At 41.2% G+C, this 70630-nt stretch overlaps 6 protein-coding genes across 9 annotated transcripts in view; 1 reads left to right on the top strand and 5 right to left on the bottom strand.

The window, feature by feature from the left end:
• mdm4 (MDM4 regulator of p53) overlaps positions 1-117 on the bottom strand; it is a 7843-nt gene extending 7726 nt beyond the window's left edge. The window contains exon 1 of the mRNA XM_080026281.1: positions 89-117. The gene's annotated coding sequence lies outside the window, so the exon portion shown is untranslated. The remainder of the gene's footprint in view (positions 1-88) is intronic.
• Positions 118-3096: 2979 nt separating this feature from the next.
• Positions 3097-20520, bottom strand: LOC307249520 (sortilin-like). 2 transcript variants are annotated; one of them, XM_080026278.1, is made up of 20 exons: positions 20201-20520; positions 13482-13544; positions 13294-13391; positions 13092-13194; positions 12694-12855; positions 12502-12575; positions 11099-11148; positions 10891-11018; positions 9737-9881; positions 8830-8985; positions 8445-8557; positions 8142-8244; positions 7877-8045; positions 7592-7776; positions 7304-7493; positions 6619-6735; positions 6163-6271; positions 5376-5488; positions 5146-5272; positions 3097-3264 (listed from the first exon to the last, which is right to left on the bottom strand). In XM_080026278.1, the coding sequence occupies exons 1-20, from the start codon at positions 20435-20437 to the stop codon at positions 3250-3252; spliced, it is 2457 nt and encodes an 818-aa protein (XP_079882404.1). In that variant the 5' UTR covers positions 20438-20520; the 3' UTR covers positions 3097-3249. The 2 variants fall into 2 exon arrangements, with proteins under 2 accessions (XP_079882404.1, XP_079882405.1); XM_080026279.1 differs by having other exon boundaries at positions 13294-13367.
• Positions 20521-21406: 886 nt separating this feature from the next.
• psma5 (proteasome 20S subunit alpha 5) lies at positions 21407-25447 on the bottom strand. Its single transcript, XM_080026289.1, has 10 exons — positions 25394-25447; positions 25021-25071; positions 24509-24575; positions 24259-24385; positions 22996-23063; positions 22804-22911; positions 22625-22683; positions 22189-22291; positions 21866-21952; positions 21407-21751 (listed from the first exon to the last, which is right to left on the bottom strand). Exons 2-10 carry the CDS (start codon positions 25047-25049, stop codon positions 21674-21676), a joined length of 726 nt encoding a protein of 241 aa, XP_079882415.1. The 5' UTR covers positions 25050-25071; positions 25394-25447; the 3' UTR covers positions 21407-21673.
• Positions 25448-29018: 3571 nt separating this feature from the next.
• Positions 29019-41430, top strand: LOC307249522 (matrix remodeling-associated protein 8-like). Of its 2 annotated transcripts, none has more exons than XM_080026284.1 (12): positions 29019-29242; positions 30178-30204; positions 30545-30853; positions 31553-31654; positions 31757-31890; positions 32294-32473; positions 33953-34094; positions 37378-37536; positions 37636-37660; positions 38379-38455; positions 38581-38652; positions 38749-41430. In XM_080026284.1, exons 1-12 carry the CDS (start codon positions 29191-29193, stop codon positions 38769-38771), a joined length of 1302 nt encoding a protein of 433 aa, XP_079882410.1. In that variant the 5' UTR covers positions 29019-29190; the 3' UTR covers positions 38772-41430. The 2 variants fall into 2 exon arrangements, with proteins under 2 accessions (XP_079882410.1, XP_079882409.1); XM_080026283.1 differs by having other exon boundaries at positions 38376-38455.
• Positions 41431-41800: 370 nt separating this feature from the next.
• On the bottom strand, positions 41801-58478 carry per3 (period circadian clock 3). 2 transcript variants are annotated; one of them, XM_080026275.1, is made up of 22 exons: positions 58344-58478; positions 55433-55808; positions 54289-54449; positions 54008-54126; positions 53158-53356; positions 49932-49983; positions 49344-49492; positions 48972-49050; positions 48778-48884; positions 48004-48160; positions 47778-47886; positions 47390-47515; positions 47185-47293; positions 46976-47087; positions 46747-46883; positions 46474-46629; positions 46027-46278; positions 44945-45849; positions 44395-44581; positions 43901-44090; positions 43597-43747; positions 41801-43221 (listed from the first exon to the last, which is right to left on the bottom strand). In XM_080026275.1, exons 2-22 carry the CDS (start codon positions 55684-55686, stop codon positions 43090-43092), a joined length of 3843 nt encoding a protein of 1280 aa, XP_079882401.1. In that variant the 5' UTR covers positions 55687-55808; positions 58344-58478; the 3' UTR covers positions 41801-43089. The 2 variants fall into 2 exon arrangements, with proteins under 2 accessions (XP_079882401.1, XP_079882402.1); XM_080026276.1 differs by lacking the exons at positions 54289-54449; positions 58344-58478 and having other exon boundaries at positions 55433-55649.
• Positions 58479-59125: 647 nt separating this feature from the next.
• On the bottom strand, positions 59126-69065 carry vamp3 (vesicle-associated membrane protein 3 (cellubrevin)). The gene is made up of 5 exons (XM_080026290.1): positions 68954-69065; positions 63178-63256; positions 61737-61895; positions 61445-61496; positions 59126-60986 (listed from the first exon to the last, which is right to left on the bottom strand). Coding segments are annotated over exons 1-5 (309 nt in total). The 5' UTR covers positions 68956-69065; the 3' UTR covers positions 59126-60969.
• Positions 69066-70630: the final 1565 nt, after the last annotated feature.

Genomic DNA, 70630 nt, shown 5'->3' with positions numbered 1-70630 from the left:
ATATAGTTAGGATGCAGTAGGCATACTATTGGGACATACTTTACTCTCTTATTTCATCATAACATTGCGCCTTGATCTTGCCTCTTACTTTTATATCCGTCGGGTCGCATCCCCGTTTGTTTTCATATGGAGGCTTCTTCGATGTTACGTCACTTCACGTGCGCACTGGATTGTGGGTCAGAATCGCCAAATAGGATGCACTTTTCAACACTAACAATCTGCCGCATGAAGTAGGACATCCGGGTACTTCTAACCATCCTAAATCTGGCAATAAGAATCGGGACATCCTAAATCTTTTTTCTACATACTATATAGTAGAAAGTATGCGATTCGGAACGCAACCACAGATTCAAATCGCTGAAGATGGCCACACACAACTTCCGGATGCACATGTACTTACTTCAAGAGTGTAGCGCCCCCTTCTGGTTGATACGCAGCACTGACGGTGGCATCATCAGTATACTATTGTCAGTATCCACTAGTTAAAACGATCCAATAAGTAAAATAGATTTATCACAACCTGTACACTTTTTAAAATGGCTCAGCACAGATCTATCAAGCATTGGTAAATGGGTTATTAACTATTATTAAAGCCAGTAGTTCTAACTTGTAACTTAGAAAGCCTTGATGAAGGATGCCTTAAACCTGCAGTGTGTAGAATTTTGGGTTTTATTTCCTAGCAGATTTTGTAGAAAGTAATTATAATATCCATAAGTACATTTAATTTAGTGCATAATAGCTTAAAAGAAACTTTTTAATTATTATTTTTTCCCTCAGAAAGGGTCTCATGTATGTCCATATTTCTGCATATTTTGGACCAAAGCCTAGTGCCGCCATCTTGAAAGTGTCATAGTTGGAATGTCATCAGGTGCATTGTTTAAAATTTAGAATTGTTCTTGTCCTTGAAGGCCACTGTAGCTTCTGTTATTATTCGAAAGGGTTGGGGTTACCCAGGGAGTGTTGCATTCTAGAACTTTGTAGAACTTTCTTGATGATGTCATATTACACACTGCACCTTTAAGTTGTAGGCCGCCCTAAATTAAAACATGGGGATTGTTTCATCATTGCTTGTTTATTACCTTCGTGTAATAAAACAAACAGTATATTGCATGCATTTTGCTATGAAATTTGTCCTTATTGCAAGACTTTGGATCAAGTATTATTCCATTTGTAGAAATTGTGTTATCACAAAACACAAACACAAATGAACTGATGTAGAGGAGATGAGTGAGTGTGTAACTTCATTCAAAAAATGCAAAACAACAAACAAACAGCTTCTCTACAGAATAGTTTATTTCAGAGACACTCATCTCTGATATTCTAGCAAACAGTCAAGAAAAAAAGATGGAATGAAGGTCACAAACTATGGCCCTAATACTTTACAACAAATTAGATGTACAAGGAGGCACAAAAGCAACTTTTTCACAGATCTGTAAATAGTGCAAAATAAATCATTGAATCCAGTAAATAGCTGGGTTTGTTCTTACTGACAGGTATGTAATATAAGGAAGCATCAAGCATACGATTTTGCTTTCATATCTGAAACAATCCAACCAACAGTCCTTGAGAATATGCCTCTACATTAGGCCAGCTTATTACAATAGCTTATTCGCTGGGATATTATTGAGTCTGCTGGAGAAAACAAGCATAGGCCATAAGCCATGCACATGTCAAAGGCTACAGTTCTTCTTACATTGCAGGTAATAGAAATGACAGCCAGCCAACATCTCATCGTAACAAATAATATAAGACGGAGCAGTGTCTACTGGGAAAAAGGTTTACGGTATTCATGGCCAACAGACACGTTAATCTGATTGTTTAGTTCTGTTATTATATCTTGCAACATATGTGAGATTATTAAACTGGGATGCACCAATATACCCGCCTAACTGACATGCTGTCGTACCATTTACAAAAACACTTGATTATCTTGAGGATTATTCCTGCAATTGCAATAGGATCATTAGCCAAATGCATATTGGTATTGGCTGATGAAGGGAAAATACCAGTCAGATATAAACAAAACAAAAACACAACAACATCAACATATTGGTGTATCCTGTTGAGCAAAATTATGAGAAAGTTCAAGTAAAGGGTTTGGGTAAGCGTTAGCATTAGCATTAACACTCGTGTATAATGCTGGGCTATGGTTAGGTTTCACCTCTAGAATGAGAAAACTAAACAATAAAAGTGCTTTGGCAATAATTCAAGTCTTTCATTTTCAACACACATACAGGGGAGGAGAAGATATTGGTTGTATGAAGCTGCACTATATATGATACACATGTATATGACATTTTTATATCTTCCAAAAGTGTCACAAGGCACTATTATTCTCTGTTAGTTATAACAGTTTGTCTAAAGCAAGCACTACTTGTCACCTATTTTAGCCTTTAATAATAACTTTTATTTTTCCAATAGCAGCCAACTTAAATGTATTTGATAACGCAGTCAGGCTTCATGCTATAGTGACCAGAACATAAAAAAATAAGTCAAATTTCAACTATGTAAAAACAAAAAATGCCGACATATTTATTAAAACTACTGTAAAATCTTAAATTAATTATATTTTTACCTCATTTTGAATGCGGCATCAAATGAAAACAAACAGTCTTTATTAAGCATTCATTGCCGTTTTAGTGGAAGTACCTCATTTCAGTGAAGGTTTGGTGAAACTGGTGAAATAAATGTCGCAATGGCCGCCACGCACAACAGAACTGTATCTTGCAAGATTTCAATTAACCAAGTTAAAAAAAAAAAAACTTAATTGTAAGCAGATATAATCGCTGAACTAAAATACTGATTATTATCCTATGTGCTCAGTTGCTTGGCTGTTCCCTAACTCTTTTTCTGTGAGCATATAAATCCAACATGTAACCTCTATTGTGCTTCTGCAGTGCATCACGATATGAAAGAGCCATGTTTTTCAACATACAGGCTGCATATTCAGACTCAACAGCCTTTACAGAACTCTTTGTGACAGAAACAACAAAAGCTCTCCAGGGACCCTTGGAGGATTTTCCTCTTGTTTTTGCCACCCTGGGTTTGTCCCCCCCCCCCCCACCCCACCCCACCCCACCCCCAACCGGTTGAGTCTTTTTGTGGGAGCCTCAAACTGTCACGAGGAGACAATATGAGTTGCTGCTGAGTCCACCGTCCTCCAGGGGATGGGGGAGAAGTGACAAGACGACGTAAAGGCTTCGTTGAATTTAGTCTTGAAGAGCCTTGGAGTGGGGAGGCACGTCCCCCTTATTCTAACAGGTCCTGTGAGGAGATGATGAGTTAATAAATAATCACAGACTATAAAAAGGTGGAGCCATTGTTTCTGAAGAACGCTTGTTGTCAAAATCATTATATACAGTTGTGTTCAAAATAATAGCAGTGTGTTTAAAAAATTGAGTAAAGATCAAAATCCTTATCATAGCTTTTATTTCCATACACGCAAATGCATTGGGGACATTGCGCATTAAATTCCAACTCCAAATATGAAGAAACATTTGTCAAATGTTTCTTCATCTTAACAGAAAGTGAAGAAAAAGGAATATTAGACTGTTCAAAAAATAGCAGTGTCTGCATTTTTCTTTACAACTCAAACATTTACTGTATCAGCTAAAAAATGCATGAAGATTTAGCTTTCCTATGAATCACTGAACTAATATTTAGTTGTATAACCTCTGTTTCTGAGAACTGCTTCACATCTGTGTTGCATGGAGTCGACCAACTTATGGCACCTGTCAACAGGTGTTTCAGCCCAGGACGATTGGACTACATTGCACAATTCCTCTGCATTTCTTGATTTTGCCTCAAAAACAGCATTTTTGATGTCACCACATAGGTTTTCTATTGGATTAAGGTCCAGGGATTGGGCTGGCCACTCCATAACGTTAATCTTGTTGGTCTGGAACCAAGATCTTGTTCGCTTACTGGTGTGTTTGGGGTCGTTGACTTGTTGGAACACCCATTTCAAGGGCATTTCCTCTTCAGCATAAGGCAACATGACCTCTTCAAGTATTTTAATGTATCCAAACTGATCCATGATCCATGCTATGCGATAAATAGACCCGACACCATAGTATGAGAAACATCCCCATAACATGATGACTGTGCCACCATGCTTCACTGTCTTCAAAGTGTACTGTGGCTTGAATAGGGGCCGCAGACAGTTTGTCAGACGACCCCCAAACACTGAATTCAGGTCATGAGGTCATGTTGCCTTATGCTGAAGAGGAAATGCCCTTGAAATGGGTGTTCCAACAAGTCAACGACCCCAAACACACCAGTAAGCGAACAAGATCTTGGTTCCAGACCAACAAGATTAACGTTATGGAGTGGCCAGCCCAATCCCTGGACCTTAATCCAATAGAAAACCTATGTGGTGACATCAAAAATGCTGTTTTTGAGGCAAAACCAAGAAATGCAGAGGAATTGTGGAATGTAGTCCAATCGTCCTGGGCTGAAACACCTGTTGACAGGTGCCATAAGTTGGTCGGCTCCCTGCAACACAGATGTGAAGCAGTTCTCAGAAACAGAGGTTATCCAACTAAATATTAGTTCAGTGATTCATAGGAAAGCTAAATCTTCATGCATTTTTCAGCTGATACAGTAAATGTTTGAGTTGTAAAGAAAAATGCAGACACTGCCATTTTTTTGAACAGTCTAATATTCATTTTTCTTCACTTTCTGTAAAGATGAAGAAACATTTGACAAAACATTTGACAAATGTTTCTTCATATTTGGATTTGGAATAGAATGTGCAATGTCCCCAATGCATTTCCGTGTTTGGAAATAAAAGCTATGATAACGATTTTGATCTTGCCTCACTTTTTTAAACACACTGCTATTATTTTGAACACAACTGTATATCTTCACAATCTGCACGCTGAAAATAAATCTGGCATTAATACACAGCCGAGGCTCTAAACAAAGGTGGCCCAACATAGCTAGCAATATGCCCGTTTAAAGAACCTAGGCTGTGCATTAACACTGGATTTTCTTTCAACGCACAGGCAGTACAGACTGGTAGCGGATCATGAGGAGATATTCACTGATTGTAACAAGAAGTGATGTTGACAACAAGCCTTCTCCAGAATCACTGACTCCACCTTTAACTTAAAAAGAGGGGGCCTCTGACACGGTATCAGATACCTGGTCTGAGTCTTCGTTGTAGTGTGCTTTTCCTGTCTCCATGTAGTTAGTGTCCACATCATCCACTCCTTCTATCTTATCCGCCTCCACGTGTTCCCTCATGACAGAGTATCGGTGCACGAGGAACCTGATGGGGACAGGAGAGCATACATATAAGAAACTACAGTTGAAATACAGTATGCGTTGAGTTTTTATTTGTGTGTGAGAAGATGGAACATAGTTAAACTGACCGTCCGCCGCAGACGTATTTCTTAACCAGCCAAACGCCTGCCACGGCACTCGACAGAAGGATGGCTATGACAACCATCACTATGAGGGCAGCGTTCGGTGAGCCGCTTTCGGTCTGTTGGTGACAGAGGCAGAAAGGGTTGAAAATGTTAAAAAAAAACAAAAAAACAATGACATGCCAACAGAAAACATACACTGCAGAATACGTTTGAATGTCTCTGCACATTTTATGATCATCAGAGGAAAAATTTAGACTGTTCCAGAAATATCTAAAAGTTCCATGGAGTTATAAGCCATATCAATCTTAAGAATTCTGATGTACATTCATTAAGCATTTTTTTTTTTTTACATATTTTTTGGGCATTTTTATGCTTTTATTGACAGTGCAGAGAGACAGAGGTGAAATGGGGCAGAGAGGGGAGTGACATGCAGAGAACGAACGCGGGCGGGAATCGAACCCAGGTCTGCTGCTGGGCCCGGCCGGGGGGGGGGGACACACCCTACCAACTGAGCTAAGGGCGCCCCATTAAGCATTTGAATCAAACACAGACTGATGCTTCAGCTCCACTGGAAAGGAAAAAATAATGTTCAGCAAAACTCAGATCTGTGTGCAGTGTGTCACATGAATACCTGAAATTCTTGTCCGGTGTCACACCTCTACGAGATAACCCATGAACACCTTCACTGACGCTCAAAGCCAAAGATCGGCGGCTCCCCTGGCTGAGTTTCAGCCTAGATAATGTCCTGCTTTGTACTGTAGGGTATTCCTTAGAGTTAGGCAGAACTTACCAGAGAATATGGATGCAGGGCGTTGCTGGTGCACAGCCTGCCCAGGTCTGTCTCCTTCCTTTCTGGCTGGAAACCTGCCTCACACTTGTCGCCTGGAATCTTCCGGTAACTTAAAAAATTGAGAGGAGAGAGAGAGAGAGAGAGAGAGAGAGAGAGAGAGAGAGAGAGAGAGAGAAAACATAAGGAAAAAACAGCTAAAAAAATTATACCACAAATGGAGGGAGATGTACTAGTGGCTGAACTCAGGAAGCTTTTAACGATGCTGTGTTATGTGCCCAGTATTTCATTGAAAGTCCATAACAGGCCTCTTGCTTCTACAAGTGAGGTGTTCATCATTGATCGCAGCGCTTGAGCCCACAATTACTAGTGATTTTTCTTGTCTCCCAAAGTACAGTTGAGGAAAAAGTAAGGATCAAGGAATATGTATATTTAAAAAAAAAAGGGAGGCTTCCTCACCCACTGGTCTGTAGCTGTTCTGTCGTCCCATTTAAGCAGAACTCCAGAGGCCGGCCCTTCATCTCCTCCTGCTCCACACACTCAGAGCTGTTCTCCGGACGGTAATATCCAAAGTCACTGAGAGACGAAGCAGAAGTTCTTAAAAAGGCTTTATCCGTTTACCATTATCATTTATCAAACAAATTAACAACATATGAATAAATCCTTCTGAAATAACCTTTAGAGTAGAATTAGAATGATTATTGAAAGTGTAGTTGATGTTCGTGCTTTAGATGTTGAGATTTTTTGGTTCAGAGTATTAAAAAACAAAAATATCATGTAATGTTGAGATAATGGCCCGTTGTTGATGGTTGTATAGGACAATTATACAGACGCAAACAGACAAGGTTCGGTCAGAAAAATCAAAGTTTAGTTGATCTAAGTGTTTAAGATGTTGAAATATTTGGTTCAGAGTATTGAAAAACACTAATGTTGAGATAATGGCCCGTTATTAATGGTTGTATCAAATTATACAGACGCGAACAGACATGGTGCGGTCAAATAATCACCTAAAATAACATTTTGGACCTTTTATTTATACTAGTATGAAAAAAAAATGTATGGAAGCTAAATAGACAAACATCGCAAAATGTTCTTGCCTGCTGTGTCTCACATTTATCTATTTTGGTTTCTCACAAAAACACACCAGTGATAATCGTCCGCTGTACACGGACACTGGGAAAGCTTCTTAGTGACGGCGTAGTCCCTCCCGTTCCAGCAGAAAGAGTCCTTCCTCAGGCGTAGAAAGGTCTCTTTGTAGCCTAGCACGCAGCCGTCACTAGCTCCACTGGGGTCTGTAGAGTGAGCCAGCCACTGTACGTAGTCCCCTTCGGTACCTGCACATATACATATAAACATACATATAAACACACACTAGGTACGTTCAGGTTAACCCAAGCAGTCAGTTACCAGCCCTATTCTCTCACGTGCTCACAGTCTGCGCTGAGGAGCTTCCTGAAGTCTATGGTGATCACCAGCCATTTGCTGAAGTCGTTCCTGTAGCCCCACAAGCTGACGTTCATGGAGCGAGAGCCGGGCTCACTGTCCATACCGCTGAAGTGGAGCGGGTCGCTGGTGAAGTTGTACGTATGCCAGCACTGCCCCTCGTCTGTGGAAAACCTGAGGGAGGGGTGTGTAAGGGGTGGTGGGGGGTAATCTGTTAAAACAAAAACAATACCCTACTATGAAATACATTGCTAGTACTCTCAATTCTATTTACTTGATCTGGTTAACAGGTGAGTTGGTGTGCTCGACAGCCACCAGGAGCCCTCCTGAGTCCAGTATAGCATAATGATGGGGGCCCTTCAGAGCCAACAGCCACGAGTAGCCCCCGTCATCGGACACATACACGTCAGGAGAGAGAGTTGACTCTGCGTCTCCAACGCTGACTGGAGGAAACAAGAGGGCGATGGTGTTGTTAGACATTTACCCAGCAGTTAAATGACTGTGTATAAACAGATCAGTTGGGTGTGTTTGCTTTTTACCATGGGCCAAAATGAGGCCAACAGCACTGGGCTGTGAGAGAGGCAGCATGGGGACGTTCATCTTCATGTTGGTGCTGTAGGAGGCGTGGATGTGCAGTCTGCACTGTAAGGCACAACAATCAGGGTAATGTTAGTGCTACGTCACATGCTAATGATGATGTATAAAAAAGAGATTTAATGAAGTTACTAAAGCCTCGTCCCATACATAAAACACACCAGCCATTGGATAAAAACACACACATCACAATAAAACTGTACATATTCAAATATATCTAATATGTGTAGTGTATCTGCGTGTCTCACTCTGTTAGGCCTGTTAGTAGAGGTCTCGCTGTCACACTGGCTGTTCTGTGGTCTGCGCAGCGTCTGCCACTTTGCTCCTTGGTCAAAGGTGATCACTGTCTCCACGGCACCATCTGCAAAGAGAACACAATGACCAGTCAATGACATTATCTTCAATTACTCACTCTACTATCAAGTCACAGTAGATATTTCTGCGTTCCCCCCCCCCCCCCCCAATACAGTGTACATGACAATTTTTAACACCCATAAATAGGGAAACTTTGGGATAAAATGCAGTTTGTATGCTATTTTGAGTAATAGAATTAAACACGTTGACAAAAAAATAACAAAAAGCTCCCTCTGAAATGTGTTAGTACATACTGTATGAGACAGAGTGTTGACTCACCCTCTGAGAGCACACTGGTGGTGTAGACGCCTCGGAGCGAAGTGATGACCGTGAAGTCAGTGTCACTTCCTGTGGTGGTGTAAAGATGGCGCTCCAGAGACTTGGAGAACACGGTTCCTCTGTCACCTGACACGTAGATGGTTCCAACACCGGAGTCTGGTACACACACACACACACACACACATATTAAACATTACACACACACACACATACATTACACACACGTTTGGATTATAGACTTTGTGAAGGTCCCAGTGAGCCGCAGGTATTTTGACTGTACTGTATGTTACTTTGACATTCTCATTTGTAAGAAATAGGAATTTTTAAAGATATTTCTTTTGGCATTTTTATGCTTTATTGATAGTGTAGAGACAGAGTTGAAATGGGGCAGAGAGGGGAGTGACATGCAGAGAACGACCGCGGGCTGGAATCGAACCCGGGTCCGCTGCTGGATGAGGCCCATGGGGGGGGGACGCCCTACCAACTGAGCTAAGGGCGCCCCCAAGAAATAAGAATTTCTGTTAGATTAGTTAAACAAAATAAATGTCAATTCAATATGAGGAACGATACATTTACTGACTCCCATAGAGGAACTTCCTACAGATTAAGGAATTTTTCAAGGACACCTAAAAAGGCTGTTTGCTTGGAAGGTTCATTTATTTTAGTATATAGCCATGTCAATGTATTCATTAAGATGATGACAACTTTTTTTTATTTTTTTTTGTGTTTTTAACTTGTGGTATGTAATGCTGTGTATCTATGTGATCGAAATAAACTAAACTAAACTTAACCATCCGCACGGCTGTTAATCATTAACATCATCCGTCATGTACCAACATTGTCCACACCAATCATCCTCCACATCACTCATGTCTAGCAGCAGCATCATGGCTGTCATGGTTCTGACCTCCGGGGTCGTCCACGTGCATGAAGACCATGTCCTGGTTGGCTGACAGGATGGAGTAGAACTGCTCATGGTTGACTACAGGGAGCTGAGCCATGTTCCACACCTCACCTCCGTCCACTGAGACGTGGATCATACGCTCCGTACCCTGACACACACACACACACACACACACACACACACACACACACACACACACACACACACACACACACACACACACACACACACACACACACACACACACACACACACACACACACACACACACACACACACACACACACACACACACACACACACACAATCATTAAAAAATAATGCTTTGATAACTGCATCTTTACGGCGTTATAATGTCGACAGTTCTGCTATTCATCCATTATTTTCTTTACTACATATACCTTTATATTGGGTTCAAGACTTAACAACCCACACAAAAAAATAAAACTGTACAATAATAATGCTAGAGATGCAGCTCATTGATAAATGAAATGTGCAGAAATGCCATCGTAATAGGGTTAATACACACAAATCAAAAAACAACAAAACATTTCCTTTAACTGGCAAGATAATGGTGGGGTTGACCAATGAATAAAGGTCCCATTCGCACCTGCAGCTACGTATAATACAAGTAAAGGGATATATTATGAATGAAAGGAGAAAAGATTATAAAAATAAATATAGTTAAATAAATCAAATAGAGAGAAGCAAAGAAGTACACACAAATAAATAAATAAATATATAAATACAAATAAATAAATAATAAAATACATAAACTATTAAATACATTGTGTTTGCTGGATACCCCATGGGGTAAGGGATTTTCTTTGTAATTTGGCTGAACCATGCTGTACTAAAATGTTACCATTTATGAGTAGGATAAAAAAAAACATTATGCACATACATAAACACATACAACAAAAAAACACAAGTTCATATGTAAAAATGAAAATACTGCATGTGTCGGAGCAAGGCTGATTCACAGAAAGCGACACATTCTGCTCTGGGAAGTAATTAAGGCAAAGAAGCGAACACGAACACACACACACACACACACACACACACACACACACACACACACACACACACACACACACACACACACACACACACACACACACACACACACACACACACACACACACACACACAAATACCTTGCCAGTCATGATGGAAGCAAAAAGAAAGCGCCCTCCCAGCACAAAGGAGTAAACTCTTGTAGCGACGGTGTGGACACTTCGACCATAGTCTGTGGACTTCCTTAACTCCAACATTCCTCTATCATCTAACACACAGAAAGAAAAGAGTTGACAGATGCATTTTCTGAATTGTATATAAACAGGTGGCAGTATTGCCTTGACCTACTGCACGATCCATTGTAGTTTGTTGAGAAGTAGATGCTGTTTTCTGGACCCCTGTGTGTGAGAAAGAGAAAGGTGAGAAGTGTAGAAAAGGAAAGGAAAGGAAAGATCTCATTTTGATCGCATTTTTCACACATTTGAAAGTTTTTTTCAAGTTCAAAACAAGAATCCACTTTTGGAATTTGTAGACATCACAGATTGCGGTTATGTTTTCTCCCAAGTGCTTTGTGAGTGGACCCCCCCCCCCCCCCCACCCCCCACCTCTCTCTCTGTTTTTTTGTTTGCTGCCAAAGGGAGCCGACGGTTTTCACACTTTTGCTAAAGATTCCGCTGGTTCAAGGGACTGTGGTCTGAATAAGAATGCCGCTGCTGACTCATGATTCACTCCGACAGCGGCCTCGGCTCCCTCGCTGTGCAGTCGATAGCAGGTCGGGGCCTAAACAACAGCTGTGGTCACGCAGAGCTGTCACAGACTTCCCACAATGCAACGCTAAACAACCGCAGGCTGACAACAACACAACCTCATGTGAACTCTGGTGTTCAAGTGAAAAGGAGTCAGGGGAGTGAGTGCCAAACTGTGGCGAGAAAGACGGCTGGAATAACAACAAATAGTGAGTGCTTATTTTCGTCAGAATCTTTCAGTTGATGATACAAGCGTTATACATTGGCATGAGCAGTCTCCATGGGTTACTTGACAAGAAAATCTTCAGAGACATTTGCAATTTTGAATTTGAAAATTTCCCATAGAAATGTATTGGTTGTCTCGGACAATTTTCTTTTCAAGTGACCCATGGAGACTGCTCATGCCAATTTTCAGGCTTGTATCACAAATTGAGAGATTGTAGCACTTATCTGGCTCCACTAAAAGGACAAAGAAAAAACATACATACACACACACACACACACACACACACACACACACACACACACACACACACAAGGTGCACATGTTCGTGGACACATACATCAACAAAGCTGTTTTGCACCCTGACAGTTAAGTGTTTTATGTCCTGCTTCAACAATGTATTTTCTCTAATCCAATCACACACAAATGACACACATAAAAGGTTACAGAAAGTCCACACTATGCTAGGTCATATCATAAAGAAGTAGCAAACATCTAGTAAGGAACTTGGAAGAAGGGGTCATAATAGCCAATTTTAAGTAGCCAATACCGCAAGTTCATCAGTAAATGAGGACCTTTCCGCTAGGGGATTCATTCGATAAAGAGTGCAATGTTAACACCAGCCAACGTTCCCCTTCGCTTCATTTCTGCATTATTATAAACATAACCACAGTAAGTATCCTGTTTGCCAACAACAACAACAACACCACCAACAACCCAAATGTCCTTAGTATATTATAATTCATTACAAACTTTGAGGATTTTTGAGGATGAATTCTCACCATCTGACCAGACAAACACTGTCATGGATCTTCCTCCAGGTGGCACCAAAGTCCTCAGACAGCCACAGGTCCAACTGGAGGGAAACAAAAAAAAGCCCTTAGTCACTTCATACTCTGTTATAACTGCTGTCAAAAAAAACTCTTGGTTCTGAAGTTTTGGTTTGGTCTGAAATCATGTAACAACGTATCTACCGTGATACTGAGCGTCAGAAGTACGTTGCAGTCCCCGGGGTTGTACAGCATCTGGATGAGAGGCTCGAACGGCAGGTCCGTGGGAACAAAGGTCAGGCCAAAGTCCCGCGAGCGAAACAGTCTGAACCCGCCGATCTCCGACACGTCCCCGGTAAGCATCACCTGAAAGAGAAGTTGAGCTATAAGGCAAGAGCTTTTCATATTCAGCAGAGTGGAGCTGCGTTTTCTTTAGGCAAATTGTACTTTCATACAGAGTCAGACCAACCACAAAACACACAAATGCCAATGTGAGGTATAAGCAGCGTCTGTATGTGAAAAGGTATGCTAAGGTATATTAAGCACTTTAAAAAAAAAACTAAGTATAACACTATTTTGCTTTCCCCCCCAAAATGGCTGACCTTGCCAGAGTGGTCGGGGCTGATGGCGATGCCAAAGTCGGTCTGGATGAAGGTGTGGTTGATCAGGTGAGTCACATCTTCGAACGTCTTCCCGTAGTCTTCACTGACACAGTGACAAAGCAGTGAGTTAGTTAGACCCTCAGACCACAGCTATGGCAAATAACATACAGCTCCGTCCCAACAACCATGGGGCATTCCTCACCTCCTGTAGAGGTTGGACTGGCCGAAACGCATCATGAACAACGGCACCTGGAATGTAGTCAAGACCAGCAGCACCTGGGAAAGAAGAGGGTAAAGGAACTACAAAACAATACAAACAACATGTCGGACTCCGAATGCTTCCCATTACAGTCCTATTATATTTTTTCCATTCATGTTAAACAAACTCACCCCTGATCCGTCGCCCACCCAGGCCAGTGACAGTGAACCCATGGTCCTCACTTTGAAGGTGAACTGGAATGGGAGTAAAAAGACAACGGGAACTGTTAAGAAAGGACACCTAAGAAGGCTGTTGTTTCCACCAAGGTTTATGTCACACCATGTAGGAGTGTTTGAAATATATATCTGGATGTGATAGTGCTTGTCAGATACAGTGTCAGGACATCAACAGCAGAACGTAGAACACACACACATACACACACACACGAGGCTCCAAAGTTTAGTCTGAAATAAGCAAAACGCAAGACTTTGTGTGTGTGTATGTGTGTGTGTGTGTGTGTTTCAGTCACTCGTTGAACACTTCACACAGACGCCAAGAGGACAGAATGAATTGTCCTTAGTACTGTCCAAAGTGGCTCGGCCATTTGGATGCACTCTGCGTGTGTGACCTACATTCCTGCCTAAAAGACAAAGCGGGGGCCAGGGAACAAAACAATTACTGATGTCCCGGGCACAGCGAGAAGAACACACAAACACACACACACACACACACACTTTCACACACACATACAGTATATGCAGACTCAAAGTGCTCTATTCTGACAATAAAATTAATATAAAAAAGCTCCCTTTCTAGCATTTATGAGCCATTGAAGATCATAATAAAATGAATAATATTAGAGAGGTAGTGTGAGTATGAGTAATGAGACACCAACGTTTATTTGACAAGTGTGTGGACTGCAGACAACATTCCAGTCCATACATCAGCATTATCATCATCCATGGTGTCATTGATTTGAATAACGTATTTAGCCACAGCTCATTACGTTTGGAGTCCTCCTGTTTTCCTGGCGGGGGATTGGATGTTTACAAGGTGAGTCCAGCCCCGGAGAGAGACTGCATCCAACTCTATAAAGCCACAGGCCACAGCCAGGTCTGCCTGATGGAAACTCCTCGTAAACAGGGCCAGTGGAAAAACTCCAAGAGTGTGAACACTTCTTCCCATCTCCCCTCTACATCAATCATTTCATCCATCTTTTCTTTCATCTCTTGACCCCCCCTCCCCCTTTTTTTTCTATCTCTTGATCGCTTGACAACTGCACCTCCCCTGACTTTTGCAGTCATCTGGCCAATCTGTTGGTCGGTTCAAACATGTAAAGCATGACGTACCCTGTCCTTCCAACACAGTCTCATACCATTAAACCACAGGGGTTTGGCTTCATATCTGTCCAAAGAACATCGCAACGTGCCAGTTTTCTCTCTCTCTCGCTCTCTCCCTCCCCAATTTTCCTGCGCTTGTCCCTTTTTATTTGTGCAAAGGGGGCCTATGTGGCCAAATTAAAAAAATCCTAAAAAGTGAAGCATTAAAATGGCCTGTGGCTACGGGATAAATGTCAGTGTTTTGGTCACACTAGAGGTTTAAGCAGGACTTGGGTCTTGGTGCACAAACATCCAGTTCAATGCTCGATGACGCGTCTCGCCAGAACATTGTCACTGTGCTGTATTGGCAACTTAAAAATTGGTTAAACTATGAATATATGTCTGCCCTCCCATCCAAACATAAGCTACAGGTGTACAAACCGTTCACAAAACTAGTGATGTTTGTTTACGTTTTGGTAATAAGTACACATACAAACTATTCTTGAGGAACTGAAAATAAAAGTACATACAGCTGTCAGACAAAGACTAAACAACTACAAGAATTGGGATCCTAATTCTGTCTTTAAGAAAAACATGTAAAAAAAACATTCAACCCAAACACTGAATTAGGAAATAAAACATTGTATAAATAATGAAGAGTCTACCGTCATGCTAGCAGATATGGGAGGCTGGATTTTGTATAAGATTACACTAAAACAGAGAGGACGACCATTTAATCTGGAAATAATCAAGATGCTAACAACTGCAAAAATCTAGACTCTATGGTCCATGATCAAATACCTGCTAAACAAATAATATTCCTATACGCCTCAGCTGTTCTATGTGTTGTGAGCTAACTATATGTTTGCATGCTAACATATAATTTAAGATGGTGACTGTGGTAAAAGAAAAAAATATATATATATACCTGCGGGATAAGGTAATAGACAGAAAGGCTAACAACCCCTGAAGATGCCATCCAGCCACTATCAGCGTATGCAAGGACCCATTCAAAAACATGGCCTCCTAAAATCCAATTTGAAAAGCAAAGCATTTGAAAGTGCCGCAAAATGATTGACAGTAGCTGCTTAGTTCAATGCAGGTCAACAGGTTTCATGTAGTGTACCGTCCTGAGATCAAGCCTTGGAAAATGTTTCTGCCAGTTGCTTGTACACCTGTGTTAAATTCAACCGGCGGTGGTTAAGGTTATGCTGACTTGAGAGACTACAGCTCACTGAGACTGAAATCCAAACAATCAACAATCCCAATATTAGGCTGCGGAAACTGAGTGATTAAGTGCTGATTTATTTTGACTGGAGAAGTGTAACACAGGATAGTGTGGCTATGTCCTAAGTCTGTGATGAGGAAAACAGACGGGCAGACGGAGACGAGACGGAAAGACACGCAGAGATAAAAATCTAAGAGATACATTTGTCTGACCCGTTTGGACGTGGCTTCACAAACCAGACATGATGTAACGTGCTGGATCTAAAGCGTTCAATAAGGCTTCTCTAGTATGCTCCATCTGTTCCTCTACTCATCACTCAAGGCATGCTGGTAGTACATTGAACTGCACAACAATGCTGCACAATTCAGTATCACACACACGCTGCTGTACATACACAGACATATACAGACTGTGCAGACTCAGTAATATGCATCGTTGGTGTGTGTGGGAGCACAGTGAAGTCCTCAACACAATGACCTCCTTATTCCCTCCGCTCTGGGGCTTTTAACCTTTCAGCTCCAGCCATGTTTACACACATACAACTTCAGAGGCTGGGGTCAAACACATCTTGGCTTTGATTTAACACAGGAAGCTGTGTGAGCCAATGCTCTCTGATGCTGGGCTCAGTTGTAGAGTCGTAAGCAACACCGTATTAAGGTCCATTTAGTTATTGTTGTTCAAGAACAACCCTAACAGAATTGGAGCAGACTGAAGCTAGTACCTAATGCTTATTATACTGTATTTAAGATGTAGTGATTAACCATTGAGTCTATACAATGTCAGAATATAAATGTATTATGTCCATTACAATGTCAGTCCAGTGTTGAAATCCTGAAATTCCTAGATTGATTGGTAGCATGTCTCTAGAGATGTCAATGGCGTTCATGTCGTTCCACCACTTTGGTCCAGACTGAAAAATGACAACCGAAATTCATGTTTCCCAGAGGATGAATGTTAACGACTGCTCTCCTAGCGCCACCATGATGTGGACATTTTGTTATTTTGGTAACATGTCTTGACAACAATGGGATAGACTGCCGTTAAATTGGACACACCACATTCCTGTTCCTATCAGGCTAGAGAGTGTAATAACTTTGATGATTCCTCAACATCTTATCTAGCGTCAACATCAGGGCGTTCTTTGGTTTATGAGCAACACAAAGCCTCAGCCTCAGGTGTTTTATGTAGGCCTACTAAGAGCTAAAACGCTAATGTTAGCATGCTCACATCCTAAGAGAAGGTGGTGAAAATGGCTAACATCATACTGGCTGGCTAAACATCATCACGCTATGCATGCTAACTTTAGTATTTAGCTCAAGGAAACCCCGGGTGCATAAGTACAGCCAAGACACTAGACTTGTTGTCTTGTTCAGTATTTTCTTATCTTTACTACATGAAGAAAGTCATTGGCTGTCTGTTAGTTTCAGCACTAACTTGATCCACATTGACATACTCAACATGCACTATTGACGGAGTCCACAAGGGTTTCTTTATTTTCACTAGTTTGTTGATCTCATTGGATGTCTCTCCCTGTACATGAACAAACCCATACTTTCCTTAGCTCTCTCTCTCTCTCTCTCTCTCTCTCTCTCTTTCTCACACACTCGCTTACCCTCTCTCTCTCTCTCACACACACTCTCTCTATCTCTCTCTCACACTCTCTCTCGCTGTGTGGAACATCCACTCTGCTGCTTTTCTTGGTGCTCCAACAGCTGGCTGGGAGCCAGTTACTCTTCACCCTGAAAACAGAACATGTTTTTCTCTCTACACTTCTTCAGCCAGAGGAGGGGGGAGAGGGGATGGGATGGAGTCAGGAGAAGAGAAACAAAACAACACAAACTGCAAACGGACTGAGTCAGCTAATTAAACCGCACACAAACATAACACAAAAAAAAAAAAATTAAAATGAGAGAGAACATTTGTATTAAAAAAGCTTGTGCTGGCTGTCAAAACACTTCCTATGAACTACTTGCCTGTTCTGCTCAGACTTTACACAGCAAAAATTCCAAAAGGAGAAGAGTATAACGCTGGTCTAAATGCTGCACACACCAACACGTCTGATCTAGCCCTGCAGCTCTGTTAATAAAAACAACAGTGGGGTTAACTTGAGTCCACACTGTCACTCAGATCAAGTACAGCAAAAAAAAAAAAAGTTTGAGGGAGAAAGGAGACAGGAGGAGTCTTTCCTATCCGTATGCGCGCCGAATCGTTTTCGTGTTCAAAAGCCAGCCCAGGTGCCACAGAAATGATGTAACGTCCACTTATTCCATCTCTCTCTCTCTCACGCACCACACACACGCACACACACACACACACACACACACACACACACACACACACACACACACACACACACACACACACACACACACACACACACACACACACACACACACACACACACACACACACACACACACACACACACACACACACACACACACACACACACACACACACACACACACACACACACACACACACACACACACACACACACACACACACACACACGAAACAACAAGAGTGTCCTGTGGAGCTCCTTTAGCTTTTGACCAAGTTGTTATTCTTGAACATTCCTCCAGACATCTGGGTTGTTCTTGCTGTGCTTCCTATTACAACACGTCCAGTACTAAAATAACACAAGGTGTTCTTTGGTCTATTATAATGCAGGATCAGGGTTCACCTGAGAAAGATTGTGTTTGATATCGATCACAGGTACAAGATGCAAGATAAACACAAAGTTCCTGTCCCTATGTGAGAGATTTGTTTTTTAAACCCTGACTGGAAAAGCAGATAAACATACAGTGGAGTCTTCCTCCTGTAACTAGACCTGACCAGTACTGACGACCTACATTGATTCAGATCAGTTAAAAGTGGAGTGTAACAGATAAGAGCTGAAAAACCATTAGTCGATTGTCAGAAAATTCATCAGCAAATATTTCAACAAACAATTGCAGAATAGAAGAATATATATATAAATATCTGCCAGTTTCGCCATCTCCAATAATTGCTATTTTTTCTCTATTTTGTGTTCTTGAAAATTGGATAACAGGTGCAACCATTAGTTGAATTAATACAATGAATGGGCATGGGCAGAAAAATAAATGTTCACTTTATTTTTGGAACCCATTCAAGGTGGAGTCAGCGATTATGGAGAATGCTTGTCTTCAAAATCACTTTTTTGTCAAAATCTGTGAATATTTCCTCACATGAGGTCTGGTATGTAAACAAAGGCCAACCAAGGGGGCCCACCATATAGCAACATGCCCCTTTTTTGGTTCTATGCGGGTTATTAACGCTGGATTTTTTTTTTCAAAAACACATCAGGCTACAGATAGACAAGCCTAGCTACCATAAAGTGAGGAGATATTCACTGATTCTGAGTGACTAAAGGCGATGTTGACAACAACCATCCTCCAGAATGAACTTTGATCGTTGATTTCCACATTATTTGGTATTGGTTTCAGCTTCTCCCATCATGGTAGTATTTGCTGCGTTTTTTCAGTCAGCACTTTGTTCCTGTTGTTCAGACAAAACAAGCGACTCAAAGACATCACCATGGCCTTGGAGGAAGTGTGAATGGTCATCTAAAACATATGAATATTATAAAGTCTAGATTAGTAATCCATTGATCATTAGCAAATAACATGATGACAAATCACAAGGCCTACTTTAAACCCCTACAATAGTTTTATTTGGGGGCTGCAGCTTCTTTTAAATTTCATAATAAATTATTCTGCAGATCGATGAATAAGTGGTGTTGGTCTATGAATAATCCGAAAATGTTGGAAAATGTGGTTATGTCTTCAAATTGTTGTTTTTGTTTTACAAGTCGGACAACTTTCTAGAACCCAAATCCAGTCTGTTACGACAATTTCAGACAAGATGAATAAGAAAGCCCTCACACTTGAGCTGCTGCTTGAACTATCAAATGTTTGGCATTTTTGCTTGCAAATCGACTTCTATGATGAATCAATTAGCCTATAAGAAATAAATAGCCTAATTAAGAAAAACTTGCTTAACAATCGACTAATCGTTTATCAAACTATTAATTCAGACAGATGACCTTACTGTATAGGATTCACTTCTCTCTTCATTCAAACTATGAGGACTCGGAGCTGTGTCAAACTACAACAAGTGCCAATAGTTGCGTTGGAGAAGCTCATGTTAAAGTGATCAGAAATGTTAATTCATTGGTGTGTTGTTTACAGTGTGTGGACATCATGAGCAGCTCCATGTGCTGAGTGTCCATAGCCTACTGACTGAAGTGGCCCCTCGGGAGCACAACGACTAACTCCACATCTTCACAGGGTTTTAAATGTTTTACTAAAATAGGCTAAACCTGAGGTAAATCACTTACAGAATGGGTGTTGTTTTGCAGGGCTGAGTCCACTCCATGCAGAGGTGAACACGGCTGTTCATTCAGTCCCGCGCTGCGTTTCGAGAGCTCCGACTTCTCCAAACTATGTCGCTCCTCATCACTGCCAAACTCCCTCCGCAGCCTCCTTACGTCGGACCACTTTTCTCCCCGGTGGAATCCTGCGCCCAGCGCACACGAAAACAAGCCGAGCGCAAAAACATAAGATAGAGATTTCATGTTAACAAGGAAAGTGCACAACTTTGGACTCGGTGAGAAACTCTTCTGTCCCGACACTTCGCTCCGGGCTCCACAAGCCCCCCTTCATCACCAAACGCATCTTCACCGACGGACCATTCACCGCGACAGGTGATTGGTCAGGGCCAGAATAACCGGCAACCTGATTGGACGGCAGGAATCTCCTCAACTTGGATGTCAAATATGTTCTGGTGTTCAAGCGCCCTCTAGTGGAAAGACCACGCAGGACCAGAGAAAAGTTTTTTTTTGTTATTTTTCTTGGAGTCTTTATTCTTTGAATTTGTCAATGATTCCAAGAAACAGAACAAAACCAGGACAAACATTCTGAATGCTAAACGTTTTCCAACAGTTAGTTTTCTTATGAACTTAAAAACCCCTGAAAAACCTTGTGACATTAAATCTGCCATCATTTCAGCAGTTCCTTATTGAGCCCTCGCACTGACAAAAGGAAGGATGATCACATGGGTGTATGTAAAACAACATTTGGAATCTCTAATCAGTTGATAAAAATGACCTTTAATTAATTTGAAAATGTGCTTAGGAAATTAGGACATTGAATGGGAAAATAAAACCAATTTGGAAATAAATCAAGCTAGTGAAAGATAAGAGGATAACTTTACTTTATTAAATGATAGCTTATTTAAAGAGGAAAAATGGGCTCTCAATTGAACTAGTTCTTTTCTAGTCTCACACAGCCATACCGACCCACATCTAGTGTTTTTTTTCTGATGATGGATTCCTTTTCTGGTAGTGGACGACTTTCAGACCCACTATAACCACTAGCATTACTTTTTATCATGCCTATCACTGTTATGTTCCTGATTTAAACCATCAGTCAAAAAGAACACAAGAAATACACAGACATTTTGAGTCAAACCATTTTTTTTTTAATACAACAGTTTAATTGTAGTACTGATTCGTAACAAAAAAATCCCCTCCCTCCCTCCCCCCAAACTTCTTTCCTGCTGCTCAGTTGTAAGCGCTGGTCAGATTCCTGTACAGAGTTGCACAGACACCGAGAGACAAGAAGTAAATTAGCACGTTTACAAAGAGAAACCTCTAATGCGATCCAAAAAAATTCTGAATGAAACAACAGCATGGAAAATGTGCTGCTGGAAAGCTGTTGTGGTGTGGTGACATTCAGCCCAGGTGTACTTCTGTGTCCTCTCCTGCCCAAAAAAAAAACAAACTAAAGACTTCAAAAGTCTTTTCCCTGCTCTAGATGTCCTTGATAACGTCTTCCAGCTCCTCTTTGGAAAACATGTGGAAGGTCTTCCCGGGCTCTACTGTTGCCAGCTAAAGAGGACACACAGATAGAAAAAGTCTGCATTAAAAACTTGGTAAAAATGTAATGTAAAGACATTTTCTGACTAATTTAACTAAAAGAAAAAATCCAAGTATTATACGAACCTCAATGTTGGTGGCGTTGAGCTTCTCCTCCATAACCTGCTTCAGAATAGTGAGAGACGACTTGATGGCGTCTTTTAATGTCATGGACTGTTGAGTAACCGTGGGAGAGATGGCAAAACAGAAAACAAACAAACTCTTCAGTCCTGGGGATTTGAATGCCTTCCTTTTAGTTACACAACTTGTGACCCACATATCAGTTTGGAATATTCTAAAGATTTTCAATTTAAAAAATGATCAACCAACTCATACACAGACTTAAAACCTCATTATCTGATTAAGCTGATGTTCCTGTTAAAGACAAATAGGCAGTAGTTGGTTGGTACCTTGTGGTAGACCTCTTGCAGAGAGCTCTGTGCTCCCTCAGAGGCTGAGCCGATGGCCCGGGCGTCACACTGCACAAAGGTTCCTGAAGGGTCCATGTGGTAACTGCAATCACAAACATAACAGTTGTAATGAGAAGTGTCTGAGAAGTTGGTTGTAGCAAGTATGCAGGGTTTGTTTTAATAATCTTTTGTGTATGGGTTATTAATCCCAGAGGCTCGAATCGCTCAACATCTTTACCTCGAATGCAGTCTCGAGTTTGATCTCAACATTGTATTTTGTCTTGATTCTTGAATCTGTTTTTATTCTTGACATTGCATTTCAAATTTATTCAATATGTTTTCGTCTTTTTTGCATAAACAAACCAAAATTGTCCTCATATGCTTTCTGTTTAAAATGTCATGTATGTAAGATGCACAAAAAGTAATCTGTACATACAGCTGGGGTCCTTTCTCATCCACTCCTCCAAACAGAAGTGCTACGCCGAAGGGTCGACTCTGTAAAGATGACAGTGGGCAGTGGTTATAGTCATTTACTCCATCCCCATCAAACATTATTAAGCCTTTAAAGAAACATCTAAATAGATGAGTATTTCAGCATGGAGATAAGTGACTGACCATGGCACCGGGGTCAGCGTCCTCCTCTCCAAACTGCAGGGCCAGGTTGGACACAGCCTGGGTCACACTCTCCACTGTCATCGTCTCATTGTAAGTGAACCAGTGGTTCTGAGGAGAGGAGGAATATAGTCACGTTAACTGCAGGTAAAATACAAGGTCAGAGAACTGCTTATATGTGACCAGCATTCATACCTGTGTTTCCACTCTTGCTTTGTCAATAAGAGTCTTGGCATCAGCTATTAAGCCGCTCATGGCACAACCTTTGAAGTGGAAATCAAGTGGAATCATTATGTATATCATACCAATAAAACAATAGGACAAAAAGGTGAGGCCTTTTCTTGGTAATGTTAAAAAGAAACTTGTTGCCTTTAAAAAGGTGATGTAAGCGATTCTGAAAAAAATGTTTGTTGACAAAATCACTTTGTCAAATTAGTGAATATCTCCTCAATCTGCTACCTGTCCGTTCTGGTATGTAAACAAAGGGGGCCCACCGTAGCATGTAAACAAATGCCCGTTTACAGAGCCTAGGCGGTGTATAACACCAGATTTATTTTCAGCGCACTCACAGCACGGAAAGGAAGCAGATTTAGAGGAGATATTCACCGATATGATAAAATGTGATTTTGTCTAAAAACATTTTCTAGAATTGCTTTGTTAGCTCAACTACAGTAATCCAATGACGCCAGAGCAAAATATGTATAACGTATTTCAAAAATGACATATAACGCTGAATGATTTTGCTAAGTTTTTGGTAGAGCAAAGCAAAGAGCCATTGAATTCATCAAAGGATAACTACAGTCACAAAGTGGAATTGGGTCTGTCCCTGTTTGATTCTTTTCTGAGCCAATACATCTCTTCATGGACTACTTGTTGACAAAAGATACCCTTGTTCCAGCCCTTAGACTTCGTGGTTTACAGCAAAAGAAATCCCCCAGAACGCCATTTCAGGCTTATTTTTTTAATCATTGCTTCTTTATTAAAGAAGCTTTTCATTTGGTTGTGGCAGTTTAGATTTTGTTGGTTATTGTTATGCTTTATGGGATGAAATGGGGCATAGAGGGGAATGACATGCAGAGATCAACCACGGGCCGGATTTGAACCCGTGGTCTGCTCTTCTGAGGACTGAGCCTCTATTGGGGGGGGGGGGCAGTCTAACCACTACACCACGAACACCCCCCTGGCTTTTTAAATGTAACTCTACTTTTCACCCAATCTTCAACTCAATTAATTTAAAATGTACCAAACATACAGTTCAATTGAACTAAAGATTGTATACCCAGCCCGACTGGTTATTTTACTTTGTGATTATGAGTAGAGGCCAGCAAATTACATTCTCTAGATAAAACACAGCATATACTCAAGTCCTTTTTTTCAAGCTGCCCGTTGCAAAATTTGGCCTTCATGAAATCTGTGTCTAATAGCCGCGGACATTGACAGTTAAGCCTTTCCACTTACCGATGTGAGTGTCGATCTCCACGATCTTCTCAATGCTGTTGGGCTCCATCAGTGGAGAGGTGATCCTCTTCTCCACAGCCAGACACACCCCCTCTGACGTCTGGATACCGATGGCCGTGGAGCCCAGCTAAGAAAAGAAAATGCCAGACCAAAGGAAACACACATGAGCTTAGGTTTCATGTGATCACACAGGAGAAATCTATTAGTCTGAAGAAGAACTGTAGAGGTGAATGAGAGATGTACAACTCACTTTGATAGCCTCAATGGCATATTCAACCTGGAACAGTCGTCCTTCAGGAGAGAACGTGTTCACACCTCTGAAAGACAGATGTGTTTTATGATCATTATTGATAACGGTTATGAAGTGTACAATGTGAGAAAACAATGTGCAACCAACGAATAAATGAATTAGTTTACAATGTTTGACAGCAGTGTTTTATCTGCTCGCTCGAGTAGAACACTTTTAAATAAACACATTTAATCTCAATAAGACTTTTCCTGTTAATAAAGGTTAACAAAAAAAAACACATTAGTACCGAAAGTGAAAGCAAACAAATACAAGCTAGCTAACTGTCCGCCACTGCTCCAAAGTTACAACAAAAGATGGAAACAAAAGTAATTCCACGTTTCCCGGAACACTCAAAACTAAAAAATAAAGCCCCCAACAAATAACATCTGAACATAATTGTTTATTAATACAAGTTTGCACGCTCCCACTGAGCAGCGCTCAATAAATGACAAAGCAGTTTGTGTTGCACCTACCTGTCATATTCCGATCTTGTCAAAAACATCTTTTACCGTTAAACACAGGACCTGCGAAATAAAGAGATGGGTTTAAGTAAGGCCGAGACCGTTAGTTAATTTGTTAAAGCGATCATAAAAAGAAAGGACAACTCTCTTTGGTCGGAGTTTGCCGTAACACCGGGTGATTAGCTCTAGCTCGGGTTAGCTGCAGCTACGATGCCAAGCGAGCATGCTAGCTAACTGACTTCGGCCAATCACTGGAACAACTGCGCGGAAAACGCACGTAGAAGTCCAACATCAATATTCATACATAATAATAATATTTAAGAGACCGTACATGAACAATACCGCGACACCCTTCTCACAAAATGCACTTGTTGGACTGATTTACCTCCAGCTACAGACCCTTGAATGAGTTCGCTTGTTTCGGGGGAAGCTTGTGGGGTGTAACATCTAAAAGCGCCGGCTGCCAACAAACCGGAAAACAAGGTTCCGCGTGTGCAGAGCATATGCGCAAATCTTTTGAGCGGAGTGAGGATCCCTCAAAACGGAATAGATTTTTAAAATAGATCCCACTCGTGCAGCTTCGATTTGGATAATCACAAAGGAAAGTGAAAGATGGATAATCACTGTTAAAAAGTATACACTTACTGTAATGATACTACACAAGCAGTTATGGAATTATTATACTATTATTGTGGTGTAGATATTGTCCGTACACTTTATGTACCATGGATGCCCTCCCCAAAATAATTAAAACAAATAAATAATTTGTAGTTATAGACGATCTTTGGAGGTCCGAAGTCCCATATGGTCTAGCGGTTAGGATTCCTGGTTTTCACCCAGGCGGCCCGGGTTCGACTCCCGGTATGGGAACTCCCTTTTCAGGCGCGATTGTACGATATTCAGAAATTGAGAGAGGGATATGAGTCAGGGTCAAACTATAAAAAGCTCTTCACTGAAAATGGTATTCAATATATGCCTCTAGATCAGGGGTTCTTAAACTTTTGATAGCTGAGGGCCAATTTAGGAACCCAACATTGGACCGAGGGCCGCCGAAGGAAAAAAAAATATAAAACTGAAATAATTTCAATGGCCAGCGTCTTTGCGTCTTTACAGTTTACATGTATTGGTCAGCATCCAATACTGTGTAATTAACACATTTAAAGTAATAAATGAAGGGCTAGGTCTCATTTCAACATTGGGGAACACACATTAAAAGCGGGGGTCTGGGGGTTGTCCCCCAGAAAAATTTGAGGTTCGAACACTTCATTTTGTGCATTTTGGTTAATTTTTATGCAGTAATTTGTGTCTTCTGTATTTATTTATGGTGGAAATGTTAAGGAAAAGACAACTCGCTCCCATTGACACACATCTAATGGAATATAAATCAAGGCACTGAGGCATTCTGTATTGCATTCAAATATTTATTCTACTTTATTGTTCAAAACTTTCTGCACATTGAAAACGTATCACCTTTTGGAGTGTTTTTTTGTAGGACTCACTACTCATGATGCAGCAGCAGTGTTAACTATTATGACACTATACATTGGAAATAAACAGGGTGGGCTATCAGCAGTCAACTAGGCAGATAGTTCCATGGCTATCAGCAGCTAGCTAACGTTAGTTTGTTAGCTAAACTTTAGGCAAAAGAGTTAGAAACCAGATAATGTTAGCATCCATCCTTAGACACTTGACCTAATCTAATTCACCTTGAATGTGAGAAAGTGCATCGTATTGGGCTTGACAAGCTCACTATCTAACAACTTACATTGGGACCACTACACTGCCTGCTGCACTGCGGGAGGCTGACCAGCCGTCTGCAAGGAGAGGCAGAGGCCAGCCGAACTTCGCAAGTTTAATAAGTGGGAATGAATACAAACAATTAGGAGGGATATTTAACTGTTTCGACCCCTGTACTGTTTTTACTGTTACGGGGGACGCATCCCCTCCGTGTGTTTCAATAAAAAAAAAAAAAAAAAAAAAATATATGATAATTTTTTTAGTTTTTTAATAATTCATAATTCAATGCGGGCCGCGGGCCGCCAGATATGCTTCCGCGGGCCGCCATTGGCCCGCGGGCCGCACTTTGAGAACCACTGCTCTAGATTCTACTGTCAACCCTCTTGAAAAAAGTAGGCTAATAAAAAGACCTAGCAGAAGATAAATACTAAACTACAGACACATTTATAAAAGAAAACATGCTCTGCAATAAATCTGCATGTCATAGCAGCAATTCAGCCACTAGGTGGCGTCTTTGGATTGGACTAGTTAGAAGAAGTGGAAACGACACTTGGCTCCTTTGATGGATAGCCGAAATATTACAATATGTAATAGGTGTGTTAATAGGTGTTTATACTTGCTTATAAAAGTTTGGGGATTTTTTTTATGAAATTAAACTTGAAAGCTCATAAAAATGAAGGACAAACTAAAGCATTGTGAATATGTCCTGAACAATTGTTATGATAGGCACCTTTTGACCTTTTCTATCAAAGTAATTACATGCCGAAATCAAGCAGTGATGGAAAAAGTAAATTTCACATCATATACATTAACATTTACAAATGCTGTATTCAAAACTTCAACGTTTCTTCAAGTTCAGAATATACTCTATACTATTTGGAGTAGTATAGCCTACTAATAATAGTGGACTATGAATACTAATAAGAGAAAATAAGCCTTTGTTGTCAGTGCTTTTTCCATCGCACTAAACAGATACACATCATCAATCATGAAAATCAAGTCAGGAAAATTTTGAATTAATTTTATAAAATTGATCAACGTAGTAATAAAAACATCCAAAATAATATAAAAAAAAATTGTGTGTATGCCCTCATATTGGGAAATAAACTGTTAATGAGTCTGGTGCTTCTTGATTTGATTGACCTATATCGCCTCCCTGAGGGCAAAAGTTCAAAGAGGTTGTGGCCAGGGTGGGAAGAGTGTTTGCTGATGTTTTTCTCATGGCAGAGGGCAGCCGGTGATTTTCTGTCCTGTGTTGATGACCCTCTGTAAAGCCTTTTGGTTGTAAGCTGGGCTGCCTGCATAATGCTGTGAGGCAGTATATCAGGATGCTTTGTATCACGGTCTGGTAGAAAGCCAACAGTATTTTACTACACAGATTATTTTTCTTCGGGACTTGCAGGAAGTGAGACGCTGCTGGGCCTTTTTAACAGCAGCTGTGGTGTTTATGGAACCGGAGAGATGGTCAGATATGTCGGTTCCCAGGAATTTAAAGCTGTGAACTATTTCCACACAATCTCCATTTATGTAGATGTGAAGGGGGTCGGCGCTTCCTGAATTCCATGATGAGTTATTTTGTTTTATTTGTGTTGTGTTGAGTGACTGACAGGTTGTTTGCAGAGCATGAGAGCCGCCTAACATAGGTTACCAAAGTAAAAGCACTCAATACATTTCTCTGTTTTATTCATATTTGCACACATTTTATTTTATTTTATTGCATTCAACCTTTTTAAGTTTGTTTTCACTCCCTTAGTAAGTCCATTTGTAAAGCACTTGAAAATGCCTCATCCATGAACTTTATAGTGCAAATAATTGCCCCTTGCATTTAGGCTATTTCACTTTTTAATAATAGCCTATTACTAATTATAATTATTACTATTTTTAATGCTCTGATGGTTGGTTGATATTAAAGCAGCATTTTACTATATATAGGCTACTAGGTAGAATCATTTTTGGGTGTTAGAGGGAACTTATGTAATTTGAAAAGTAACCAGCAAATTTAAAAAGTAACCAGAAAAATGGGTTATATAAAATAAATAATATTCTAAATAATATACTACATGCATAAAACAGGTATTCTCTCACTACTGGTCTATCTAAAACTTTACTTAACTTAACTGAATTTATTTTTTTAATCCCACAACCCTGACTTTATCCTCAAATCTCTCTCTTGAAATGTTGTACTGTTTCTATGTGAAAGTGGGAGTTTTGTGAGTAGAGGGGACGTACATGCATGCCGGCGGTTTCGGGTTACACTTTCCGGGTGGGATCAGTTCAGTTCGGTGCTGTTTTGGTTCTGCGTTGAAGCCCTAACGTGGCGCTATACCGGTTACTTCTTGAAGTCGGAAATCTGACCAAGTCAAATTCTGCTGCTGCGGATGGACAAACACAACCAGGTGTAGGCTACAGTCTTGACAAGCCTCCATACCACTGACTATTGTCAACATGAAGACCGAGAGGGAAAACATCATTTTCCAGGCGATCATCTTGGTCCACAGTAAGTAGCCGTTTGGGTTGTGTGCAGCATTGTTTTATACACATGTCAGGTGCGTGAAGAATATGCACACATAGCTACACATCATTATATGTGTATGTACGTATGTATGTAGGCCAATTTATGTACTGTATATATGTATGTAGGCTATGTATTAACTATTATTATTTTATTTATTTATTACTTTTGATTATTAGTATTTATTATTATTATTATTATTATTATTATTATTATTATTATTATTATTATTATTATTATTATTATTATTATTATTATTATTATTATTATTATTATTATTGTTATTATTACCAAGGAAAAGTTCTGCACAAGCAATTGGATAAATTAGATTTAAATATGTCATTTTCCCTTCAGTTCTATCCTAAACGTATCGTCCTTTTTTCTTTGTACAGGTTGAGCATAATATTTGAATACTGTGAAATGATTTATATTACAGAAAACAGTTTGTGACATGAAGAGACAAAAGTTGTTTTTCTAATGACTAATGTTTAAGCCAGGCCAGATGATTTCCTCCTGTCCACCTCATGCTTCACCACTCACACACAGACACATTCCTGTCAGATTACTCCTAACTGAGTCCAGAGCATCACGACATTGTAAGACACCCATTCACTTACTGTAACTGCACATTATGAATATACTATGTCACACAGCAGTATTTCCAATTTATGTTTTCAATTATCCCTTTGTCTAATTAACATTAACATGTGTTGTTAGTCTCATTTACCAACCCACTTACTAGTACTAAAATGGGCTTTACAGTAAAGAGTTATATTTGCTGAACCAACTTCAGCTGTAGTGTAATCTGAATATACACAGCCTTCCTTTCAACAGGAGTTAGACCCTCTAACATACAACATGCCTTTCAGGGTCTGTTTAAGTGATTATCCTGTTCACTTTTCATACTCTTTCTATTTCAGTCGCTCTGGCCAGCCTCTTCACTGCAGGTATGTTTCTCTTTGTGTGTGTGTGTGTGTGTGTTCTCGTGTTTGTGCATGTGTGTGTGTATGCATGCACGCGTGTGTATGTATGTATGTGTGTGTGCTTATGTGCTTGCATGTTTGTGTGTGTGTGTGTGTGTGTGTGTGTGTGTGTGTGTGTGTGTGTATGCGTTCGTGTTTGTGCATCTGTGTGTGTATGCATGCACGCGCGCGTGTATGTATGTGTGTGTGTGCTTATGTGCTTGCATGTTTGTGTGTGTGTGTGTGTGTGTTTGTGGGCACTGTTGTTATTAATATATATGCAGGGCTAACATTCAGGGCAGTAAACCCTCTAATGTCCTCGCAGTGTCTGGCCAGTCTGACAGCAGCAGTACCAGTGTGGTGGTGGCAGGCTATAACGTGAGCGCTCCGGCCGGCTCCAGGGTGGTGCTGCAGTGTGTGAGCGGCCGCATGGTGTGGACCAGGGACAGGGTGAGGGACAGACAGAGGGTGGTCCACTGGGACAGGTTCAGGGCCGAGCCAGACTTCGCCATGGAGAGAGTGCTGGACAGTTTCTCTGCGGGGGAACAGAGGATCTACAACTCCTACAACCTGGGCAGGGTCAGCCTCAGCAAGAAGGCCTTCAAGGATGGAAACTTCTCCCTGGTCATCAAAGGTTACACTCATATATTGTCTTTCGCTTTTCATCAAGTCTGTAGCTGTTGATACCGTGGTCTCTCATTGAGAATGTCTTCTGTCTTTACTTTGTCTGATTCATCACAGCTCTGCTTTGAGGTCATCTTCAGAACTGAGCTTCTTTAACGAGGGCCAAATTGCTTACACTTGTCCCGCTATTTTCAAACTATATTATAAGATTTAGGATCATTTTGTTTACCCCTCCAGCCAGCCATCAGTTGGGTTTCATCAATCAAATCAAAGTTAAAAAAATAAAAATAAAATAGTAAAACTTTGCTGGAGACATATCGTCCATCAGTGGCCGTAAAATTGTCATCGTTTGATTTATTTCTTTGTTTGATGAAGTTGTATAATTGACTGAGCAATACCATGATCATGAGAAGAAGAACAATGACAGAGCCTCCCCTAGGATTATTTTCAGCACATGTGGTAAACCAGATCTTAACGCATCCCAACTCATGTTAGATTTCCTACACAGTATAGAGCATGTCAAATGTGGGAAAAACTTTCTGTTTTGCAAACTGTAACATTCAGGCAACAAAAGTTTTGAGTAAAGAATTTAAAGGATCCCTTTCTCCATGTCTGTGCTTGCGTGTTGCATTTCTACCATGACATATTTTCCAACAGCTGAACTCAAACTCACATGTTGTTGTATTTGTTGTGTTTCTGCATGTGACAGACGTTACATTGAACGACAGAGGCCTGTACTCATGCAACCTCCACCATCTCTACTGCCACCTGTACGAGACCGTCAGAGTGCAGCTCAACGTCACTAAAATACGTATGTATGATCACACTGGCCCAAACATCAGCATTCCTCTTCTCAAAGCAGCTTAGAAGATGACTTGAATTTTGTTGTCTTTTTCACACAATCACCATGAAGGCCGCAAAGAACAGCGCTTCTGGGATGGTCATAAGGCAGTGTTCGTGGTGCTGCTGGGTAGTACCGTGGTGCTGCCTTGTGTCAACCGCCGCAACGTGTGGACAGACTGGAGCGACGAGGAGGACGACCAGCAGGTATAATAATTATAATATAATAATAATATAATAATAATAATATAATAATAAATATAATAATAATAATATAATAATATCTTTATTTATGTAGCACCTTTAAAAACAATGGTTTACAGAGTGCTTTGACATAAAATACATAGGAGCAAGTACAAATCAAATAAATACATACTAATCAAAAAACACATATACAATAAGATATTTACACATACTCATATATACACACATTAAACCAAACCAGATTAATAAGTGCTATGGTAAAAAGACATTGAGGAAAGAAAGGTATTTGGAGTGCATGAGCTTGTTTTGATTGTAGAAGCCATCCCAGTTCCAAGATTCACTTTTGATTCAAAGGGATTACATGATTTGGTCTGACGTTGGTCTGCCTACCTTGTGGGGTTTCTAGGTGGTCCACTGGGACCGCCAGTCCCAAGGAGTCGGTCACGACCGCGCTGACAGGCTGGTGGACCTGTACGCCTCTGGGGAGCAGCGCAGCTACGGACCGCTGTTCCTCCAGAGGAAGATGAACATCAGCAACCAAGCCTTCGCAGAGGGAGACTTTTCACTGGCCATATCTGATCTGCAGGTGTGTGTGTGTGTGTGTGTGTGTGTGTGTGTGTGTGTGTGTGTGTGTGTGTGTGTGTGTGAGAGAGAGAGAGAGAGAGAGAAAGAGAGAGAGAGAATGAACCCAACAGGATGACCTAATAGTTTACAAGATACATAAGGTAAAACTATACTGTTTTAGCAAGAGGAACACTTCCCACTGGGGTCATAACTCTACACGTGTGTGCCCACGCACTTTGGATAAAAGTCTTTACAAGCATGTTTTTGCTGAACACACAGAACTTCCCTGAGTAGATGCTCCTCTTTGTCATTGTTCTGTTGGGATAATCTGTTTTGCAGCCACGGTAAGTTGAGCAATCGCCACATCTTTTTTAAAAACAACGACAACACGGCCATAATAAACTAAACTAGATCCGTCCCAACCATGTGTTGTAATGGCAAGCAGAGAGAAAATTAACATTCATACTTTAGAAACCTCAGGGGTCCTGCGTTTTTATTGATTGAGCTCATAAATCAAGGTCAAATCCAGGCTCAGGAGGCTCCAGGGCTGAACCACCACACTGTGGAACAGGGCCAGTTTTCCAGTCAGCTACAGGCAACACTCAGCTCACTGGAACACTGATCAGAATTTAAATTAATCAGCTCAAAAATTCATCTGTTTTCCTCACAAGACAATGTTTTCTGCTATAGTATATCAGATTTTTAAAGGGTTTTAAAGTTATTTGTTCAAAAAAGTATTAGTTCTACACATGAGTAAACATGCTTATTATTTTATATGATTTTTCACAAATTAAAGATTGAATAGTAATTATTTGTTACTGAACAATACCAGCTTGTTTAACTCCATTACCCAGGGGACCCCAGCACTGTGTAGAACTTTTTCAGGCTGCTGGGTCGTGACGAGTAACATGAATATCAACATGTAATATGTTTAACAGCAGATTAAACATGTGTATTTTGCAGTGATTTAGCCACACTAGTGACATAGCTCTAGGAGTAGCAGTGCTGGTATGTTGGTCTGTCACTCTAGTCCATTTTATTCCCATATGGTTTGTGTTGTGTTTTGCAAAGATGTGCAGCCATTGCAAAGAGTACACAACTACTAAAACCTTATACAATATACTGTTTCTCTTCCTTTAGCACACACCCTTGAACACTTTATGTCCACATTTGTCTTTAAAAACACCCACCAAACTGTCAAAAATTGTCCGTTCAGCCAGACCACCTCTGAAAGGGTTGAGTATAAAAGAGTTAAATTACTGAAGTAAACAAATCTTTAACATGATCAGAACCCTTTGATAACGTCAATCCACTCTGTTACAACTGTTTTATCTGGAGTTGCATCAGCCGTAATGAACGTGTGTGTGTGTGTGTGTGTGTGTGTGTGTGTGTGCGTGTGCGTGCGTGCGTGCGTGTGTGTGCGTGCGTGTGTGTGTGTGTGTGTGCGTGCATGCGTGCGTGCATGCGTGCACACGATTGACTGTCTTTTTTCAACACACAGCCCACAGACCAGGGTATGTATTCTTGCCACCTCCACCATCATTACTGCGGTCTACATGAGAGGAGAGAGTTTCAGGTCACGGTGGGACCACCAGTGATCTCAACCAACCGGCCGGCCAAAGCACTGCCCAGTGAAGACAAGGGTAACACACACACACACACACACACACACACACACACACACACACACATGCAGTATATACAAATACATCCACACCGCTAAACCAAAACACGCATGACCTGCTCTTTGCTTAGCAGAGGTGATGTCTAACAACTTAATGGATTTGAAAGAAATAGAAAAAAAAATAATTTCCACACACACACACTCATACACATCTGTTCTTTCCTTCACTTTTCTCCCCTTTGCGCCTTCACCTCTTTTGTCCTTGTCCGTCATGGCTTTCTCGGCCTCGCACTCAAAGGGGAAAGCAACAGCAGAGGAGGAAGAGATGAGAGGGAGGGATGGAGGAAGGGGGGAGAGAAAAGAAAAAGCTTCCTTCAGTTTGTTACATGAAATATTTTTTTTCTTGCACCGTCAGCTCGTCTGAAACCACACACACCCTCCCCTCAGTGAGCAAGCCCTCCAACCCTCGCCCTCCACTCCTTTGGCCTTCTTCTCAACCCACCGCTCCCCTCTATCTCATCAGTATGGAACTACTCAAAGTACTTATTTGTGTATCCCTGTCTTTAGGACATGATCCACTTTTCGGTCCCCTCCATTTCTCCTCTGGCTGTGGCTTGTTGTGACATTTCTCAGTGCTTTGACGTGCCTGAGAGAACTCTTCCTCTGCGTGCGTATTAGAGAGAGAGGGAAGAAAGGAAAGAAGAAGAAGAAGGGAGGGGGGCAGACTGAATGGAGGACTTGCCTGTTAGCATGCCAGCTGCCTACCTCAAATTCCTGGAGAATGAGAGAGTATCTGGTGCGAGTGTGTTGGCCTTTCCAGCATAGGCAACTGAAGCAAAGCTGATAATGGCAGTTGCATCAATGTGGGAAAACCATTGAGAAGGGTTTAGAAATGAGAATTGCCTGTGGCCACGTCCATCTTTGTGTGTGTGTGTGTGTGTGTGTGTGTGTGTGTGTGTGTGTGTGTGTGTGTGTGTGTGTGTGTGTGTGTGTGCGTGTGTGTGTGTGTGTGTGTGTGTGTGTGTTCATGGGAAAAAGGTTGCTAAGTCCGCTCTCATGGCAAAGGAATCTTTCGGATACAGTCTTTGGACTGAAGACCAGCTCTGCCCCCACAAATAATCCCTCACTCCCTGAGCTGTAATAATACGGTAGGATTGCACCATGGAACTTTAAAAAACTTAACGGCTTTTATCTCCATTAAATGATTGGGACTTTTCTCTTCATCTGTGCTCGCAGACAGTACAGTATTCTGTCTCCCTTATCTTACACTGGTTTTGCCCTCTCTGACCGTCTGCCCTGCTGTTGACTTTGGCTCCCTGCTGACATTGCTGGAGGAGTTTCACCCTTTCTTCACCCCACCTTCCCTCGGTCCTGCCTTTATTTCCATTTATTTCCTCCTTTGATGATCCCCAGGTTTGTTATTATCTTTACGCCCCTGCCGCAGGCTCTTTACCAATCCCTTATTTTCACTTTGTTGTTGCCATTCCTTTATGAAGAAAGAGAACTCTTTTCAGGTGTAGTTTATGGACAAGAACAGGGAGTGAGCTTCATCTGTGCTGCAGCTGGCAACGCAGAGGGAATGCAGACTGGACTGGGATGTGGAGAGAGAGAGAGATTGAGGGTGATAGCCAAAAAGAGGTGGAAGAGGATTCTGTTGATGAAGAAGAGATGTATGTCACCCCTCCCTCCCTCCCTCCCTTCCTCCCTTCCTCCGTCTCTGATCAGCGATTTTTTTCCTCAGTGCAGTTGGGGCCAGCGGAGGACAGGGGACAGTCAGTCTAAACACAAATACACACATTCCTCACACGAGTCTGAGGATTTGTAATGTTAACAAACGTGTTGTTTTCATGTACACTGCAGCTTTGTGTGGGCACTGAAAGTTGTGTTTGTGTGTGTTTGGGATCGAGGTCTTCCATTTTTTTTTTATTGTTTGCCAGACAGGCCTCTGGAGAAAACATCTCACCGTCCCCTTCCTCTTCCCTTGGCTGTCCTCCCCTGTTCCACCCCGCTCTGTCCATTCCTTCGCTCTCCTCTTCCTCTCCCGACTCTGTTCTGTGTGTTTCAGTGCCAGGAAAAGTAAATCACGGCATGACTCTCTGTCTGGATCTCGTTTTGGCTCAAATACGCTGAGTCTGAGGTCCACAGCTGCTCCTCGCCTTGCATTTTTTTTTCTTTTCTTTTAATGATGCAAAATGAAACCAGGCCTTTCGCCCTCCCTCCACCCTCTGCTGCTCAACACTCCGCAGAACGGCACATATCACCCAATACCGACAGCCAGGCTATGTTATTTTCTCACTGCCACAGGAAATGTGTTTAGCATATTCTCACAACTGGGAAATGTCATCAAGAAAAAGTGAAATAAGAAAAAGGGAAGTGAAGTGAACAGAAAAGCAATATATATTGTAAGGTGTTGGCGCCTATGCGGCCCACAAATGCAGCAACAAAAACACTCGCACATGCAGCCACATGCACAGACGGAAAATGTTTTTCCTAGGGCTCGGATAGAGAGAGATTTCTCTGCCAATGAGCTCATACAGTATGTTAGTCTCCTAGCATGAGTTGTTGTCTGCCACTGTAAACACACAGAAAGCACTAACCACTTAAGTTCAGAAGTCCATTTTGTTAGCATGGTCAGTGTCCAAAACAAACTGGTAACAAAAATATTAATAAGGTTTGGAGAGACACAAAGTGACAGCAGGCTTTGGTGATTACATAACAGATAGACTCTATATTGCTTTATAGCTTTTTTGTGTGTGATGAGGCTGAAGGAAATGGCAAGTTTGGCAAGTATTTTGTTATGAATAGCTGCACAAACCTTTATGACAATCCAGCAAATAAGTGGTCAAGACACTTTACTCAAACCTTCAAATGTCATACTCATAATAAATTAGTCTGGACCAAAGTGGTAGACGGACTTGAGCAACATTGCATAGGCTTAGGCTATAGCTAAAAGTGTTATCAGGAATGTTAAAATTAGTTTGCAAGCTCTACAAATTACTATTTAAATTAACCTTAATGAGAGTAAGAATTCCAGATGACAATTGAAGGGGGAAAAAAGCATTGAAAGTCTACAAAGCCACATAAAGTGCCTGCAAAGAGATACAGAAAGTGAGAGCTGAAAATGGACTCACAACAGATGGCTTCTGTTTTTTTTCATGTGGTGTGTGTGTGTATCTGTATCTGTCAGATGTCAGGCCTGGTCTTGTTCTTTATGTTGATGACACATAGGCCTGTTTATGAGAGAAGAGATGAGGAGCAGAGGGGATTGAATGCTGACTGTTGTTGATCTCTGTTTTACTCAGACACCATTAAGGCTGAATCACCGCGAGTCATCAATGTTATTCTGCCGGACCAAAGGCACCACTTTCTCCTGCCACTGGGCTACGTGCTCACCTCCTTCCTGCTGCTGGCCTTCATCATCCTCATCATCATCCTCATCACCCGCAGAAGTAGAACCAAAGGTCTGACCTGCAAACACTTGTACCTCACTCTGGCTATTTACATTACAATCATGCTTCTGAATCTCATCATATTCTTGTGCTTTTTCTTTTCTACCCCAGAATTTTACCCACAGACATCCCTAAGGTGAGCGAGAAAATACTGTAAACACCCATACACACATACAATCGCATGCTCCCCTAAAGCTATAGTGCATACCTTTTTCATATAAATGAATGTCGATCACATTCAAGCTATTGCCATATGAGTTGACACAAAGTTGATTAAGCCTATCAGCTCCACAAAAATCTTTCGCTCAAGAAGCGCCCATGAAATGTTTCAGTTGTTGATTTTACTCCTACGTAAAAAATCTAGACGTACAGAAAAAGGTTTAAAATCCATTTGCGATCACCGAAGGCTCTACCTCTTGTAGATGTCGCGACAGTGTTTTTGTAATTACTCAGAGTTCCTCGTGGGGGCGACATGAGTTACGCACTATAGCTTTATTTTATTTAGTTATTTAGGGGCCATAGGTAGACACAGCCATGGGGCCCCTCCATGTCCCGTTTTCACCTGTTATGTAACAGTATGTGTAACTTATAAAATTCAACCCTATAATCCTGAGGCCGGGAAACTCAATAAATTAAACATGCTGATGCAATTTAAGTGTATGGACTTCTGGAAATACATAATTGATTAGCCAAAAAGTAGAGAAAACAACAACAACCAAAAAACTCTTATCCATACTTTACGAGGTGTTTTATGGGCCCCTTGGTGGCTTGGGGCCCAAGGCAATTACTAAAGCTAATAAGTCTGCCTCTGCTCACTCATTTATATCTCTTTCTCCTTGCGACGGGTCCAGCAGATGTCAAAGCAGCTCGGAAGAGTTCGAGATGGACGTCGCCGAAGTGAACACGTCCAGACGGGAGGAGACAAGATGTGGTGAGTGAGAGAGGGAGTCAATCACTGTGTGTGTGTGTGTGTGTGTGTGTGTGTGTGTGTGTGTGTGTGTGTGTGTGTGTGTGTGTGTGTGTGTGTATTTTTGACTTTCTTCTGTGTGTTTTTAGACTACAAGAACAACTTGCTGAAAGAGAAGGTCCATGTCAACGCTCAGCCCAAAGTCATTGATCTTGACAAAGGTAGGAAAAAAAAAACCTCACACATGCAATGAGTTATTAGGGTTAGGATTACTCATGTTCATCCTCCATTCTTAACCTCAATATGTCTTCTTGCAGAGATGCAGAAATTTTCGAAGTGAGGAAAAAATGAAAAGTGAAACTGGAGCCACTGGCTGGTCCAGAGGCTGTGTTCCAAACTGAAACCCGTACACTATGCCTCCTGTACTGGCAGGGACAGTCCTGTTTCGACATAGGGACAGCGAAATTAGTATGTATTTCATTGTACTTGATCAAACTAGAATGGTGCGTCTTGCACAGCACAATGGCACCACCCACAGGGGAGACTAAACCAAGTCTTAACTTTTAAATGAAGGAGGCATGTGTACAGAAGTTGACTCAAATGAGTTCATCTGAATTGCCAATTATTTTAGCTTTGCTCAAGTAAAAAAAGAAGAAGATGTTTTTCCAGTATTTGTGTTCTTCTTTGTTTTACTCACATACTGTATCAATCTTGGCTTAACTGACTAGACTAAAGGACCTCACTGAAGCGCTGCCATCAGTGTGTACTGCTTGGTGTAAGCTATGATTAACTGAACTGTATGCTAACTGACCAATGAAGCAGTGTATGTAAAAATGGTGTATTGATGCTCAGACGCAGGCATTATTTTCAGAATGTTCCTTTTTTATTATTTTTATGCAATGTTTGATTCTCATGTATTACTGAATTTGATTATTTCAAATGGTCTGTTTATGCAGGTACAGTCCCCTCCAATAGTATTGGAACGATGAGGCCAATTCCTTTATTTTTGCTGTAGACTGGAAGCATTTGGGTTTGACACCAAACGATGAATAGGAGACAATGGGTCAACATTTCAGCGTTCATTTCCAGGTATTAACATCTGGATCCGATACACAACTTAGAACATAGCATTTTTTGAAAAGGAACGCCAAATTTTTAGGCAAGCAAAAGTATTGGAACAGATAGACTTTAAATAAATTAAAGAGAATAAACTTAATATTTTGTCGCAGATACTTTGCTTGCAATAACCGCATCAAGCCTGTGACCCATTGACATCACCAAACTTTTGCATTCTTCGTTTGTGATGCTTTTCCATGCTTTCACCGCAGCCTCATTCACTTGCTGTTTGTTTTGGGGGGTTACTCCCTTCGGTCTCCTTTTTAGCAGGTAACATGCATGCTCTATAGGGTTTAAGTCTGGAGATTGACTTAGCCAGTCTAAAACCTTCCACTTCTTGCTCCTGATGAACTCCTTTGTTGTTTTTGCAGTTGTTTTGGATCATTGTCTTGCTGCATGATGAAGGATCTTCCAATCAGTTTGGTTGCATATTTCTTTAAATTGGCAGACAAAATGGTCCTGTAGACTTCTGAGTTCATTTTGCTGTTGCCTTCATGTGTTACTGTGTTGTTGTCAAGATGCACCTTTACCAAAGTGATGGAAAGGCTAAAGTTTGGAGAAAGAAAGGATCTGCTCATGATCCCAAACATACAAGCTCATCTGTAAAACACGGTGGAGGCAATGTCATGGCTTGGGCTTGCATGGCTTCTTCTGGGACGGGCTCATTAATCTTCATTGATGATGTAACACATGATGGCAACAGCCTACAGAAACATTTTGTCTGCCAATTTAAGGAAAGATGCAACCAAACTGATTGGAAGATCCTCCATCATGCAGCAAGATAACGACCCAAAACACAACAAAGGAGTTAATCAGGGGCAAGAAGTGGAAGGTTATAGACTGGCCAAGTCAATCTCCAGACTTAAACCCTATAGAGCATGCATTTTACCTGCCAAAGAGGAGACTTAAGAGAGTAACCCCCTAACACAAACAACAACTGAAAGAGGCTGCAGTGAAAGCCTGGAAAAGCATCACAAAAGAAGAATGCAAAAGTTTGGTGATGTCAATGGGTCACAGGCTTGATGCGGTTATTGCAAGCAAAGGATTTGCGACAAAATATTAAGTTTTATTCACTTTAATTCATTTAAAGTCTATCTGTTCCAATACTTTTGCTCACCTAAAAATGTGGTGTTACTTTACAAAAAATGCTATCTTCTAAGTTGTGTATCGGATCCAGATGTTAATACCTGGAAATTAAAGCTGAAATGTTGATCTATTGTCTCATATTCATCTTTTGGTGTCAAACCCAAATGTTTCCAGTCTACAGCAAAAATAAAGGAATTGGCCTCACCGTTCCAATACTATTGGAGGGGACTGTACATTGTCTCTGTACGTAAATATGTTTACTGAATTTGGACGGTAGAAATGGTACTAGGCATTTTTTTTCAACAGACATTTTGACTTGACTCAGCAAGAAAACACAGGGGTGTTACTAATAACGTTAGTAATGGCCCTGTTATTGTTATATGCCCCAGTTAGCCATGACAGGCTGACTTCAAGCCACCATGCACAATACCAGCAGCCTGACTCTGAGGCAGCCGTACTATGTGTTTTTTACCTTGACATGACAAAATGTCTTTAGTGCTAAAGGCCTATTATGACTGTGGTTCCCAAACCATTTTTCAATACTATTTTTGATATATGGTAAAATAATAATATGGTGTCCATTCAGTGGGAATTGAACAGTGTTTTCTTCTTGCATGACTAGTGTGAAGTTCACTTCAAGCTCATGCCTTAACACCCATCTGTTGGGACTAATGCTTTTTTCAGTTACATTATGTGCCGTTTTTTCTATGGCAGTGCTCATTCATGCTTCACATTCGGGGGAACTACCTACTATAGTGCTGTACTGTACTGCTTATCCAATAAAGGTTTACTGAAAAAAATGCAAGTAAAATGTTTGTCAAAATCACTTTTTGTTAAAATCAGTGAATATCTTCTCACGATACGCTACCTGTACATACTGTGCGGTAAATCCAGTGTTAATACACAGCCTAGGCTCTGTAAACAGGCATATTGCTAGCTATGGTGGGCCCCTTTGATTACACACACATTGACCAGTGATTTTGACAAAATGTTATGTACCCCATGAGACTGCACCTAGCACTGATGGGTATATCAACTAACATGTACTACCACATCCATGATAGTTCAAATGAGAGAAGCCGTTACCTATTTTTGTGTATGGTGCTTGATAGAAATAGTCACTTACACGATAAGTCATAGTTCATTTATTCATTCCTTTGTGTCACAGTCAGTCCCTGTATTCATGAAAAATGGCTTTTATACACATGGTTGGTTTTGTTTTTGTTTTTTTTCTATAAAATACATGATACTGTATACATTCAACCTAAAAACAGTAGAAAACCTTGGTCTGTCTTGCACTGTTGGACAACTGTATCAGAGGATGCAGCTCGCATTTGTACACACACACACACACACACACACACACACACACACACACACACACACACACACACACACGCTTACCTGCAAACTGAATCCACAGGAAAAAATGTGACTACATTCACAGAGATACAATAGATAAGTCAAGTCCTCTGTTGCTGTTTGTCTGACACAGTCAAAGAAAAAATTAAGTAAGTAAACCCACAACCAGAGGAAATTTGGGGCCAAGCTGTCTTCGTTTAAAATAAGATTAAAGCGATAATTACTGTAGGTTTATGATCAGGTAGGATACTGAGTTGATAAAGGGCTTGCTACAGGATGTTCTAGACATCTTGGTGGACCTGTGTAGCACTATGTCCATTTGGAAATACTCATCACGTTTGATGCTGTTGGTATTCAAAGTAACATAAATACTGATGTTCTGGACAAGAGGACAATAAACCTATGGAATAAGAGAATACACTCCAATAACAATTAACTTACAAGAGTAGAATCCAAACACTTAAAAGGACTGCAGCAAATGTGTCTTTATCTTTGTCTCCCACCAAAAAAAAGTACCATGTGAAAACCATGGTAAGTCATTATGCAGTTGAAGGGGTTGATGTGGTACACATACTGTACAACCTGCACGCCATGTTTCTGGAGAGTCTGGCATGTGGTCTGGTACTGAAACTGGGCCAGCTCTGTCTTTGTCTTGTCACAGAGTTGCACCCATCCAGCAGATCATGGCTGTGCACGCGGTGCTCATGTCTAAGGGCAGCAACCATCGGACATTCTTTCTGTATTGAGTTCTTGTTGCTAAGGTATCTGGTCGGTCATAAATACAATCTAAACCCCTACATGAGGTCGATCATCACAAAAAGCAAAGAGCTATAATATTCATGGTCCAATAAAGGCAGTCACATTACGCTGACCACGAGAAATTGACGGTAAAAATGCCCCGTCGCTCTCGCCTCCTCTGCTCCTCTGGGCCTGGTCCAGCCTCGGATACCTTTCAAAAACATATTAAACGTCAAACTAAAGCACAGGGAGTCAGGGACCCACTTCTCCCAATTGGTCAGAAGAGATGCATGGTGGGAGTTTTCCGAGGTTTCTTGCAAGGCTGGTTGGCTGGTTGTTGTAGCTTCCAGGATCTCTCAGCTGTCCACCCCGGGTTTGATGGAGTCCTGCTGAGGGCTGCCCAGAGGGGATGTGCTGTTGGGGGCAGGAGGGTGAGGAGGGTGGGGAGAGTGGGCGACCCCGTTGCCTGCGTTGCAGCCCACGCAACCCTGTGGTGAAAAAAGTAAATTACACATGTGCTCAAGTGAATGTGTACTTGTACGAGCATCTTTGTGAGGACCAATTAAAGCTATTAACCATCAGAGAGAGGACATCTTTGGAAAGTGAGGACATTTAGCCTGGTACTTACTTCTTTGAAGGCCTGTTTGACTGTTAAGACTTGTTTTTTAGGAATCCAGTATTAATTAGTCTTAGTAAAAGGGTTGGGGTTAGGCGCATACTGTAGTTGTGATGGTTAAGGTTAGGGTAAGGGAATGCATTATGTCAATGAGTGTCCTTACAAATATAGAAGTATGAGGATATGTGTGTGTGTGTGTGTGTGTGTGTGTGTGTGTGTGTGTGTTTGTGTGAATGGGAATCCCCACCTGTGTGTCTATATCCTGTGGGATAGTGTGCTTTTGGATCCATGGATGGACCTCAGCCAGCTCCTTTCTTTGCTCCTTATTGAACCAGGGCTGGAGGGGCTGCAGCACCCTGAGCTTCTCCCTATCCTCTGCCAACACCTCACTCTGGTCCCTGCAGGAGAAAAAAAAAGGAAAACATTGACGCGCTGCTGCTGCTTTCTGTAGTTTGAAATGTTGAACAATGTTGCCTTTCAGGACAGACATTTAACTTATGTACATCATGAGTGGAATAGAAAGGGTAGGGGATGGTGCTGTGTGCGTGTACCTGGCCTGGATCTGGTACGTCATCATGACACGATGGGGCGTTTGCTGGATCATGCTCCACAGAGAGTTCTCCGCCCGAGAGTCGAAGGTGTGCTGGGGCTCTGCTGCTGCCTCCTGGCTCTTACGTGCTTTGCGTGACGTGTCTGATGAAACGTTGCTGGCAAAGTATTTGCTGCTGTTGCTGCTGCTGCCTGTAGGCCGAGTAGAGCTCTGAATCAGTCACTTCAGCCTACTATCAAGTTCAACCACTGCTATCCTGGCCTGCATTGACCTCAAATGCATTGTTTAATTTGTTTTACTCATTCACAATGTGCTGTAGGATTAACAGTAACATTAGAAACATTATAGACAGACACAGAATGTAAGACAAGACAATTTCATGCAGACTGTTTACAACTATGAACGTGATTCACAAACATTGCCAAGAGAGGGGAGATTGTTTTTGTTGTGTGTGTGTGTGTGTATTGTAGTAGGCATGTGTGTTTTCCCTCATACCAGTGTGTGAGGTGGAGGTTCCATTGGATCCGGAGCCAGATCCCAAGGAGCCTCCAGACTCCCCTGAGCCAGACCCTGAGGCATTAGAGCCGGTCCCTGACCTAGCATCCTCCTGCAGCAGCATGTCAAGCAGCTCACTGGATGTAGACTGGGCATCATGGTTCCCAGACTCACTGGGGTTATCGTCCTGTTTAAAGTGATCAACAGTCAGAACCAAAGCAAATACTTACATACCATATGGTGGGTACTATGTATGACAATACATGTCTAAGTTTTAAGTCAAAGCTAAAAACTGTTCTATTTCATAATGCCTATTCCACCCTGTAATAAAGCTTTTGAAATAGTTTTTATTCAACTCTATACTTTGTTGTCGATTGATGTTTAATTGTAAATCTGGGAAGCACTTTGAGCTGCCTTTGTGTACGAAATGTGCTATACAAGTAAAGTTGCCTTGCCTTGCCTTGTCTACATCTGAGAGAATGATAGAAGTAGTAAGAGTCAATGTTTTGGCGTGGGGCAGGTGAAGGTTGACAGGAAAGAGAGGCCTCACCTTGTCGGCATGTTGTTCGTGGAGGCTCTCGGCGCGGTTGTGTCCGCTGCTGCTCTGTCCTTCGCCGGGCTTTGGAAGCTCCTCCTGCAGCAGGTTGAGCTGCAGCGGAGAACTGGAGCGAGAGCTGGAGAACAAAGCCCCAGGCCCGGCTGCCTCCTCCTCCTCCTCCACCACAGAGGAGCTGGGTCTGTGCGAGCAAAGCAGAGGGTCCAAGGAGCTCAGAGGCTGGGGGGGGCAAGGCTGGGTCTGAAACTGGGGCATTGGGAAGGGGGCGCTGCCGGGGGCAAAGTTTGTCATGGGCATAGTCATGGGCACTTGGGGCACCATGGAAGGAGCAGACGGTGGGTAGATGGTAGGGTAACCTGGAGGGTAGGTGGGGATGTTGGGCAGGATGACAGCCATGACCGGAGCCATGTAAGGGTTGATGTTCTGGGCTAGAGTCATGGCCTGCAGCTGGGGGAAGTTCTGGAGAGTCTGCAGATTGAGAAAGGGCTCCATGCCAGGCATCTGGATGGACTGCATGCCCGGCAGGGTTTGAGCAGGCTGCATGATGTTGAAGTTGTAGCTGATCTGGCTTTGGTCAGGAGGAGGCTGCAGCACCAGGGGAGGCGCCGCAGGCAGCTGTTGTGGTGGTCCGGGAGGTAAAAGTCGCACTGGGTCTGGTTGGGTCGCCATCATGGGGAAGAATGGTGCCTGGCTTTGGGATGTTTGGTTGAAGGGCGGCCCCATCTGGAGCTGGGAGGACTCTGAGGAGGGCCAGGATGAGTAGGGGACGTTGTTGCGAGGAGGGCCGGGCGGAGAAGCGTAGCTGTCCGAGGAGTCTTGGGGTTTGAGGCGCTTGTGTCTGGGCTTTCCTCTCCGGGAGTGTTTCAAGCCACCAGGGCTCAGTGGATGGAGGTAGTCACCTGTGTTGAGATGGAAACAGGTCACAGCATAAGTTTGAATGAAGGTGCTGAAGTGTAACTTCAAAAGGTCACATGTTATGCTAATATTCAGGTTCAAATTTGGAATTTTGATGGGGGCAACACTTATATTGAGCAGTCACTAAATCCACACACGTTGTTTGTCATAAAAAACCAGACCTGGATGGTGGGAGTGAGCCATGGAGCTGTTGTCCTGCTGCAGATAGGAGCTGTAGGGGCTCTGGAGGATGCGATGGCGGAATCGATCCACATACTCTTGCTCCTCCTTCTGGGTGTGAGCTGACAGCACTTCCTTGGTGAGGTCTATCAACATTCGTTCTTCTGCGGCAGGGCTCGGGGCAGGACGGACAGAGGGCGGAGCAGCGTCGGCAGGCTCGCTGTCCATCGGGGCATCTTCCAGTGCTGTGGCCTCTGTGGGTGAACATTGAGGGAAAGAAAACATGCTCAATAGTCAGTTTACAGGGCTTTCTTGCCAAAATATTTCTAAATCCAAAGCTTAACTAATTAAAGATGTAACTCCTATATACATTAAATGAAAACAGAAGAGTTGCAAAAGAGAATGTCTCCCTTGACGTGACAGACAGATGTAAGGGTCTGTTTAAATACCTGATTCAGGCTGTGGTACATGGACAATGGTGCTGCTGTACGAACACTGGCTGGTGACACTCATGGCCTTAGTAGACATTGTGATGTCTGTCAGAGGCGCTCCAACCACGGCTGCTGCCGTAGGGGCCACCGACACCCCACTGTCCATCACCGCCACTACAAAGTGAGGATAAACAACAAGAATAACAGTTAAAGTTGCCTTTTGCAAGGAATGTGAAAATGTTTTACTCAAACCAAGCGGTTAACTGTGTGTTGTAAGTGGTGTGTTTGTACCATCTGAGTTGGCCTGAGCTGTGTCAGTGGCTTCAGCAGGCTTGTCGTCTTCTGAGGTAGAGGACGAGGAGGAAGAGGTGGCCAGGGATTGACAGTCACTCTTTCGCTTGACTGGACCTGTACAGTTCTCCAAGAATCTGGAACACACACAATTCATTTAGTGACAGGAATGAGGGAAATGAACTGAAATGAACAAAGAGTGGTGTGATGATTCTTCATACACACACACCTGATGATGTTGTCCACACAGTTAATTTGCTGATAGGAGGGAATGTGTGTTTGCTTCCTGCATTCTTCATGACCTCTGCCCTCAGGGTTGGAGGCTGTGGGGGGCTTACGTGCTGAGGGAATCAAGGACCATGTTAGCCAATATTTAAATATGTGTCAATTTTAATGCAGTCTGTTTTTTATGTTTTGTATTTAATAAGTGTTGCTTACCTGTGGCAGGTTTGCGTAGAGGAGCAATTTTCTGGCTAGAATCCAAATAGGGCTGCTGGCCCCAGCTCTTGACTCTGTTCACATCAGCACAGATCTGCTGCATAGTCATCTACAATGACACACAAACAATTGATCAGCATGATAAACCTTGTCTAAAAAGGTTAACACTGGCTTCCTGGTCCCTGATGTCACTGTGATTTCTCACCGGTTCCCGGTGTGAGTCCTCCCACAGGTTACCATTGCTGTCACTTGATGAGGCTACGGTGTTGTAGTGCTCATGAGAGCCACTTCCCAAACTGCCGTAACCACTGGAACCATTGTTACGGACAGGCTGCAGAGAGGAGGCACAAAGAAGTTAAGCAAGTGGAGAAACTCTGACATACAAACCGAAACAAAAGATAAAGTAACATCTGTGTGTGTGTGTGTGTGTGTGTGTGTGTTTGTGTGTGTGTTTGTTTGTTTTTGTGCAATAGAGATACCTACTTCTACTTTTTTCATGTTAAATTTTTGCTTAACGTCTCTCACACTAATGTGTATAAACCATTTATATTTTAATGTATATTTTATAAATTTCACAGCACTATAATATTGACCTGCTGGAACAGCTTATAGATCTTTGCTTGCAGATCTTTTATTTCCTCATGGGTGATTGGGATATCGTCCTTTGTCCGAGCAGCAAACACATCCTCATTCAGTGGACTCCTGGGGACAAACAACCACAGGAAAGGGGTCTAATCATTATCATGATATTGTCATGTCAAAGCATTGATTTTTTTTGTTGCCTGTGTGGGGTTCTGAGTCTGTGCTGTTGCCACTTACGTCCTGACTTTATGCCTCCCAATGATGAAGGCCACCTTGCGGCTCCAAGGGTTGATGAAGCTGGACCAGCTTGTGTCCAAGGCGACGTAATCTCCATTCTGACAGCGCAGACGCATCGGAGAGTGCTCGAAAGCAGACTGGCCCGCGTACTTTAACACTACACACATGGCATGAAGAGAGATTGAGTTTTAAAAAGACGTAGTAGATTCTATGACTGATCACTATAAACAATACAGCTGCACTGGCTCCCTGTCCAATTCCAAGATCCCCCTCCTCATGTTCAAAGCCCTCCATAATCTTGCTGCTCCAAACCTCTCTGAACTCCTCCAGCCTTACACTCCATTCGATCCAACCGTCTCAGATCCTCTTCTTCTTCTTTTCTTCTCTCCACTCCATCCGCCCACATGTCCACCATGGGCTCCAGAGCCTTCAGACGTTCTGCCCCCCTGCTTCTGGAACTCTCTCCAACTATCCATCCGTACCATTGAGTCTCTGCCCACCTTTAAAACCTCCCCCCTCAAAACTCACCTTCATCCGACAGGCCTATCCTATTTGGCTCGCTTGTTTTAGCTATATTTGCATGTATTAACTGTATTTTTGCTTATTTTAACTGTAAGGTGTCCTTGAGTGTTATGAAAGCATCCATAAATGAAATGAATTGTTATTTTCTATTATTAATAATACTGTATATTGATAAGGTCTATTAATTTTTTTCTATTTCATAAGGTTCTATTTTTATTCAGAGAAAGACTTTTAGCCTGCTCGAGCGCCTACCTTTCCGGTGCATGGACAGCACGAGGAGGCGGTCGTCTGGATGAATGCAAGTTAGCAACGACGTGCCAATCAGATCTTGAGGCAGGTATCCTAGCAACGGCACAGCCCTGTGGATAGCAACCGTCAAATTTAGCATCATGGACACACTATACATAACCCTGATAGTGCACGTTACTGTGTGTGTGTGGATCCACCTGTCGTCCACTTCCAGGAAAACACAGCCAGGGGAGTGTGTGGTGGTGAAGATGCGCTTGTCCAAGGGGATCCGAGGTGCTGCATGAGTGAATAATATCAATGTCAGGATTATGGATCTATATCTATATCTATAGTGTCTTAAATGTTTATGTTTTAAGTACATGAATGACAATGCAGACTGATAAATGTACAGCATAGAGATGGTAAGCATTGTAAGGATATTGATTTGTTCTTGACTTTCCCAATGTCCCCACATCCCCAGGAGGCCCATTGATCAGGAAGTTGGACAATATACACATTTTAAATAAGAAAAGTCGCATGTTAAAACACAGGTAAAAAAAAGAGTAAGTGAAATATTCAGTATAGCATACCCTCATATCCAGAGATAATACGCTCGGCCAGCGCTAGGCAGCACGGCTCCTCCAACTCCTTACTGCCTCCCTTTCCCTGCACCTTGAGCTGGTAAGGTGTTATCCGAAATGGGTTGTACCGCATCTCACCCTCGCGGTCCTTTCCACCCCTAAAACGTACATTGAAACTTTTTATTTCTACTGTGATGCATAAAGTAAATGTGGTGGTGTTCTCGGTTAGCTGCAATCCTCTAAAACACCACATAAACATAAGCTATTCAATGGAAATGGATGTCAAACTCAAAAGTACTGTATGTAAACAATAGCAGGCCACTGCCAAATCTAAAATTTTCATCTATAAAACTAATCTTTCTATTGCAACAATGTGCTAAATGCGTGACCTTCAGCTGTTCTTAACGGTCTCTACTAATATCTATTGGTAACATTGGGTTATTTCTGATAACATTGTGCAAGAATCTGTGGAAATCAGATTTCTCTGAGCCCGCCCAATTTTCCCAGAGAGATTCTATTATTGAGAAATAAATCAAATAAATTCATGGGACACCTAGTATAAGAAAGATCCCTAATAGAATAGAGTAAAGAACTGACCTGATTCTGCAGAAGAAAGACTTGACCTGGGCACAGTCAAACAAAACTCCCGCTGCAGAGGCAAAGAACAAAGAAAAGATAGTTATCTGCCAGTACTGTAAGATCGTTCAGTTATTTCCAATGCTTAAAAACTACACACAAACATATTAAAAGGAGAAGTAAGTGATGTGGTCCTTTTAGCTAACTTCCTGTCAGTGACTGTAGTTAGCAGTCCCCTCCCTCGTCCCTACGTCACCACCACATGAATGTGCAGCCGTCTTTGTCAGATAGTGCCGCGAAAGAGCGCTCTGTCTCCTGATTGGATAAAAATGAGTGGGATCGAAAATGTTATCTGGCAATTACTGTAAAGCTGAATGACTGGCAGACCTGTGCTATGAACTGTGTATGCTGTTTAACTGATTGATGTAAGAAACACATTTTTTACTTTTGTTAAATCAAATATATAGGAAATTCATATAACCGATAAAAATACTTTTTCTCTCTTTTTATACTAAAAATCACAGTTACCATCAGGATGGACAACATTTTGCATTTTGCAGCAGTTCAATGCTGAATGTCAAAGTGCCTTTAGACATGTGTTAAGCATTTCCTATAAAAAAAAATACCATGCATCAATTAACTAGAACTATACCTGATGAATCAAGAGCAACTAACATTAAGTAGAAAAACCTATAGGGGAGAGTGGGGTGAGATGTGCCACTTTTTACTCAAAGCGATTTTAAAGTGAGGCCTTGACAGTAATGTCTCCAACTCAAATATGTACATAAAATTCAGGATGTTGTGCATCCGTGGCAATAAAAACTTTGGATCTGGAATAAACTGTTTAAGAAATATAGCTTTTGGAAAAAAAGTTGTCTTGTGGCACTTACTGTGGTGTAAGTTGTGCCTTTGGAAAGAATACCATGAGGTAAATTGTGCCATTGATATATATCTCATAAACTGTAATGCAAGACAAATCCATGAGACAATTACTTATTTAAGGTTTATTTAAAGTAAATAAAGTAAATATTTTACAAAGATTGAAGGTCAATTTTCTTTTTTTTTTCTTTCAAGATATTTTTTGGGCATTTTTATGCTTTATTGATAGTGCAGAGAGACAGAGGTGAAATGGGGCAGAGAGGGGAGTGACATGCAGAGAACGACCGCGGGTGGGAATCGAACCCGGGTCTGCTGCTGGGCCTGGCCCGGGAGGGGGACGCCTTACCAACTGAGCTAAAGGCGCCCCCGAACGTCAATTTTCTTAAACAAGGCCTAGCAGATCTAGGTGGTTTTACCTGCAAAGCTCACAATGACAAAGTCACCATCATCATCTTTCTGGCCATCTGAACTCTTGTCAGTGGTGTCGTTAAGTGGAATGGAGATGTCAGTCTCTTCTGAGCTACTGTAGACGATCACTTTCTTTTTGGTGACCAGCGTATACAGCCATGCCACTGGCACAACTCTCAGAAATGTACTTTGCACTAGCTGCTCCGTGCTTGTGGAACCAACTGCCACCTGACTAATGTGATTCCCCCTTTAAATCAAGGCTCAAAACCCATTTGCACACACTGGTTTTTCCTCCCCATTAACTGTCTTACCTCTGCACTACTATCTTTGTTTATATGTGGATATATGGGCTTTATGTCTTTTATTTTTTGTTATTGTTAATTAACCTTCATTGTTAACCTACTGAATGCACTATGTACAGCACTTTGGACAGAGCAAACTGTTATAAATGTGCTTTTATAAATACATTTTACTTACTTACTTACTTACAGGGCTGTACGCTTATTTTTTTAGGTGGTAGCACTGGTGCTAGCAAGCAAAAAAAATCAGTAGCACAAAAATAAATTCAGTAGCACACAAAGTATGATCGAAAACTTGCATAACCTTAACCCATGCATTTCGCTCTAATTACCTTTTAGCCTGTCATCTTGGTCTCATTTGAAATTCTCAATTAATGTCATATCCTAGTGTGTGCAGTAATAATTGTAGAAAAATTAATAGGGGTGCACTGATTGTAATTTAGACAAAAGAATATAATCTGCCAATTGCAATTTTTTGCTGATTCAGAATTATTTCTCCCCATAAAATGAATATCTATATATTTTTTGTATACACATCATTATTATATTCATAATAATAAACATTTTTGGTAAATGTCCTTCTGTTAATTAAAACCTAACTTTAAAACATATAGCCTATTAAATAATTAAGTATACATATTGGTACAATTTAGGATAAGTTAAATAGGTTGTTGTGAATGTGTTGGGAGTTGTTCTTCAGTGGCTTATCAGTTATTTCAAACTTTGTTTAAATAGACTACTGTTGACTGCTCTCTGCAGCTGAATGAGTTGCCTTTCAAGCTAGCGCACTGCAGGGCTGAGAAGCGCGAACTTCCTGTTCTTACCGGCTTCAAAAAAGTAAACTGACGTTTGGCTAGTAACATGCTTTTAATGTGAAGGTGCACAGGAAATGTTCTGTTTGCACACGCGCTAACTTAACTGCGTGCCGTCTTCTTCCGGTTATTACCGTTGTTGAAGTTTATTAGACGCTAGAATCGCCGCTCCACAGGTCCCGAACACACATCTTTCACCAGCCAAAGTGGAGGGTGGACTCAATAACTTACTTGCCTAAGACTACATTTACCCGAATTTGGAGAGTGTTAATGTAGAGCCCTCTAAGCAGTGTTGTGCAGCGCTCCTCTGTGTTTCAAAGAGACAGCATCTGCTCATTAGCACGGTGCGAGTGGACTTGTATTCATCATCGCACGTGATCAATTTCAGTAGCAAATGCGATCAAAACTGTCGCACTGTACAGCCCTGACTTATAACTTTTCTAGGCCCTTTGGCACAAATCACCCCAACCCCAGATTTTTGGATAATTAGCATGATGCAGCAGTTTGGGGTTGACATTGTGCTAACTATATAGACACAAAGTGTAGCATACTAAAGCACTAAAACATGTGTCAAATGTTTTCAAACGTGTCTATAATTGTTCAGACACAATAATCAAAAAACCTTGATCATGGAAATTTTACTTTGAAAGGCAAAACAGTTTTTTGAGCTTTAATGTGCCTATATCATATTCCTTGTGTCTCCCTTCTTTACAGGATGAGTCAAATATATGGTCACAAATTTCAATTTCTTCCACGGTTTTCTAGAAACAAGGGGTGGCACTACTTCCCCACTGGCACAACTCAGTCCACTCTCCCCTACACCATGTAATAAAGGAGGCTCAAACAAACCGGTGTGCGAGTTGCTCCAGGGTGGCAGATGCGGCTGAGCTGTGTGTGAGTAGAAGACGTTCACATCTTGGTGGAAGAGCAGCTCCACAAACTTGGCCGACTCCAGGAACTTTGTCTTGCAGCACAGGATGCTGGGAGCCTGCTCCGACGAGTACATCACACGGCCGCTCGACAGGGAGAAAACCACCACGAAGGAGTCCTACACACAGACACGCACATAGACATAAGCACACAAGAGAGCCAAGTCACTTACACGCAAACAGTTAACACACACAGTCACTCGCACACCCTCCCAGGCATGAGTCAATAAATTGAATGTACATGTGCATGCGTGTATGCAAGTGTGTTTGCTTCTTTAATGATAATGGATTGGATTTATTTAGCGCTTTTTCTCGCACTCAAAGCGCTTTACAGGGTTCCAGGTATCATTCATTCACACACAGTCATACCGGTGGTGGTAAGCTGCGATAGTAGCCACAGCTGCCCTGGGGCAGACTGGCGGAAGCATGGCTGCCCTCCGACCACCACCTCAAACATACAGCAGTCATACACATTCACACGAGGCAGGGTGGGTGAATTGTCTTGCCCAAGGACACAACAAACATGACACGAGTGGTAGGGTGGGAATCGAACCGATCATTGGCCGACCTGCTCTAACACCTGAGCCACGGTCACCCTTCTTTAAGACTTTACACAACTGCCATTGAGCTTCGGCTAAGTATCAAAATATGTTAAAAGGAACAGTTCCAAACATTTCCTTTATAGTAATATCTTGTAATATGAGGGTTCATGTGGTAAGCGTATGCAGCGATTATTGAGTTGTGTGTTTCGTGTGAGTGTGTACACATACCGTGTTTTTAAGGGTGTGTTCAGAGGTGACTCTCTCCAACTCTTCCAGGTTGCAAACAGTGGCATCTCTCCTTTCATCCTGGCCGTTTCTCATTAGCAGTTTGTAGTACTCGCTATTGGCTACAGAGGTCAACACAAACGCACATGCACGATTTGAAAACAAGACCAAAATGATATCAGGCTTTTTTTTTGGAGAGGAGGCGGTGACACTACTCTCAAATAAAATAAAATAAATAAATAAATAAGAACCAGGGTTTATAGTTGTCTGTTAAACCGGGTTACCTTGCACTTGTTTGACACAGTTGAGTGCATAATGTAAGGCCTCCAAAGTGCTGCCTTTGTTGCGACTTCGTTTGTTTGATGGAATCCTCCTCTTCATTTCAGCCACTGTGGTCATCACCTCTCTGTGGGACTGGCCTCTGCCACTATCGGCAATGTCACTGCTACAGACACATTTGGAGAGGTCAACTTATATTATAAAAATAATGGGGTGGCATACAGAAAAAAAAAGTCTTAAGTCCTGTTTGAATGGAAATTGAGAGTTGGGGCAGATCCTGAGTTTTCTGGTAGTTTGTTTCTGCGATTGCAGGCAAACGTTCTGGTTCACTTCGCCACAGCCATGTACACTTGTGGTTCTCCTATAGAAACATTGCAGGCGTGCTGACTTGTGTATTAACTTCCAAAATAAATAGTGACTAAAAAAAAACAGTAACCTGGCTGAACTGTTGACTTGTATGATCCTTTGACTGGTTGTGTGTCTTGCTCCACTGGGCTTATTATCAGCGATGATGTTGAAGTTTTCAGCTATTACTTTAGTGAGTAATGTTGTAACTGTATAGAGCCAAGGCCAGGGCAACAAAATTGAAACACAGTTGGATTAAATGTGTTGGTATGTTTCAAAACACCGCAACTAAATGTCGACAGACTCAAAACGAGGTGCAATTTAAAAACAAGTTTTAAGATAAGATTGTAATGCTTTTTATGTTGGTCACAATGAATCTTCCAACTTCAACTGAACACATTACCCCAATTCTTTACTCATTCCATTGGTTTCCAGTTCATTTTAGAACATGTTATCCTCTGATATATGCACTATCCCAGAGGCAACTCATTTTAAATCTAACCTCAAAACCTATTTATTTAGACTGTTTTTTTAATACATAGTAGTGCTGTGACATGTTATTTTCTTCCTTCTGCTTTTATGTAAGCTTTTCTGATTTTACTGTATGTTACATTTGATTACGTTTCTTGGATGTAAAGCACTTTGGAAACCTGCTGGTTGCTATAAAGGGCTATATAAATAGAATGCTGATTGATTGATTGATTGATTGATTAATTAATGAAGAGAACTGGCAGTAATTGAATCACTGTAACTATGACGTCAGTGTTGTCAAGAAGTCAGAGCAAAAGCAATCAAGCAAAATACCTCTTGGTTGAAGCGGAGGTGGATCCATTGGCGCTTCCCGGGCTGTGATTGGACGGGGAATAGAGGCCATGTGATCCGCTCATCTCCTCGTCTTCTGGCCCCACTCGTCCACCTGAAGCCTCTCTGTCCCGTGGCCCCTGTGGCCCCCTCTCCTCCCCCCAGCCCTCTACTGTTGCAGGGGGTAAAGCAGGCGGCTCCTCATCTGGCCCGCTGGCGCTGTCCCCTCCAGGCATCTCCACACTTTGGTCACACATCAGTACTAATTTGTGGTCGTCTTTAAATGAACAACAAGGGGGATGGGTTCCATGGGTTGACCAACAATGTCTGTTCCTTTAAAATCAGTGCTGGATGTTGGTATTAGGATCTTTCTTTAACACTGTAAGATAGGAGGAAATAAAGGGAGAAAAGAAGCAGCATCAGAACAACGTTTGAAGGGTTAAAATTCACAAAAACAGAATAACTAGCAGCAAGCAGCTGATTTCTAACATCATGTCTTTGTTGTGGAACCTGATGAGATATGTGGCTGAGGACTGATGAAAAGAGATTTTTTTTAGAAGAAAAAAAAAGGAATCCAATGTTAGTGAGTTTTGTGTGTTCAAAATGTATTTGTAGCAGTGATTCATAATAGGGAAAGTACAGTGGTAAATTATTACCAAAATCAGTGCGGGATGTTATTAAGGTGTGCCACTTCCTGGCTTTGTAATTGCTTGTCTTGCTACGAAGCCTACACGATAAATCAGAATGTTTGCCATAACACGTCTACTGAGGCTGAGAAAATACCAAAAAACAATGCCTAAAATGTCCAATGTTGGATGTGGCAAAAGCTCAAAACACAATCAAATAATCTTATAGCCTGTGTCTTTTCTCTTGACACTGGACAAATGAATGTTAAATGGAACCAGATATAAATAAATACGATGTTCTGTGCTAAAGATTTATTTATTTTCTTTCTCAAATGTGAAAAAACACAATCTGTCTTGTTCTATAATACTATTGGACTATCTGGCCATTCATCTGACTCACCGTTTTATGACTCACTCCAATCAACGACAATTAAAAAGGTGCTGTAAGCGGAATGGTTCTTTTAGCTAACTTCCTGTCAGGCTTCATGAAACGCGCACATTATGTAAGTGATCACTGTATGAATAAAGAGCGATTTAACACTTATATTAACATAAATAAACCGCTTACTTCACCTTTAACACATTTCGACCATGAATAATGCCAGCTCCAGGTACAGGTCTGCTAAATGCAAGTCTGTCAACATAACACAATAATAATGTTACACTTGGTGGCATAATAGCCAGGGAGGGTCCACAGAGAAATGTGGCCAAATCGCTGCTCCGAGTGAAATGCAGCTCAAATCCACAACGGAAAACTCAGAAGTTACTCCTTTTTCAATGTCTACAGATAAAGAAGAACCCAGGCCAGATGGGCTTTCATTCAAACACAGTATTGAACGGCATCATATTATTAGTTATAAACAAACATATAGAAAAAATGCAGCTACAACTATGTATGTACACATGGATGACAGTGACAAGTGAGATGCAGAGAAAGAGGGACACACACACATAGGTGCAAACTGAAGCCGGGGAAAATATCCTCCTGCGCCGTTCCAACAGGTCGTCACTGAAGGATTACATAACCCGCTTGTTCAATTTGAAGCGTGTCAGCTATCTCCTCCTCCCATGCTGTACTGTGTTCCTACAACACACAGACGCTAAACATGTGATTACTAAAATGTATGCACGAGGCTCTGGCCTTACTTTAAAGCACCCAAACAGTACATGATAAGGCCACGCTAAGGCCAAGTTTATGACAAAGATTAGCCATCTGGACTTTTGTTCCATCTCTTCTCAGAGACAGGACGTAAGCCATTGCCTTCCAAATGTAAACAAATGGTTGTTACACCAATCAAATGGGTGATTGGAACATACTCTCCCAAATGTATTGGCTGGTCATTTAATGTGAATCCCCCTGGGATCAATAAACTATTCTGATTCACCTCCAAGAACAAGTTCAAAATGTATATTATAGGTTGAGGACGGCACATACAGTCAGAAGTAGTTTAGTGAGCTTATAGGGACACCTAATGGGTCATTTGGAAAACCACTACAACCAATCAAATAAACAAACACACAACAACAGGTGATATTTGAGGAATGAGGAAGTCAACACATACTTTTTTTCATGCTTTCATTCAGTTGTGAAACAAAAGCTTTTTAGACTTCAACAACAGCCTACAGCCCATTTCCCCTCAAGACAAACCTGACACTTTCTGATCGGTTCACCACCCCCACCCCGCATGGACCCAGTAACCTCAACGAACACAGTAACCAACCACTGTAGGCCTACTTATCAAGGCTTAAAAGTAGAGACAGCTACCGCCGAACAGAGAACTATATTACAACTGCAAGTATGACAGTATTGTTATTACATTATTGTAGGCTGTATATTGAACAGTATATGATATTGACACATATCTGGCAAGTAGCCTAATAAATGACATTTGTGACACATTATAAAGTAAACATTTACGGCCATTAGTGGTTCTCAAACGCTGACGTTACTGCACTGTTTATGAACGCAATGCACGCGCGTCAGAGCATCAATAGCTACAGTTTTTAACGAACTAACTCGCTAAGCGTTGACTTGTGGTTGACATGTCAGCTAACTTATCTGCTATAGACAGCAGCCTAGTGGGCACTGCTTACGGCCATGTGGTACTCTACTTTACTTCACTTCACGATACATATTAACAGGAGTTTACCAGGGATAAAGAATACAACGATTAAATTCCATTTGTTTACATCCACCGTTTCCTCTGGTAGGTGTCGTGGGCGAAGCGGTAAGCTAGCGAACTTGCTAAAGGAACATCAAATCATCCGTCTTCTGATTAAATATTTACCTTTTCGTCTCCACGTGTGTCTCAGCTTCAATATCCAACATTTCAAATTCTTTGAAAATGTATCGCCTGGGCGGATTATAAGTTTTTGTTTTAAATAATGCTTAAGTCAGGTAGCTAAATCTTTAACAATTCAGGATCGTTTGACACAGTTGAGCAACGTGATGGCAACACAGTACAACTCCGCCCACTCCAGGATGATTGGACGGACTCATTTAGCATATTTCGTATGATAGGCTATAACGCAATGCGGTGGGCACGTCTTCACCGTCTAAACACTGTTGTCTGACAGCGTCTTGTCGGTTCACGTGGACCACCACATGACATAATAACAGAGACATTAAACACGGCGTGGACCCGTGGACCGCGCAATCATAGGCTCACTAAGCCCGCTGCGAACACCAATCGATTATGATGAATGATCAAAGGCACTATATGGTCCAGCTGATGCAGTTCACACCTTGTGGAGATATTCTTTAACTTTATTAAATAATTCTTCATTTATCTGACAAATGAACAGCGTGTTAGTTGAACCAAATGGCAAGAATAACATGACTTGGGTAATCGATTAATAGCCTACGTTCAGTCATTATTTTAAGCAACAACTACTACTACCTCACTAGTGCAATATTTGCTGGTAGGCTGTGCCCTGAAGTGAGCTGCTCAATGTGGCTGTATGCTGGAGCAAGACTGTTAGGCAGCACATCCTTCAGGTTTTATTTTGACAAGAGTAACCCATGATGTTTTTTTCACTGTTCGGAAAGAACACAAACAAAATCAGATTAGGCTTAAGTTTTAACTTAAATCGGTTTTATTCAAGCAAAAGACATTGAGGGCCAAAGAGCAGATATGCACACAAAATGCATTCCCAGTAGACATGAGCAAGGCCTGGAACTTCCTGGGTCAAAATGTCTGTCTGTTGTAGACAGGAGAGGATGATGAAAATTAAATGTGATGAAATTCCTTCATGAGTTTGGCTATTTACTATACAAAAAGTATTAAGTGTGTTAGTGTTCAGTTACCATGTCTGCACTGGGAAGGCCCAAAAACTGATAGTCTTAAAAATTACTGAAAAAAAATGCAACATCAACAGTAATCGAAAAACATTTCACCATAGTACATTTATTCTAATAGGGAGGAAGCAACAGCAGGAAATGCAACACACTGGTGTTTGTGTAGTATATTTATCACACTGTCATTACCTAACAAAGGTTTCCTCTACACTCAAACACGCATGGTGCTCAGCAGCAGTGAGCAAAACACTATACAGTCTCCCTAAGGTTAGTTCTAAATATATATAATTGCAAAAAAAAAGCTATTAAGAGGAATAATACATCTAAATATCACACATGAGAAGTACTTTGCACTATCAGATGGTATAAATACCAGTGTGACAAACTAAATAGAAGACAATATTTTCATTTAATAAGTTCAGCTGAATTGGCAAGCAGCACAGTATTTGTTTAGACAGTCAGGGCACTCAGAAGGCACAACTTAAGATTGCTAGTTCATATATCAACAAGGTGTGGCTGTATTTTGGCTGTTCTCCATTGGAGAAACATTGTAAAGGCATCAGTCTAAAACTTTTTTTTTATGCTTTAATATTTCACAAAGGCCACCTTTCTGGCACATGCTTGAGACACGATATCGACTACTTACCACATTTAGCACAGTGTAGCACTTTTTTGTTCTTTTTTTAAAACTTCCCTGCAGTATCTTAAGCTTCGATTAGCTGTGGGGCAGTTTGTCTAAACACGTAGGCACTTATCAAAACAGGTTCATAGTAGTTTTTACTGTTCTACCTGATAAGACGGGTATGATCAGGTGTTTTAATGGTTATCTTTTTGTTGTTGGGTGACTTTCATCTTCGTTCAATCCAAAATTAAAATGTTGTTGGCACAGAAACCTATTAGATTTATAAATAGAATTACACATCAGATCCCATCATACCCCGGTCTTAAACCATTATCGAAATAACAGATCAGAAAATGTTTAAAAATTAGAAGAAGAAAAAAAAAAGAAAAAAAAGGCATTAACAAATGTGTATGTGTTGGAAGGGAGATATGCAGGGTTACTGTTCCTACCTAAACTAATACAGAACAGCTTATCTTCAAAGGCACCAGCTTAGCCTGTCATACAAAACCAATGGCTATTACTAAAACGTTTAAAAAAAAAAACAAGTTGAGGAGAGTTTACAACAATATTCTTCACTTCCTAGTCCTGAGGTTGGAGTATTTATGTGTGCTTTGACATAAAGTAAAAGACAATAGGTCTTAAAATAGGTTTGTGTTTATATATGTATGTTTCAGTTTTCTTTGGCAAATGGCATGGCACCCTGTATTGTGATGTCTGGGATGGTGTACTAATCCAGGGTGAAACTCTGGTATTATTACAATCTTTTACTTAAGCCGCATGGGCAAACATGCACACTCACACACACACACAAACACAAGGTAAACCAGGACAAGGAATGAAAAACCCCTGGCCCCAAAAAAGAGGAGAACATTGTTGTGGAGATCAGTAGCCAGAAATCATGTGACGTCTTCAGAGACATTAATTATGTATGTTGCTCTTCTCCTCTTCTTCATGGTTTCCTCCACTCCTCTTCCTCCTCCTCCTGTTGGCGTTTTTACGAGTAGCTCCAAACTATGGATGAGGTTGGTATACATTTTTAACTTATAAAACCTTATGATTTTTAAGATCATAACTAATAGTCTAATGTAAATAGACTATACAGTATAAACATACTTGATATTCTGTGTGTCAACATCAACAGCCAAAATCAAATTTAAATCTCCAAAGAATTAATATGCAGATTGTTAAAAATAGGAAACAACACACCCACAATAAAACTAGGTAAGGACATAACTCCAAGTTTTATTGATTTGATTGCTACACGGACTTCTGGCAATAAAAGTCTGTGTGGCAATTGAATACGGGAAATGAGTTAAACTTGGGAGTGCTGTCCTCATCTTCCTCTCCATTATTTATGCAGATTGCTACACATAATATTAAGGGCTATGATCTTTTTGATCAAATTGGAAGACACACAAACTGCAACACTGTCCAGGAAAGGGTTCTCCAAACACAGGCATGATACTCACTAATAATGATGATGATGATGATCACTATGACAGCTATCAGGATGGCCCACATCTGTAAGGAAGGTACAGGAAAATTCAGTGCCGCACACATTAGCTCAATTAAGATTAAGAAATGGCTGTTATCATTTGTAAGCCCTTTTATGGTGTATTTTTAATTTCACTTCATATCACTATAAGCCGTACATGTATATAAATTGTTGTGCAACAGAATAAATCCTTGTTGCAGTTCAAAACACAAAACTCAAACATGAAGTGTTTTTGGTATATTTCGACCACACTGTGATTGGGGCACCTTGCAGTTCTTCCACCAGAACTTCCTTTTCAGCTTAGCAGCACTGGTCTCGAACTGGGAGGCTCCAGCCTGCAGCGCGTCTGCTCTGTCATCCAGCTCAGACAGCTTCTGGTCACGTTCCAGCACTTTGTCCACATTAACGCGCATAATATCCACCACCTATTCACACACACACAAACAAAAGCACTTTAGTTATCTTATATTTATAAAGAGTAAAGAGAACAAGACTGAAAATGAACCAATACACTGTACAAGTAGGATGATGAAGTCAACGGTTCAGGTGTTAAAAGGAAAACTTCACCCATACGGAACCGGCGTTCTATCATTATAAAATCGCTATTATAATATAATCAGTGCGGTTTTTCTTCCCTCAGTCTTCCCTTGGCCCAATTGTCCTGTTAATCCTAACCCTACATTTTTACTATTGTGATGTCACACTAGTAAAATGTAGAGTTAGACAGTGAGACCCATAAAACACTCTTTCTGCCTTTTCTCAGGCTAGGATGAACCGATTTCAAAAATGTTTGCACATTTATACTACATGGGATCTTAGAGTTTAATAGACCTTCATATTCCCACTGGTGAAGTAGGTATTTAAGTAGCCTGTAAAGTGTAACCAAACACCAACAAAACCTCCAATCACGAAGGGCCACAAGTTATAAGGTAAAGAGAAAATAATATACACACAACTCTGTTTAATAAAGTAGTTCACCTAGAATCAAACAGGCATGCATATGCAAACACACAGACTACACATGAGACTTTATTTATAACCCGTACGTTCCACTGATCCACAAACCCAACTCCTGCCCCTCCTCTTAGACAGAGCGGAGAGGCGTGTTCACTATAGGCCCATGCAGCCATTACATAACAACATCGAGAGAAGTGATTATATAACGCACTGACAGCCAATTGGAAGCTTGGTGTGACACGCTGAGCATGGTTTATGTTCTGGATAGGCGGAGCAAATCTCAAGAGGTACACAAAAACACAGAGAGAGAGGGAGAGGGAGAGAGAGAACGAGAGAGAGAGATAATTAAGTTAAAGGGATTAAGAGTGAGACCTCAGGAGATACAAGACCACTTACTGACATGATTTTGAATATTTCTAAAAACTATAGAAGAAATGGCTAACTATCACTAATTTTTTTTGACATGCGAGTTGACGGGAGAAATGATCAACACTGCAAAGCAAGACTAGATAGAATTGCCTCTACGTTTTGAAATAAAGATATACAAATAAACATGCCTTGGCTACATTTTATGAACCAAAAATAGACAAATCAGAGTCCAGTGACTTCATAAATAACATGTGACCGATTTTGACATGGGACAGACATGGTGTTTCTCTAACTGTAGATTATTATCAGCGCAACAATATTAGTTTGGTACTTAAATTGGGCCTGGTTGTAAAAAGCCAGTTATCCAGAGACGCATCATACCTCATCCACCTGAGCCTGGGTCTGTTGCAGGCGCCTGTTGCCTGGCGCAGCGCCGGAACCATCTGGACCTGGGGCTGACCTGGTGAAGGACGAAAAAATTAGGCGTAGATATTAGTTCACAAAGAAATGTCACAAACAACTGTAAGACCTCTGAAAGCAGACATCTAATTGAACTAAGCATCATCCATCCAGCCAGCATGCCTTCTTATCTTCTAAAGTTTGTTCTTTCATAATAATAACTTAACAAAAGACAGAAATAAACCAAGAAATTCTTACAAGGGAATTATTATGTTGACGTCATTTACTTTCTAGATTTGAGGTGCATTGCCTGCTGAAGCAGTCATTTTACAGTGGTTAGCTGCTGCCCCCCTCTGACTTGAGGCAGCATTGCTCTGCAGTGATGATCACACTATGACCAAATACCGTAGATAACTGATAATCGGAAGTTGCTGGCATTTACAAACTGAGGGGGATAACACAAATTATTGTGACTTATTTTACAGCAGCATATACTCACATATGTATAAGGATCACTCCATAACCTTTACATGCAAAACAGTATGGCAAAGAACAAGCAGGCACACCCATGAATGCTTAAATGTAAACACAACACACTGTTCAAAGCATCCCTTATCATCCCTTGTGACAAGCAAAGCTACAACATGAAGTGCCTGTGCTGTGTGGCACTACCTTTATCATGTCTTTTTAATAAAGATATGCTCATCAAATTAAAATATAGTGCTAAAAAGGTCCAGTGAACCTGATGGTGAGTGGTGCAAATGTGACTGCAGACTAGATCTACTTTGCACCAACTCTCACATGAGGCTGTCAAACCAAATATTCGCCTCAACTACACATTACTGACCTTCTGACCAGGACGATGTTGACAGACCCAAACCCCTCAATACCTCTCTCTTATTTCTCCTGGTTTCTCTTCAGAGAAGGGCCCTCCGAGAAAGGGCCCTTTTTAGTTTCAAGATTACACCGATAAGACGAAAACAAACTAGACATATTGTATATTTAGCAATAGTCTGTGGTGGAATTCACTGCAGTAGTAACAAGCAGGGCCGCCTTTATGCACGGGCTTACCTGGGCTGAAGCCCCAGGGCCTACGAAGATCAGGGGCATCTAAAAAAACTGTGTCAATATAGGCCCCTGATCTAAGAAGGCCCTGAACATTGTCATTTAAAACAATAAATTATTGACTGGCTCATGATAGGTCCCTAATCTTCGTAGTGAGGGCTAACGGAGATCAGGGGCCCATCATGAACCAGTAAAGAAAAAGGAAAAAAAAATCAAGATCAAGGGGCTTATCATTCACCAGTACATTTTTGTTATTTTTGTTTAAATAACATTGTTCGGGGGCAACGCAGATCAAGGGCCTATATTGAGTTGAGCCATTAAAAACAAAACAAAGAATTCAAAGAGAGAAGTAGCTTTAGGATAAGGGATTTTTTTTTTTAAATGGGTTTAAGTACATGTTACCTTAAGTGATTTTGTATTTCATCAATAGAGATATTGTGGTGTAGACAAACATGGCTTTAACGCATCTGTATTGTAAGACCGCCGCCCGGGGGGGCCTACGAAACCTCTCAGCCCCGGGGCCTAGTGGCAGGTAAAGGCAGCCCTGGTAACAAGGGAAGCATTTACTGTATATATAACTGCTACCTCAACGCTCTAAAATCCTGGTAAATTTACAAACCCAATGCATTACTTGGGCTAGAAAAAGTATTAAGAATAAATAAACTGGAGAAACATACAACACATAACATGTGCATTGGCTTAGTATCAATATGTGAACAATCATGATGTTCACGGCTACATAACACAGTCAGAGAACAACAATAGCTTGTTGAGCCTGTAACCTGGCCGGCCGCTACGTGTCAGTGGAGTGGCTGAGAGAGAGTGTACACATCATCACAGCCACAGACTATGTAAACATCTGTCAGCATTTCAGCCCTGACTGCAGCGAATGGCCTCCTTTAAATAGTGAATAGGTGTTGGAGTGAGAGACAACAGCTCATTTAAATGATATAGTGTCGCCGTTTAAACAACACAAGTATCAGTCAATCTCACTCGACTTAATGGAAAATGCACTGGTGTTTGTCAAACCCACTTCATTTCCTGAAGAATAACTCCCAATGACGTAAATCCTTCCAAAAGGAAGACAAACCCTAAATGCAACAATGGTGAATAGGGAATATAAATGGAGATTGCTCCTTCGTTAGACAAGCAAGATCCGACATAAAATACAAGTTCAAGTTTCAAGTCACAGATCTGAATAATATTTTTGTTTTTGAGTTTGAAGTATCCACTAGGTCTTTTTGTGGCATAATGGCTGAAATGTTTCTGCTCTAAGCACATGTTAAACAGCACCTATACTGTATTTAAAACACCTACTGATCACACATTTGCTGCAGTTCTCAAAATAAGCACGCTAATACTTTCAATTACTAGCTGGCACACCTTGCCCATGTTTATATCTGCGTCTCTTAGATTGCTGCTGTTATTTGTGCCCTTGACTTTTAGTGGCACAGGGTGGACTGAAAGTGCAGGTCCAGAAGCGCAGATCCGTTATACATGACAGACTGTAATCATCAACATGGATAAAATGATTGTGTGTGTAATGGGGCTGCACAATATATCGAAAATGTATCGTTACCGCAGATGTTGATAACACGGTGTACGTATCGCAAAGACTTCTTAAAATACAATAGGGCTCAACAGTGCAGTACAGGAAGTGAAATCCCATCCATTTTCTCCATAGATAATGAATGGAGAAAATGACGCCTGTAAGTAGCCTGGCATTCCCAGACCTGTCACTAGGCGCTGGCAAATTAAATTTGCTGCGCCTGTTGGTCTGGACACTCTCCATTGAAGCTTTTTCAAAAAGTCGAGAAATCCCGACTCACGTTTCAATTGGTTCTATCTAATATGGGCGCGCCAGAGCTTTTTGTATGGTGCGCTGGGGCGGACGTAACCGGATGACGACAGTGACGTGCATGCGACGTCGAAGCCGTGATAGTAAACATCAAAGATGACTGCGGATATGTTGTGTGAGCTTGAGACTGCTTTGGCCTCGACCCTTTACGATTTGGAAGAAGGCAATCTTTCATTAGCAAGTAAATGGAATGTTCTGTTTTGCCGACCGACAACGGCAAAAGTTTAATTTAACAGTTTAACAGCTGTTCGCTAAACGAACGGGGCTTAATACGTCACCTTATGCATCGCTCTGATTGGTTGTAGTGCTATCCAACTGCGTGCAGTGGCATTTGAAATGCACGAGTAGGAGCCGCCCCTTGAGTTGGAAATTACTATTGATCGTGGCCAGACCCTCTATCGTTCAAGATATGAGGGTCTGGATTTCCAGGCTAGCCTGTAAGTGTGATATGGCTAACAATGTAATAATCAGCCATTTTAGTCGTAATTCTCTTCATGTCATAACCATCCAAAGCAGACTGGCCACGAGCTACCCGAATGTGTGATGTATGATGGTGCATGTACCTGTACATGACACAAGTTTGCATGATATTGTTGGGGATTCAAAAGGCGGCAGAACCTCGTTTTAAGAAAAACATGGTTCATTCGCAATCTCAGGGAGAAGAACTACACTACCCCTAATCCAAGAGTGTTAGAGTGACGTCTCCAATTGGTGGAGCCTGCTCTTACTATTGAAATGCTTAACGCCCCCGCAAATCATGCTGTCCAGTGGTGGTGCCAACCACCGTTTAAAACTGAGGAGGAGGCTGTCAGATGCCAAGTGTTGTTAACGGTTGTATTATTTTTATGACAGAGAAACTGCAGATAATAACTGATAGATGTAGAAAGAAGTTCTGTGTATGTTTTTTAAAGAAGCTTAACTAGCATTTGTTGGGAAAAGCTAGGGAATCGCAATGGATTGTAGGTTGAGTGGTTCCTTCACACAGAAAAAATTATGTAGTCTTCTAACACAGTGATTACATTCACTTTTGCCTCAATGTCGCCTGATGTACTCATGCAACTTCTAATTATTTTTTCATTTATGTTGAATAAAAATTCTTTATGAATTACCATATTGAGCTCTGTGACAGCACAAACCGCATAGATGTAAAATCACAGTCTACTGTAAAAAAAGCAATTCATTTATAATATGTATTGTAGAAGTTATATTCACTTCAAAGTTTTTGTTTATTTTCTCATGAAAATGTGTAATGAACGAATGGGTCCAAATTGCTTTATGCTTGCTTGACCTCAATTCTCCACGCCATAACATCCGAGCTGTGACTAAACAACCTAGGTCATACTTCAGCAAAGGAGCATTACACTACTGAAAGTTATTAACGTAACCGTATTATATAACTTCGTACAACTTGTTCATAAGTTCTAACAGAAAAAACTATTTAAGATATGTGTTTATTATGTTTTTTTTTCTACAGAATTGCAGAAGTGTTTGATAACCAAGAAAACTTTTTAAAAACTTAATTTGAGTTATCAATAAACAATTGGCAACCCCTCTTTAAAGAGGACCTATGATACTTTTCGACTTTTATGACCTATAAACGTTGTTATAATGATTTATAGTCATGTTTAACCATACTAGAGTATCAAATAATTACGTACATGCATTTCGACGTATTCCCTGCTGACCGTCTGGGGTGGCTATGCAGAGCACTAAACACTATGGCGGAGAAGCTCAAAGCAGTGTGTAGAGAGAGACTGCTGTGCTCGCTAGGGTAAGAGGAAGAGTGTCCCGAAAATCTACATAGTTTTTTGTGATGTGATTCGTGTCAGGTTGCTCTATAGCAGTTTTTAACAAGAAATGAAGACCAGAAAAGTAGTATAATAGGATCTCTTTAACGTGTCATACCTGCGACAATAGTTCTAAAGGATTTACTACTATGAATAGTACTATGCAATTATGGATAGATTTCAGTGGTGCAAAATTACTTTATCACTGCAACTGTAAGCCTAGTACATCTCGGTTATTGATCTGATGTTATACATTTAACGAAGGGGTGGGAGAGGATCATGGAAACAGATCAACGAGGGACTTGTTGAAGAGATTTGGCCTGCGTTGCATTTCTACTGAAGCATGAACAAAGTGCGATTAAAAACAGCTAGATAATAAAAAGAAAACTCACCCAGAGACCCAGTTACACCAATTTAACTACCCTGTTATCAAATCAATGATTGACAAAGCCTACATAAAACAGGTAAGTTGGTCAACAATACATTTCCTTTGCTCTAACTGGTGTGATTTCCAATTACTTGTGCAATATTTACACCTGCGGTTAAACTATAAACTGTGGTCCGCTTGCTTTTAACGAATTATACACACGTAGATAGCATGGACATATAGCTCATTCAACACAACAGAAAACCCGGATCCGGAGGAAAGGCTAGCTTGTGACCACAGAAGAAAAAGCTAACACGACTTAACGCCCATTGTCAAACATTAATGTGTATGCGACTGTGGGCGCTATACAAGCTGGGCATGTGCGTTTTCTTTTAATTGTCTAACTATAACTTAACTACTGGAGGAACTTTTACATAGTTTGAGTTCCGAAAAGTTATCAAGCTCAAATGTATTGCTGCGATGGCTAGGTTAGCTTAGCCAAATCACGCAAACTATCGTCCTAGCACTTGTTGCATGCTAGCAGCAAAGTTTTGGGCGTTGCTTTTTTCCCTGTGATCCTCTTTCACCAAAATACCCGGAAGGTCGTTACATGTTAGACAAGTTCGACAGAGTAATGCATGTTTGTTTTTTAAACTTCCAGTAGAAATGTAATATACTTACATTGTGAAAATAGATTCCTTTGAACGATACAGCAGCTGTTTCTTGTCCGTAGGCTAAAGCTAATGTGTCAAGTCGTAACAGTTACTGCCGTCGGTTGTTATGTTGCCTTCCTGTACCGTCGGACATGGGAACTGTAATATGCAGGTGGAAAATAATGAACAAAACGTAGGCTTCAAACTTATAGGTCCATGGCTTCAAACGCTGAATAAAACTTAGGAGTAGAAAATCGTGTTTTTTCTTTACTGTATCAAGATGTGATGACAACTTATTCTAAGATTGTGTAGCCTGTTTAGCAAAAAGAATAAATAAAACCGAAATTGTAAAGCCAATTTAGGCTACGTTCTTCACTCCTAATGGGTTGAGTGAGGAAAATTAATTTCCCTGTTATTTGTGAAGGGTTTGGTACTTCTGATATCTTTTTCATTTTATAGCCTACATGTAGCCTATGCTGTATCGCATTAACAATCTTTTTAGTAGCTTAACCTACATATGTGAATGGGACTCCCCCTGCTGGGATTGACGTGTTGCGACAATGTGGTCTTTCATCCATAACTAAGCACGCCTGTTTAATTAAACATGCACAACTTGGAGTGCTGCACCTGCACTTTTTCGTATTATTTGGCAGGCTTCCTTGTGTTATTAGATCAGAAAACTCGTAGGCTATTTATTAAAGTGTAAAAGTGAGTTTACGATGAGCACTTGAAGGCAACATTAAAGAGGCAGGTAGGTTCGACGCCCGTCGTGCCTACAATGAAAAGGCATAACATTTAATTAGGCTATAATATATTATGGGGAGCTCATACTTGAAAATAAATAGCCTATATAACATCAGTCATTAAAGTAGAATAAACGGATCACATCTCTGTATGTTCAACTTGCATTCATTTAAATGGTCATCTGTCCAGCAGGCTATAGACCTACGCAAGAAGAAAGCGACCACCAAAACCCGTGATCAACATGTGACATCGCCTATGGGAACTAACACTTTTCATTGCATATTTTCAAATAGGAGCAGTCCCTGGACGTGTATTCCACAACTTCAACTGAGATCAAATCTTACAAGAAGACGGCGTTATTTGAAGTAGCCAACATGAACAAAACATATTTCTATGTATAGGATATATTTAGCTAGCCTACTTATTCATATAGGCTATGAGAAAATCTAAATACTTAGGCTATATAAAAAAAACTGCTGGACCATCTTTGTTAGTTGTGTGCAGTCCTCTTCACATACATAGCCTACTACTTATAAATAGAAACTACTCAGAGGATAATGCTTTCCTTTGTTTTATGAATCAGTCAGAGTTCACAAGTATGAATTGGAGGAAGCAGGCTGCAGTTCACATGAGCTCTACTAGTTTCTTCCCCTCTAAATCAAAATCAGTGAGTTGTTTCATAATCAAGCGATTATTAAAGTGTTTAACTGAAGTAGAGTTAATTCCCTGGACTGTTTTAACCAGGATGCAACTATTTAAATCAACATACTAACAGTAACAAGGCAGGAATACAGGTTCAGATTGCAGAATGGAGAACTACATGCAGGCTTCTCAACACCCTCCAAAAACAAACAATAATTAAATTATGGATTTTGTACACACCCAGGGGCAGCATTATTAAATCAATAAGCACATAATGATTAAATTGGATTTTGAGTTGATTTTTGGAGCACTTAATGGC

Source organism: Ammodytes marinus (genome assembly GCF_949987685.1).
Source record: "Ammodytes marinus genome assembly, chromosome: 4".
Lineage (NCBI taxonomy): Eukaryota > Metazoa > Chordata > Actinopteri > Uranoscopiformes > Ammodytidae > Ammodytes > Ammodytes marinus.
This window is presented reverse-complemented; position numbering and strand designations above follow the sequence as displayed.

Coding starts and splice junctions, on each gene's coding strand:
- LOC307249520 (XM_080026278.1), bottom strand. CDS start 20,437: ATGAAATCTCTATCTTATGTTTTTGCGCTCGGCTTGTTTTCGTGTGCG. Junction 12,856..13,091: donor GCCCCGACCACTCTGGCAAG/GTCAGCCATTTT, acceptor CTTCTCTTTCAG/GTGATGCTTACCGGGGACGT. Junction 8,245..8,444: donor CTACTAACAGGCCTAACAGA/GTGAGACACGCA, acceptor TGTGCCTTACAG/TGCAGACTGCACATCCACGC.
- per3 (XM_080026275.1), bottom strand. CDS start 55,686: ATGTGTGACCAAAGTGTGGAGATGCCTGGAGGGGACAGCGCCAGCGGG. Junction 49,051..49,343: donor TATTATCTCTGGATATGAGG/GTATGCTATACT, acceptor TCACTCATGCAG/CACCTCGGATCCCCTTGGAC. Junction 47,887..48,003: donor GGGAGGCATAAAGTCAGGAC/GTAAGTGGCAAC, acceptor GTTTGTCCCCAG/GAGTCCACTGAATGAGGATG.
- vamp3 (XM_080026290.1), bottom strand. Junction 61,896..63,177: donor CCCAGGCTCAGGTGGATGAG/GTATGATGCGTC, acceptor GTGTGTGAATAG/GTGGTGGATATTATGCGCGT. Junction 61,497..61,736: donor TCTGGTGGAAGAACTGCAAG/GTGCCCCAATCA, acceptor CCTTCCTTACAG/ATGTGGGCCATCCTGATAGC.
- LOC307249522 (XM_080026283.1), top strand. CDS start 29,191: ATGAAGACCGAGAGGGAAAACATCATTTTCCAGGCGATCATCTTGGTC. Junction 34,095..37,377: donor ACTGCCCAGTGAAGACAAGG/GTAACACACACA, acceptor TGTTTTACTCAG/ACACCATTAAGGCTGAATCA. Junction 37,537..37,635: donor CCGCAGAAGTAGAACCAAAG/GTCTGACCTGCA, acceptor TTTCTACCCCAG/AATTTTACCCACAGACATCC.
- psma5 (XM_080026289.1), bottom strand. CDS start 25,049: ATGTTTTTGACAAGATCGGAATATGACAG. Junction 22,912..22,995: donor AAGCAAGAGTGGAAACACAG/GTATGAATGCTG, acceptor TCCTCTCCTCAG/AACCACTGGTTCACTTACAA. Junction 22,684..22,803: donor ACGCTGACCCCGGTGCCATG/GTCAGTCACTTA, acceptor TCATCTTTACAG/AGTCGACCCTTCGGCGTAGC.